We start from the raw sequence: 69,913 nt of genomic DNA, 5'->3' as shown, positions 1-69,913 counted from the left end.
CCAGAGAAAAAATAGTAAAAGCTTTTTGTTTTTTTTTGAAACTAAGGTTAAAATGAGGGTTTTAAAAAAAATTTAGCTTAAATAGGAATCACAAAACGACACCGTTTTGGGCCGGATGTTAAACGATCAAACGACATGGCCTTCAACCTGCGTTTTGACCTGACCTGACCTAGGGTCCGCGCGTCCTTTGCCTAATGGCTTATTTGTTTTATGGGTCCTTCTACTTTTGAGGCTGTTTTAACGTGGGCCTATTTTCCTTTTTATTATTTTTAATATTACCCCATAGTTTTTGCTTCTATTTCACTTTAGTACCGTACAAAGTGCAGCGTTTCGGGGACGGGGATATTTCTCCTTTTAGTTTCCCCATTTCAGTTGCGTATCGCAATATGACCCCCCTCCCTTGTTTCATTTTATTTTTTTTTTAAATTCTATTCAAGTTGCAATTAAGCCATTTTCAATTTAATTATTTATTATCTTTCATCTATTTACTAGTTTGTTTATTTATTCATTTCATTTTACTAATTTGCTGTTCTTTTATTTGTATATTGCATCTTGTTCATTCATTTATTTATATATATATATACTTATTTTTATCCTCATACATGTTATTTATTATATTTTTCTTTCTTTTAACTTTTATTTTCTTTATTCATTTATTTTATTTGCGCTTCTATTATTATTACTATTTTATTATCATTGTTTTTATTGCTATCACTATTGTCCTTTTATTATGATACTAATGCGTATATTTTATTATCATCAATTTTTTATACTTTATTCATTATAAGCTCGTGTTGCATCATTATTAAATATTAGCTCCTGTTTTAAGCCATATCTAAATGAGTTTAAGTATGTATAAATTTAAGCATTATATTAACTCTTACTCAAATTCGTAAAAGCTAATTTTTTTTAAAAAATAATAATAATAAGGCAACGTTTGGTATTTGGAGACTCGAGAAGTCGTGCCCTAACTTATGGGATTTCGACTTTCTCGTTGAACCTAGATGACCGAATCTCCTTCTTAAAATATGCGAGACTCAAATAAAAATAATTAAAGGCAAACTTACTTTCGAGAATATGAGATGTCGTGTCCTAACTTACGGGATATGACATTTTGTTACTTCGAGATAAGGAGGCGTTTTATATATTTTAATTTACTCGAGCATTTTTAATTAAAAACAACGTTAAAACAGAGAGGATCGTATTTTTAATTCTTTTCGAGTTTTCAAATTTTAACGTTAAGACATTAATTAATCAATTAGGTACCAATTTTGGGTGTTACGAGGGTGCTAATCCTTCCTCGTACATAACCGACTCCCAAACCCATTTTTCTGAATTTCATAGACCAAAATTGTTATTTTAATAAATTAATCCGTTACGAGGTGACCCGATCACACATCATAAAAATGATCGGTGGTGACTCTCATTTTCGTTTTCAATTTTAAAACCAAAGTCGACCCTCTTTTAAAAAAAATGGTTTCGACACCGGTCCCTGAGGATTCGACCCTACTTCTTCTTTACTGTTTTTTTCATTATTTTAGGAAATAGGATATTTTTTGTGCTCTCAACGACCGCATCAAATTTTAGTGTCGTTGCCGGGGACTGGCAACGTATTAATCTTGTTTTTTGTTTCTTATGACCAGATCTGCTCCAAGTACTCTTGCATTTGATTTGGAGATTGAAAAGACTGCGAGAGCTAATCGCAAGGAAACAAAGCTAAGGAAAAAGCAGTTAGCGGTGGTTGGGACTCAGAGTAATCCACCGCCAGAAATTAGAATCAATGACGAAGCAGAGTCTAGGGTTAACGAAAACCTTACTCAAACATTTGAAAGTGAAAAAGTAGAAGTCGATTCACTAGAAGAAGTACTTAACGCCAGGGTTAATGAATACCCTAATTTGGCATATCAACCAATGGCTCAAATGATTCGGCAACTGGCCGAAGCTCAGACAGAACAACCGCCATTTTGCATTACGTATCCTACTATGGATACTAATTTTGAATTGAAGTCATGCTTAATCTATCTTCTGCCAACTTTTTGTGGGTTACAAAACGAAAATCCCCACAAACATTTGAAAGAGTTTTATATGGTTTGTCTTAGTATGAAACCTCAGGGGGTAATTGAAGATCAAATCAAATTGCATGCTTTTCCTTTTTTCTTAGCAAATTCTGCTAGGAAATGGTTATTTTATTTACCTCTTGGATCTATTACAACTTGGGCTGATCTTTTTCGTTTGTTTCTCAACAGGTTTTTCCCAACATCACGAGCAGCTGAGTTAAGAAGAGAAATTGTTGGAATAAGACAAAAAGAAGCAGAGTCTCTTTACGATTATTAGGAGCGATTTAAGAAGTTGTGTGCGAGTTACCCACAAAATGGTATAACAGAACAATCTCTCCTTTAATACTTTTACGAAGGTCTAAAACCCATGGAGTTGAATATGGTAGATGCCGCTAGTAGAAGAGCGTTGGTCAACATGACTCCTCAGCAAGCCAGAGACTTGATCTCCATGATGGCTGTAAATTCTCAGCAGTTTCAAGTCAATCTTGAACCCCTTAGAAGGGTTCACCAGCTAAGTAATTCTACTGTTGAGGATAGACTTGATAGACTTACTAATATTGTAAATTCTCTTGTTGCAGAAAAAGCAAGAACAGCCCGAGTATGCAGAATATGTGCTACACCTAAACATACAACTAATGCATGTCCCAGTCTGTATGATGATACTATGGTTCATTTAGATGCTGTGGGAAATTTCCCTTGGCCACCACAAAGGTGATACGACCCCTATGAGAACACATACAACCCAGGATGGAGGGACCACCCTAACTTTAGTTATGGAGCCAACCCACAGTATAATCAACCATACCAAAATCAGTTTCCACAACAGCCACGAGATTCAGGTACTTCTCGAAAAACTATGGTCAATAAATTAACAGCTAATATCCTTGATTTCTAATAACAAACTCTTAATTTCCAAAAAAATGAAGGCATCTATAAGGTAATTGACCATATCAATTGAGAAAATGAGTTCTTAAGGTAAGCTACCGTTACAAACAGAACCAAACCCGAGACAAAACGTGAATGCAGTGATGCTACAAAGTGGAAAGGTACTAGAACCAATTCCTGGCAGAAATCTCCCGAAAACGACGAACAGGTCCAAGCGAAACCTCTATTGCCAAAAATCCAACCTCCATTTCTAGGACGATTAAGTCAGTGTCGGAAAGGTAAAGAAGACAAGGAGATCCTCGAAACATTCAAAAATGTTGAGATCAATTTACCACTATTAGATGCCATCAGACAAATTTCGCGGTATGCCAAGTTCCTTAAAGAACTCTACACCAACAAACAAAAATTAACAGGTAATAAAAAAGTAAGTGTTGGTGAAAATGTATCTGTAGTGTTACAGCGGAAAATGCCAGCGAAATGTAAAGATAGGGGCATGTTTGCAATACCATGCGAGATAGGCCATTTGGGAATCAATAAGGCTATGTGTGATTTAGGAGCCTCGATAAATGTAATGCCTTATTCTATATATCAATCACTTAACGTAGGTTTTTGACAAAAACAGGAGTTATCATTTAGCTGGCAGACAGGTCCATTGTGCATCTCAAAGGAGTCCTCGAGGACGTATTGTAAAAGTTAACGAACTTATTTTCCCTACAGATTTTTATGTGATAAAAATGGAGGAGGATAGCGCTCTTGGATCTTCGGACCTTTTGTTAGGCCGACTTTCCTTAGTACCGCTAGCACCAAAATCAACGTTCAAAGCAAAACTCTTACTATGGAATTTGATGAAGAGATTGAGAAGTTCAATGTGTACGATACTATTAGTCATCCAAGCGAAATATTGAGCGTAAACCGTGTCGACATAATTGACTCTTTAGTTGATGAGACTTTTGAGTCCATTTATGAAGATAAATCTGAATTTATAGTTGATGATTATGAATCTGTTAATGAGTTATTGTCTCCATCAAACACAAAACTTTTACCTTCTGTTGTACAAACTCCAGATTTGGAATTAAAGCCGCTTCTCGAACCTCTTAAGTATGCAGTTTTGGGGAAAGGTAATACCCTACTGATTATAGTTTCCAATAAACTTTCTAAGCTCAAAGAAGAAAGTTTGATCTAGTACTACAAAATCATAAGAAGGCGATTAGCTGGACCATTGTCGATTTAAAAGAGATAAGCCTTTTGACATGCACACACAAGATCTACTTCAAGGAAAACACTAAGCCAAGATGAGAGGTGCAAAGACGGTTGAACCCGAATATGATAGAGGTGGTAAAAAAAGAGATAATCAAGCTGCTGGACGCTGACATAATCTACCCCATTTTAGGCAGCAGATGAGTAAGTCCAGTACAAGTCGTGCCCAAGAAAACGGGCAGACAATAAAGAAAAATGTTGAAGGAGACTTGGTACCAACTCGAGTGCAAAATGGGTATCATGTTTGTATTGATTACAGGAAGTTTAATTTTTACACTAGAAAAGATCATTTCCCTCTTCCTTTTATAAATCAAATGCTTGAGCGATTAGCTGGCAAAACTCTCTTTTGTTCTCTTGATGGATACCCAGATTTCTTCCAAATCTCAGTTGTGCCAGAGGACCAGGAAAAGACTACTTTTACATGCCTATTCGACACATTTGCATACAGAAGAATTCCATTTGGACTTTGTAACGCAACGACCACCTTCCAGAGATGCATGATAAGTATATTTTCCAAATATGTGGAAAAAATTATCTAAGTTTTTATGGATGATTTTACTGTGCATGAGAATTGTTTTGATGAATGCCTTAAAAATCTCACGATAATATTAAGTAGATGTATAAAATTTAACCTTGTCTTAAATTATGAAAAGTGTCACTATATAGTAGACAAATGTTTGATTTTAAGACACGTAGTTTCAGCTAAGGGAGTTGAGGTCGATAAGGCCAAAATTGACATTATAAATTCTTTGCCATATCCCTCTACTGTAAGGAAATTTTGTTCTTTCCTTGGCCATGCAGGATTTTACAGGCGTTTTATAAAGAACTTCTCGAAAGTAGCTGAACCACTGTGCAAATTATTGCAAAAGGATAAGAAATTCAAGTTTGGCCCAAAATGTAAGGAGGCTTTCGACGCACTCAAGTAGAAGTTGGTGTCCGCTCCAATAGTGCAAGCGCCAGATTGGAAATACCCTTTTGAAATTATGTACGATGTAAACGAACGCAGTATGTGGGCCGTGTTGGGGAAAGGATTGACAAAGAGCCTCATGTCATTTGCTATGCGTCAAAAACCCTAGATGCTACATAAAGCAACTACACCACCATAAAAAAAGAGCTCTTAGCTATTGTATTTGCTTTGGATAAATTTCTATCATATTTATGGGGTTCTAAGGTGATTGTTTTTTCTGATCATGTAGCTCTCAGGTACTTGATCACAAAGAATGAAGCAAAGCCAAGGCTCATTAAATGGATTTTGCTGCTCCAAGAATTTGACATCAAGATTGGTGACAAAAAGGGGTACGAAAACTTAGTAGCTGACCACTTGAGTAGGTTAAGAATACCTGACGATGACACTTTTATAAAGGATGAGTTCCCTGATTAGAGATTATTTTCGACCAAGGCTCATTACTCATGGTATGCGGATATAGTAAATCTCATAACCACAGGTTTGTTGCCCACCGAGTTAGCATGTTTCGTGAAGGACAAGCTTAGACGAGAAGCTCGATATTACATTTGGGACGACTCATGCTTGTGGAAACACTGTTCAGATCAGATAATAAAACGATATGTTCCAGAAATCGAGGTAACCTCTATCCTTACTTTTTTTCATACAGAAGCTTGCGGAGGTCATTTTGGCCCTAAACGGACTTCTCACAAGGTATTGGAGTGTGGGCTATATTGGCCCATAATTTATCGTAACGCATATAATTTCTGTAAGTTTTGCGATAAATGCCAACATACAAGTAACATCACTAAACGAAATCAAATGCCCCTATCCCCGATTCATGTATGTGAGATTTTTTATGTATGGGGTATTGATTTCATGGGCCCATTTATTTCTTCATTTAGAAACGTATATATAATTCTTACAGTAGACTATGTTTCTAAGTGGATAGAAGCAAAACTTACTCGCAATGATAATGCTAAAACTGTTGTGGAGTTTCTAAAGCAAACTATTTTTTCTAGGTTTGGCACACCTCGAGCTTTGATCAGTTATCGTGGCATCCACTTTTGCAATAAAGTCATAGAGGCATTCATGAAAAAATATAGAGTTCATCATCGTTTAGCGACAGCCTACCATCCCCAAACGAATGGCCTAGCAGAGGTTTTGAACAGGGAGATCAATATTATTTTGGAGAAAACAGTTTGGCCCAACTGAAAGGATTGGAGTCTTCGGCTTAATGACGCACTTTGGGCTTATCGAACGGTATATAAAGGACCAATTGGCATGACCCCATGTCGACTTGTTTTTGGCAAAGCTTGCCATCTTCCAGTAGAATTGGAACATAAAGCCTATTGGGCTATTCAAAAAGGCGAGGAAATTAGACATTCAAGAATTGGAGGAAATTCGTAATGATGCCTACAAGAATGCTCTCATTTATAAAGACAAGACAAAGTTGTTTCATGATAAGAAAATAGCTTAAAAGCATTTTTCGGTAGGACAAAAGTTTTGCTTTATAACTCCATATTAAAGCTATTCCCAGGGAAGCTTCGATCTCGATGGTAAGGACCTTTTATTGTGACCCAAGTTTTCACACATGTTACAGTTGAAATAGAGAGTGAAGAAACAAGAAAGCGGTTCGTAGTCAATGGCCAACGATTGAAGCCATTTTACGAAAATTTTTAGACCTACCTGGTCGAGAAAATTCAATTAGAGCCACCATAAAACCATTAATGGCTGTCCTTCACCATCAATAGTCGATTGCGTCAAATTTTGGCACCCCAAAGCGTTGATTTGGCCGATGGTGAGTCGTCCTCGTCGCAATCTCTGTCGCACAACGATGCGTCCCCATCCTCCTCTCCGTTACACGGCTCATCCTCCTCGTCTTCCTCTCTACCGCACACGTTGACCATGCCATCCCCCTCTACTTCTCTGCTTCACGCGCCACTATCGCACACTCTCTCTTACCATGAGCCGAACCGTCTCCGTCGCCTGCTCCTATACATGTCGAACAACCTATTCTATGCTTTCTACCACTGACGTAAATACAGGATACGACACCCAAACCTTCACAATGTCGGTGCCTTCGACGGCCAACTCGACTGACAGCCCGACCAACACCGTCGAGCACCGGTTCCTCCTTATCTCCACCATCGTCACCCCTACCCCTTGCCACACACGCATCAACGCAAGACCAATGCCAGCATCGACGACGTCCACCACACCAATTAGCCCAACCAACTGAGGCACTCATGAGTTCTTTACGTGACTCTGGCGCCAGCGACCCCGAACAACCCACTCACTCTGGCACTTTCGAGAGTCGCGATGACCAGCGACCACTGCCCACTCGCAGCCTAACCTATCGGTCTCACGTATCTGTTTTACCGCCCGAGTTTCATTTACACGGTAACTTAGTCTTTGATACTCCTACCAGCCGAAACAGGTATGACCGTTTACGCATAAACAACTTGTGCCTTACAAATGTTTGACATTACCTGTTTTGAATGCTTTACATCTTGAAACTACTATTACTAATTATTTTCACAATATTGGTTGAGTTGACAATTTTGATATTACTCAATGTGCCTATTATGAGCTGGTTTTGGAATTTTATTCCATGTTTCATTTTCAGCAACACGGTCCAATATCATTGGATACACCTGGTGTTGTCAAGTTTTGTTTGCTTGGTACCATACATAGTTTGGCCCTCACTGATTTTAATATTGCATTATCTTTTGTGACTGAGGATTATACCATGTCTACTGATTATAAAAATAGCCTATGTACTTTTCCTGCAGATTTTAAGGCTGTCAAGGCCTTTGCTTTGTTAACTGATAATGTCAAATCCATGTATATCCTAAAAACATCAAAGGATTTATGTTTTCGTAACCCCACCTTATGTTACATACACCGTTATTTGGCTTACAATTTTTTAGGCCGTCGAGATGCTCTAGCTACCATCTCGAAGACAAAATTATTCTTATTGTGGTGTATGTATATCGGTCGTCCGGTAAATTTGGGCTATTGGTATGCGCTTCAATTCGAACATGCTACAAATGCAAAGCGTCCTCTAATTTTAGGCTCATTCATTACACAACTATTACTTTCTCTGCATGATTCTAATACTCCTATTTCAGAATTGCATGTTACTTGTCAGGCTAATCATTTGGATGCTCGATGCCTCGACTCAATGGGACTGCTTCTTGGCACTCCATCCTCCTTCCATTTTGTCCCTTTAAGCGTTCACTCCGCACTGGTTGAACGAGTCTTTCGGCAGAAAAATCAGAATGAAGTACTCACTCAAGCCTAACCTTCGATGACTGTTAAGCAACGTTTAGAACGCATCGAGGCTCGACTCGACACTTTTGGCCAACAACTAGCCGAGCTCATTACTATAATGCTCGAACGACAGTAACTACACAGGGAGTTCTTCTAAACTTTTTCTTCTGCCTATTTATTTATTTATTCCACATCGAGGACTATGTGTTTTAAGTAGGGGGAGACATTCCTCATTATTTCTGTCGTTTTAGATGCTGATTTTTTTATTGTTGCTGCTGCTTTAGTCATTGCTGTCCATATAAATTTTTTAAGAATATTCTGCCTCTTTTCATGCCCAAGAATTTGACCACGACTTGCCCGCTGTTTGACCCATATGCATGATTTTATATACTGAGATGGTTATGATTTTGCCTGTTTGATTGCATCTCCATTGTTTTATTTCTTTTAGGCTGAATAATTATGATTAAAAAAGTTAACCCTAATTTACTTTTAGTAAATTTGATTAAGTCTAAATGAAAAAAGGACACTTAATATAATTGTATGCTTAAAATATGTTCATGACTATTAAGGTGGTTGCTGAAACTTATTTTTGACACTTGATTGTTGCTTCTAAGTCCTTCAAAATTAAAATTTTGTTTAAAAATAATAATATTTTCGTGGTTATGAGTACAGCTTAAGACGTGACTACCTGAGTAACCAGGGTAGAGTGCTTAGGTTGTCATCCTATTTTGCGTCAAAAGGTTGTGTGACGTGTTAGGTAAAACTCCACTAACCGGAATTAATTTTTAAGAATATGTTGGGCTGAGTAACCGGGGTGAGGTGTTTGGCTGTCATCTCTCTTCGCGTCAAAATGTTCAATATGTTCTTAAGAAAAATGAAAAGTTAGGAGTATGTTGGGCTGAGTAACCGGGGTGGGATGCTTTGCTGTCATCTCTCTTCGCGTCAAAGGGTTCAATATATTCCTAAGTAAAAATAAATAAATTTAATTTAATTTTAAAAAAAGAAAAAAAATATATTAATAAAATGTGGGGACTAAAGGTAGAAACGAATAGTGTGTCTTAATAGGTTTAGTAAATTACCTAATTTTCATGAAATAATCCAAGTCGATCTTAATTTTTGTGTGTGTTAATTGGAATACTTTTTTAATTTTACTTAAAGTAAGCTAAGGGTTCTCTTTATTTTTCATATGCATTTTGACTAATTTTTATAAAACTTTGGAGTAGTATTTTTCAGGATTTAATTTTCACAGTGGACACGAATCATACTTGAGGGTAAGGATGGGCTAAGTAGGGGGAATTTGATAATACTCTAGAACGACATATTTTATGTGCTAATTGCATGTTTATTTTGAGTATGATCCTACTAATTTGGGTTATTTTATGGTTTTTATCTTTTAGGGACTAAATTGAAGGCAAAAGTAAATTTAAAGGCGAAAAGCGTCAATTTGGAGATAAATGTGCCAACATGCAAAGTAGGAGAAAAGTTGTGCCGAAAATGCAAAGTGTGGAAGACTTTTGGGGCAAAAATACAAAAGAAGAAATTTTATAGCACAAGACTCTATTTAATGTTTAATTATATTAGGATAATTATTAAGGATAATTATTTAGATTTAAATTTAGAATTTATTTTTATTTATCTTTAATTATCTTTATTTATTTGTATTTATTTTTTAGAATTTAATTAGTAATAAGCTAGGTTTCTTAGTACTATAAATAGGGGATGAAGTGACACAAATTTGATGCGTCTTTTGCTGTAAACACTCTCTCCCCTATAAATTTAGTCTTTTTTTCTTTCCATATTTTCTTTCAATAAAAATTCCTTTTCCATTATTTTTTGTTTTCCCCCAAAAATCATTAGCCACTAAATCTAATCTAGCCGAAGGTTTTCGAAATTCCCCAAAAAGGTTCATGAGGCTTAGAATCCGCGCTTAGCCTTCTCAACAGGGTATTCATTGCTTCTCCACATTACGGGGCTGATGCTTCCGTCCATGTCCCTTAATAGGTGATATTTTCAACTTGTGCAATGAACGGCCGCTTTGTACGTTTTGGGAAGGTTGCACAGTCGGTTCATTGACTTTCTGCGTTAGAGGTTGGGGAGTCCAAGAGACAAAATGACGTGGTATTCGCCATTGAGAAGTGATGATCTAGCAGAAGATAGTCCCACAAAAGCGATTATTGGCTAGAGTCAGGTTCCGCCAAATCTTAAGTCTAAATTCTTGGAGCTGGTGGTCGTAGGCGTCCTCTTCCACTATAACTGACTTTTTCACTATAACTGGCTTATTCTACTTGAGAAGGGTCACTTAAAAGCTAATGATTGAACCCAAGGCGAATCGAGACAACTGGAGGCTAGAAATCCACCATAAGAAATTTTTTTTTAAACTTTATTTTTACTTTTAATTTCTGAAATTTCAATTGAACTTTTAATTTTATTTTTATTTTATTTCGCTCCCAGATCAAAACTTTAAAAATCTATTTTTTTTTATTTTTATTTTTTTCAAGAAGCAGGTTTTCTTGGGCACAATTCTACCTAGGATTTCGATAAACAAGCATACGTGCAATCCGGTTCCTAAGGATTCAATCCTACTTCCTCTTTACTGTTCTTTTTCATTATTTTAGGAAATAGGATATTTTTTGTGCTCTCAACGACCGCATCAAGTTTCCTCCACAAGAAACCTTAATTGCAAAAATGTGATCTTGACTTTCTCCAAATTTTCTTTTAAAACCTTCACCTTCTTCGTTTAAGATGAACTCAAATATTTTAGGAGTAAAATTTGAAAAATCTCATGGTAGTCAAAATCAAGTAATTCAACCACACATTCAAGCTCAATATGTTAGGCAAGAGACATAAATTTTGATTCTTTCTGGTTTGTGCTTTCATAAATTGATTTCAATTCATAACCTATTAAGTAGTAAATTGAATAAGATAATAATGTTGCCTTGTCTAATGAATGGTAAGTACATTTTATGAGTTGATGACTTTTGAAATGTTGTGAATATGTAACTATATGATTTCATGTTGTGATAAGATGAAAAATCATGAGAAATTGATAAATGAAATGAATGTTATAAGAAAATGTAATTCAATAGATAAATTATATGTGAAAGCATGTATATTAGTTTTATGAATGCCTTATAAAATAGTCTCAGATAGAGTTACGAGTATAGTTGGCATGCCATAGGATTTGTTATATCAGAGTCATTATTAGTGCTAGCTGCATATCATTTCGATAGTTCTCTAGAGCACTAAGTGTTTGTGAGAATGTATCATTAGCACTAGGTGCATTTATATTTGATTGTTTTCCCTTGAGCATCATATGTCCGTGTGAACATATCATTAGCTCCTGTCCATGAGTGTATATTGGTGTGATAGTGGATAATCCATGTATTTTTCATTAAATTTGCATTCATTTAATAAGAGTTATATTATAAGTACCATAAAATTTTAACTACAAAAAGTGACTTGTAAATGAACTATGCTAATGAATTGTGTTTGAAAACGTTAACTGAATACAAGTGAATACGAGATGATTGATAGCATGTGAAAGATCATGAATATTACATATTAAGAGCCTCAAGGGCTAAAGATATAATTAAACAAATTGAAATATTCGATTCGTGCAATTTTTATATAAATATGGATATGAAAATGTCATATACTTGAAAATGAGATTGAGATAACAATGATGTTTTTGGGTTTTTATATTGATACTTCAGATTGTGATACAAAGATTAGGAGACGTAATAAAATGTTAATATAAGGTACACCAACCTAATGAGAAGATCATATGAAAGAACTAAAGTAATGAATTATGAAAGAATGCTCATTTATAAAAACTTGTTTATAAATGAAATTATAATAAGTTTACTTAATTTGTATATGTATTGTTATTAGCACCATTGAGCTTTTTTACTCAACATGTGGATTTGTTTGTTTTCGTGCATAAGTGGCGATTAGGTCCTGTAGACTTGAGTAGATCGATGACATCCAAGACTTACTTCTCACCTCAACAATTTTTGTACCATATTTTGAATATTAAGTTTGAGTTGGCATGTACCTAGTGATGATGGTAGTTGTTGGTGTAACATGCTAAACCTGACCATACATTAGGATCCGAGAGTGGTGTATCACTACTTGTCAAGAAACTAACTTAAAAACATTTCAGTGAAAGCTTTGAATAATTCTTACAATTTATATATGTAAAACATATTTTTACTATTAATTTTCTAAGGTGAAAGAAATATCATCACTTCGAAATTAATATACTAGTCAAATGGTGTAATAACTCAAATATGGTAACTTTATAAACAGATTGTATTGGATTAAACCCAAGTTTTAGTGCTTCATAAAGTTCTCATTTATCAGAGTCTTAATAAAAAGAAGTTCATTATATACATCATTTTCAAAATACACTTAAGTGTCACCCTTATTAGACATGCATGATACAGACACAAAACAGTCAGCTCACAACCTTAACAGCTCTTTGGCGTAGTCTTGAACAAAGTCATCCTTCTATCAGCAATCCGTAAAAAGGAAAAAGGAATAACAAAGTAAGTTCATTTGAACTTAGTAAGTTCCAAAGACAAATCATACAATACATTACTTAGAATATTAATTGAACCTTTCTTAAGATCACACACGTATTACACAGAGTACGCCCACTAGTGTATACAGAACACAGACAGACTCAGTACGCTAACTCATCTCACTTTGGCGTATACTGTACATCAATTTAATATAACTTATACAAAACCATCTTCATGCTAGCCACACACCCAGAATACTAAATCAGAAGCATATCTTTCATACTTGTTCACATTCATTCTCCCCTCAACTCCCTATATCACTTTTATTCAAAACAATTGTTTTATCGTGATCTGCCAATCTGATTTGCAATATATCTGCCCTACCAAAGGTTACACAAACAAATCTCCACTTCTTATTCATTACATATCGTATCGTATCATTTCATACATATCAGAAGCAGATGGTAGTGACGTAAGCATGAAAAATGACACTTATTTCACATCTCAGACAGACTGCACTCAGACTGATGACTTTAGACAATCATTACTCATACAAAAAATTTTCATCCATTACTCACTCTCACACATTTCATCCTTTAAAAGAAAAAAAAATAGTTACCTTACATGAAATATAAAATAAAGAAACTACAACAGATGAAAGTAAGAAGGAACTTATCAAAAACTCTAACACAAATCTATAAAGCATGTCCCTTTCACTTATCAGTTGGACCTTCGTTATCTTCTTGAGCTAAAATTTAGATAATTAAACATATCAGATCATCAATATATCAAATTTGATCATGCATGAAAAAATCACAACACTTATACCAGAACCAGGAAATTTCCTTCCTTACACGATTCTAACATTTATGCGTGCAAAACAAAAAACACGTAAATGACATAAAGAATAATATAGGATTTATCAGTAATTATCAGTAAGCTGGTACTAACATATAAGTTAGCTGAATACTGCGAACCTTAATTCAAAGAAGTTTTATTAACTTACATTTTCAAAGAGTTGTAAAGAAAAATCGAAAAAGAAGAAGAAAACGTAAAGGTGCTCAGAGACAAGGATTAGTGGAAAAATCAGATAATTTCACTAACTCTCTTAATGCCTATGATTAAGTGCTCTTAAATTAATTTAGGTCTTATTATCTATAATAGTTCAGTTCCATTCAATCTAAATCTCAATTCAAATAACCAAATTATCATACTTAAATAATAAACAAATCTAAATAACTACTATAACACCCTTAACCCTATCTGTCGTCAAAATAGGGTTTTAGAGCATTACCGAAACTTTCAAAACATTTTACAAATAATTTATCTAAATTACTTTTCATTATCTGAGATCATTCGTAATGTCCCTTAAATGGACCCTCGAGGTCAATTACGAGCATTAGAATCGAGTCCGGACTTAATCGGGAACTCTAAGAATTTTTTGTGACATTTCAAAAATTTTCCAAGTTACAGGGCTCACACACCTATGTAGTCTAAGGGACACGCCCGTGTGACCCTTGGACATGCTCGTGTTAGAGGCCGTGTTCGACCTCGTGTAACTTTCTGACTTATGCACATGGCCATGCCACACGCCTGTGTGCTAGGCCGTGTGATTAATTAATTCATTTCAAAATTAAGTGTAGGATTCACACGGTCAAGACACACGCCCGTGTTCTAGGCGTGTAGCACAGACGGCTGAGATACACACCCATGTGCTCAATTCTATGCATTTTGTTTTTTAAAAATTAAGGTGCAGGGGACACATGGCCTAACTACACACCCATGTACCTAGCCGTGTGTCACAAACGGTCTAGGCACACGCCCGTTTATCTGCTCGTGTAGACAAAATAAAGCCATTCCTAACTTCATTTCTCACTTAAAATCACACCCATGACCTGCACTTGAATCACACATCCAAATACCAACCAGTTCAAGCATTCAAATCAAGCAAATTCCATGCATACATGTCTACAATCTCACCTTAGTTTAATCCATGTATTAATCATGATTTGATCAACTACTTAACATATATGTAGCTGCCATAGTTGGACATTACAAGTATATTTAAACAAATCATTACTAGCCATTTCAATGACTAGATTACAAGTATCATTTACATTTATATGCCAATATGGCCAATATATCCTATACATGCCATTACAACCATAATAGATTTACCATAATATACCGATATGGGCCGAAGGATAGTGTGAGTGATGTCCGTCGAGCTCCCAATCCAATGAGCTTCTGATTTACTCTAAAACAGGGAAATAAAACTAAGTAAGCATAAAATGCTTAGTAAGTTCGTACAATATAGTACTTAACTTACCATTCATTCTATTTTGAGGTAACTATGTAAGGCATAATCAATCAATTTGATCTCAAGCCCTACACACATTCTCGTTGCCCTTGTTAGTCATATATTCCATATTAACATCAAAACATATATGGGCTCAACAACATTCAAGTTTCCAAGCAACATGCATAGTTCATCTCATTATTTCAAGTATAATTTCATAATAGTTCATTTCGAGTTCAGATCATTTCACATCAGAACTTTACTTATATTACTCAGAACATCAAGGTCATGATTAGTACACTCAAGGTTACAAGTCTATAATTAAGAATGAACATATATTTATCAAATAAAGACCATGTACAAATATCATTGTCTCTTGTTTTCATATATCATATGTCATGTATCATCATTTACTTGTATTTCAGCCAGATACGTGTAATAACTCATTTTGTATTGGTATCTTTTCATATCAAGATTTTTACCTGTTGAATTTATCTAAATATCGATGGTTACACAGGCAGTACACTCGAGGTGTACAAATCAGAATCCGTCAATTCATGTCCAATGGTACCCATAGGGTACTAGAGTACACTCTCGAGCCACACATGTATACGACAGGATTACCAGTTCAGGTTAAATCCTTTTTATGACATATGCTCTAAAGAGCTTGATCTGGATTACCCATTCAGGCTAAATCCAATTCATAACATATGCTCGAGAGGATTTATATCAGGATTACCCGTCCGGGCTAAATCCTTCCATAAATGAGGCCAATAGGATTATCCGTCTGAGCTAAATCCCGTCAGCAACAAATGCATGACCTCATTCATTTCGAGAAATCACATATCCATCGATATTCATTTATTCAACGAGATTTAACATTTTCAAGCATTTCCCGGCATGTAATTGTTTCATACATCTATAACATTCATATAATTTAAATGATTACATTCCACATTCGTTTCAAGCATAAAAGTGACATTTTTCTCGTTTATCCTTTATCGGGCATTTTTGTTAATCGAGCTTTGTCAGTTATATTTTCAACGACATATACATATATGATATTTATATAATTCACAAACACAAAACTTAATTCAAGCATAAAAACATATAAAATTTAGTTACACGAACTTACCTCAATAATTGTTCGTGTACGAAAAATCTACTAATCCTACTTTTTCCTCTTTTCCTAGTTCTAGCTCTAAATTTGGTCTATCTGAATCTATACGAGTAAATTTGACATCAATTTATCATATTTTATATTGAAGTGGACTCAATTTTTATCCTAGGCAAAATTACCATTTTACCCCTAACTTTTCCATAAATTCCCATTTCATCCCTAGGCTCCGAAAATGAAATTTATGCAATTTACTCTCTACTCCAAGCCTAACCAAAATTTATATACTACATTTACAGCACATACATTTCAAAAATTTCAAAATTTTTCATGGGTTTTATCACTTTTTCATTTTAGTCCCTAAATCAAGTTTTCATCAAAAATTATCTATCAACAACCTTTCATTTTCTAACACAAATTTCATATTTTTAGCATATTCATCCATGACCCAAATTTATTTCTTTGATAACTTTTCAAATTAATCCCCCAAATAGATATATTAGACTATTCCGGTTTCAAAAATATAAAAATTACTAAAAACGAAGCTTGAGTACTTACCCAAATAAGCTTGATAAGTCTTATTCCTCTCTCCTAGGGTTTCCATAGAAATATTTGGGGAAGATGATATGAAATTTTTTTCTTTTTCTTTTAATTAAATTGTCATTTAATAACTTTTCACCTTTCCAATTTAGTCTTTAGCCTTTTTTTTTTTTTCCATGGACGAGTCATACCCAAATATCTACATACTTTCTTTAATAGTCTAATTACCATATAAGGACCTTAATTTTTGAATTCCATAACTATTTGATCCTTCTAGCTACTAGAATCCAACTTTTGCATTTTATGCGATTTGGTCTTTCCCGTAATTAAACACATAATCAGTAAAATTTTCTTATCAAAATTTTCACATAACATTTCTAATATAATATGGATCATATAATAAGATAAAAATAAATTTTATTTTCGGCTCGGCTTTGTGGTCCCGAAACCACTATTCCGATTTCACCAAAATTGGGTTGTTACAACTACGAACTTACTGAGTTCGCCAAAAGCATCTGAGTTAGGCAAATACTAAACAGAAGAGTCCGCCAAACTACAGAATATGCCAAAACAAAGAGTTTTTCAAACGACGAATACACATATAATCCTATTCTTAGTCAAAATAAGCATGTTACTTACTCACATATATCCTTATTTTACCAAAAACATATCAGACAGTGACTAGATATAAACGCTTCTCTGGGTAGGCTGTATACAAACTTGTTCTAAGACTTCATATAGACCTACAGATCGTGGACTCAATTTTCCCTTCTGACCAAACCTGATAATCCTCTTTCAAGGAGAAACCTTTAAAAATATTTTATCACCAACTTCAAAAGAGATCTCCTTCATTTTCAGATCAACATAAGCTTTTCAACGATTCTGTGCAACTTTCAAATAACTACGAATAACAAAGACTTTTTCTTCTATTTCACGCACTAATTTAAGACCTACAAATTTTCTTTCACCAAGTTCCATCCAACATGCAGGCATTTTACATATTCTACCATATAGGGCTTCAAATGGAGACATATTCAAACTAATATGATAAATGTTGTTGTAAGCAAATTCAACCAAAAGAACATACCTTTCCCAATTCAGCCCAAAATTAATTACACGTCTTCTTAACATATCCTCCAAAACTTGAATAACTCTTTCAGATTGACCATTTGTCTGAGGATGAAACGTAATACTGAATTGTAATTTAACGTAATACTGAATTGTAATTTACTTCCCAATTACCCCTGTAATTGTTTCCAAAATCTTGAAGTAAACCTTGGATCCCTATCTAAAACTATGGAAGATGGGATTCCATGTAGGTGTACTATCTTAGAAATATAAAGCTCAACCAAATTTTATAGAGAATAAGTAGTGTTCACTGAAGAGGTATGCATGGGCCGGGCCGGGCCGAGTTCAACTAAAAATTTAGGCACGTTTGCTAGGCCCGGCCCAAAAAATGGGTCTAAAATTTTGCCCAAGCCTGACTCAGATAAAAATGTTAAAACTTGGGCCTAACCCGGCCTTCCCATATTTTTATATTATTTTAAAAATATTTATAATACATCAAAAATACTAAAAACATCAAAATAAATATTTCCTAACAAATTGAAAATAAATTTTAGAAAATATGTATACTTAAATAACACTAAGATAGATGCAACTTAACAAGCAAATGTCTCTAAAATAATAATAAAATTAACAAATGTCTTTAAAATAATAACAAAATTAACAATAAAATAAGTTTTATACAATATCCAAACAATAACAACAAAATAGTAGCAACATAATAGTAAAATGATAGCAAAATAGGGAGAAAACAATAAGAAAATAATATTAGAAAACAAAAAATATAGATTTTTTTGTCCTTTAGTGAATTCGACCTGGGCCAAAAATACCTTACTTGAGGCCTAGCCCGTTTTTTAAACGGGCCTTATTTTTTTGTCCAAGCCCATTTTTCGAGCCTATATTTTTGTCTAAACCCTCCCACATTTCAGGCGGGCCTTCAGGCTGGGCCGAGTGGCCCGACCGATGAACATGCCTAGTTCACTGGTAGAAAATGAACTGACTTAGTAAGCCGATCTATTATCACCCAAACTGTGAGTATTTAGTACATTGGCAGTGTATTTTTTTATTCTACAAGCAGCCTTAAAAATTAACATATGTATCTTTTTTTAAAAATATGTATTCTTTAAATATTTTACTATACCCCTATAGGAAACTTGTTAATCCCCTAATACTACTTGTGGTGTCTAAAACCCCACTAGCAATGTACTAAATATTTTTTTTAGACTCCACAATCAGAGTTAAGGTATTGATAAGTGTCCTATAAGGATATAGTAAAATATTAAAAAATAATGTTTAAAAAAAGACAGATGACAATTTTTTAAGGCTGCTTGTACAATAAAAAAGTACATTGTTAGTATACCAAATATTAACCCTATTAAAAAATTAAAAAGGAAAGAAAAACTTATCAAAATTTGGGCTTTGTAGCTAAAAACTAGGTTCAGATGAGTTTTTTCAACGAGTTCTTGAATTTCCTGTCATTGGGGTTTTTTGGTGAAGAACAAAAGAGATGAAAATATCATTATAAGGTTTTTTACAAACTTAAGGAAATAATATTTAATTTTTTTTAGATTTTAGTTAAAATTGTCAATTGTCACAAAATGATTAGTTAATAATTTTTTAAAAGTATGTGGTAATTTAGGTAAGGAGTATAGGTTGAGCACCACCTCGGATATCATAATATAGTTTAAGTAACATTTATGATAAAAAAACCTTTAAATATCAACTTAGGAAACGGGTATAACTTAAAATATCATTTTATAATTTAAGCCTAAAATACTCAAATATTTTCTCTCATTAATTTTAATTGGTGTGCCAAATTTTGGTTTTAGAAAAATAGATGAAAACACCCACTAGCTATGGTAAAATAAAAACTTTTATTTATGACCATTTCATTTAAAAAAATTATTAGTAAAATTTAATTGAAAATATATAAAATAGAAACACTTAAAAATTGAGAATAATATTTTTATTTTTTATTCTGTTAAAATTAACCATCAATCTCATAAAGAGAAATAAAACTGTAAAAAAGAAAAGAGATCAAATTACGCAAATTGTAAATGTTGAGGGTTATAAATGTTGATGATTAAATTTGATATCATGTCAATTTTAAAAGCTATCGTCGTTAGGTAACTGGTGATTAAAAAACGATAAAATTAAATAATTGGGTGACCATCTTATAACTTTTCATAGTTGAATGATTAAAAAGAAATTCACTAATAGTTATATGAACATTAATGTAATTTACTCTTTGTATAATTGTATTTTATAATTTAAACAGATTTTTATATTATTGATTCTTATAACTTTAAATGTGAATCTTCAATCTTGTAACATTTGCATGTTTAGTTAAAATGACATTAATTGTAATTTTAGCTATTTTTGGACATCAACCTTTGTTATTTTTTCAATCTGTTATTTCTAACAAATTTAATAAATAAATTGAAGGTTTCAATTTTCTTTTATTTCAAAAGGTTTTAATCTTTCAATCTTTTGTATGTTTGTTCATGAGAAGTTTTTCTACTGAATTTATTTTTTAAATAATTACATTTATTTTCTTTAAATTAAGAGTTATTTTTTAATTTAATGTATTATTTATTTATTTTATTATTTTTAATTATCTTATTGAGTTATTTAAGTAATAAATTATATATCATTAAAAATATTTCACATATAAAGTTTCATATCATTCCCATTAACTTTTTAACAATATTTTTATTAAATTGGTTAGAAAAACAAATTGAAAAAATAATAAAAATTAATGGTAAAAAATACTCAAAAATACAACAAAATATTCAAAACTTAGGCCATTATTTAAGTAGGTTGTAGTGAATGAAATCAAAATTTGAAAAAGAAAAAAAGGGAAGGAAAAAACAAAAGTGTGGTCCCCACAGAAGTACATCATCCAATGAGGAAATGCTACGTTGTGAGACACGATAAGACTTAAAACAGATATTCTTTAAAGAACATGATTGCCACTCCCTAGGAGGTATGAGCCTGGTAATAACCTTTTCTTCAAATGTAGATTTCTTCTTTTTCTAATAACTACAACTATTCACAATCTTTTTCTGGATGATTAATCAATAAATAATATCAAGGGTTTACTTAATTAATTACAAGTTTTTTTTTTTTTGGTATATAAATTAAAAATATTGGGAAATGTTCTTTTACGGTCCAATACAAAAATAAATTCACTCGTTATCACTTTATTTGCCAAAAACCTGGTCCGCTCTTTCTCTTCTTCTTCTTCTTCTTCTTCTTTTATATAACCAAAGTAAGGCCGATTTTAAACCGGCTATTTCCTTTTGATGGTAGTATTTCTTGTTTCATTTAATCAGATTATCAAGTGAGAAAACGGGAGAATGAAAAGAGAAGATACAATTAGGAATGGGCATTTCCTCGCCGATAGGAGATGGTTTTTCCCCATCGTTATCACCGGCCTTATAGCCGGTGCGATTGTTACTTCCAGCTTCATAAAAGCCGCCGATTACTCGCTGCTATGCTCCGTCGCCAACACCAGATCACCCCAGGGCGTTGGTAAAGGGTCGGCCACGCCGATCCAACTCCAAGCTATCATCCACTACGCCACATCACGCATCACACCGCAACAAAACTTCAGGGAGATCTCCGTTACCTTTGATGTCCTCAAGAAACGTTCTCCTTGTAATTTCCTCGTCTTTGGTCTCGGCTACGATTCCATGATGTGGACTTCGCTTAATCCCAATGGCAACACTATATTCCTGGAAGAGGATCCCAAATGGGTCCAGACCGTGCTCAAAGACGCGCCAGTCCTCCACGCCCACCCCGTCAAGTACCGTACGCAGCTCAAGGAAGCCGACGCTCTGCTCTCCCATTACCGCTCCGAACCCAGCTGTTTTCCCTCCAAAGCTTACTTACGAGGCAACGACAAGTGCAAGCTTGCCTTGAGGGGCTTTCCCGATGAGTTCTACGATACGGAGTGGGATTTAATAATGATCGACGCGCCGCGCGGATATTTCCCGGAGGCACCAGGAAGGATGGCTGCAATATTCTCGGCGGCGGTCATGGCGAGGAACAGGAAAGGGTCCGGCGTAACGCACGTGTTCTTGCACGACGTGGATCGGTGGGTGGAAAAGGTCTTCGCCGAGGAGTTTTTATGTAGAAAATACTTGGTTAAAAGTGTCGGTAGACTCTGGCATTTTGAGATTCCTTCCGCTGCTAACATGAGCAGCCACGGCGGCGCTCAGTTTTGCTAAAATGCGCTCCGTTCAGTCATGCTAGTGTGTGTCAGAACTCACTCATAAATGATATATTTTGGAATAGTGATAATTTTTCGTTTTACTGAATTAAGGGTTTTCTTTTATATTATAAATAAAAATCAAGGATGGGTTTTATTATTGTTGTTGTTGAATGATTATTAATTGAGATAGGTGGTGGCGCTTTGTTGGAAGAAAGTGGCTTTGGTTGCAGAGGCGGTGGTAAGGTGAATTATTTTATTTATCTCGCATCTATGTGGTTAAATTGTGTCAATTGAAGTGCCCCTGCTCATTTGTCCTCTTCTGGGTTTTTTACTATAATAATATGAAAAAAAAAAAATAAAAATGGATGTCTTTAAGATTATATACGAAAATAAGATTATATACGAAAATGAGTTATTAGAAGTGATGGAGGGTGGTGCATAGGCGGCACCACCCTGACACAATTTCAGTTAAAAAAAATATTTTCAGTTAAAAAAAAAAGAGTAAGACGAAAAAATAATAATAATAAAATATGGGTGGAGGTACTCCACAGGCGGCACCAGTGGTGCCTTTTTCACAACTATGACTCATTTCGATATATATTCACCCTACCCTCCTCTATTCGACTACCAGATTGAAAAAAAAAAATTTATAGAAGAAGAAGATAGAAAGAAAGAAAGGAGAAGAAGAAAGAAAAGAAAAGGTAATTTTGTTGTTGTTATTTTTTTAAATAAAATAGATTATGATAAGAAAAATTATTTTGTTAGTATTATATAGTTTGTTTAGTGTTACTTTTATGTTTTGTTTTAAAATTTATTTTGTTTATTGTGAAATATTAGTAAATTTTGTGTTTAGATTAATTATGTGTTTATTGTGAATTTTATGTTTTAAATTTTTAAATATATTTGAAAGTTTTTATGTTAGTAAAACTATTATAAAGTAATTGTTAATTAGTGATAACAACTAAAAATATTTTTGTTATACATATTGTTAGAAATGACAACATATTTGGTATTGCCTGATAAAATAATAAGTTTAGCACAAAGGGAGAAAATTGATAAGATGATGAGAGAAGTCCAAGATTACAGAATGAAACCAGAAGAAGACAGTGTTCAACACTTTATTACCGTAAATCAAAAGATGCAAAAAGTGTTATGGATGGGTCATGAAATGATTAGAAACAATAAAGTGCAATACCTAACCCTTAGAGGGACATTAATAGAACAGGAGCATTAAATCATTTTAGACGAATTTTGGAAGATATCGGTACCACGAACCTATTGGAATCTAGTTATAAACTTCGCGAAGTTTATAATATCTTATGGAGCAATGAAAATAGCGAGACAAAGTAAATGTTCACGAAAGTTAATTGGGAAGCAAAATGTGTTTGACAAACCATGGATGGATAAATTGGTTGTTAAGAAATTACCAAGAGAACTTCTATATTCAATACCAGTTATAAAGATTAAAGAGGAAGAAGATCCCGAGGAATTTCCAAATTGGATTGTAGAAGATGAATATGAAGAGAATCAAGAATTTTTAAATTGGATTGTAGAGAATTTCCCAGATGAAGATACGGGATCGGAGATGGAAGAAAATGTAGAACTCAATATAAGTGGTTAAATGTAAAAATAAATGTTGTTTATGTACAAAATTAGAACTGAAAAAGTATGGGCTTATGAATGAAAAAAATTGCATATTGATTAATTAATTTTGTATTTAAGTAATTTATTTATTGTTCGAAATTGTTTTGAGAAATTTTATTTATTTTTTTAACAGATTGAGTATTGAAGATGGATAATCAGTTTTTCTTATGCGTTTATTTCGATGGAATCATCTTAACAACAACCGTTGGATGCATATTTGAATGTCGACAACAAATAGCAATGAGATTTAATAAAAATGTCTCATTAGATTATATGAAGGGAAGAATTAACGCAAAAATTGTTAGACGTTGTGGGAGAAGGATCTCAAAACTTTTCTACAAGTTTCCAGTTTCGACAGATCCTATCAAATTCACCGAAATGGAACTTGTAGACGACGAAGAAGTGGAGACAATGATAGCTCTTTCTTTGTGGGAATGGGAGTGACAAAATTCACCGATTCACTTATTTGTTGAAGAATGGTATGGAGCAGAATGAAGATCTCACTGCATATGGTGAAGAACATGCAACTGAAGAATCATGCGTGGTGGCTCCAATATCGTACGTTGATAGTGAATCGACTATACGTGGGATCAATATCGATCTTAATGTTACACCCGATATTGACGTGGTTGGTGATAATGGATACGATAATAGTGATCATTGTGATGAAGAGGTCGATAGTGATAGTGATCCCGATGTGGGCGATGTCCCCGATGATATTGACGATGAAGATGTGAATGGCGATGAAAACATTAACGCGTCTTCAGTGGGGAACCAGATGCGACGTATTATGATACACAATAACCATGGGCCACACATGTCGCTCATAGACCCCGACGCGGCGCATGAAGCTGAGTTCCCGGAGTACCCTGAAATACTTCTTGCTCACCGGCTAGCGGTAAATTCTAATCATGAGGAGTTATTGGTAGGCCAGAGATTCGAAAGCAAAGAAGAGTGTGTATTTGCTATTAAGCGGTATAGCATGAATATATTAGTGGATTACAAAGTTGCAGTGTCTAAACTGACATTATATATTGGAGTGTTGAAAGTCGGCGGAAGGCTGTAATTGGCGTGTGGGAGATACGTAAATTTGTTGGGCCTCACACGTGCACATTAATACGTATGACTGAAGACCATGGAAAACTTGATTCTAAAACTATCTGTACGTTTATCATGCCAATGGTGAAGGACATGCCGACCATTAGAGTTTCAGTACTGATTGCCGAAATGCAGGTACGGTTTCAGTATCGAGTATCATATCGAAAGGTGTGGATAGCTAAACAATTGGCAATGGAGCAATTTTATAGGGATTTCGATGCATCGTATAACGTGTTATAGGGATGGATAGCCGCTATGCGGGAGTACGTACCTGGGACTATCATTGAGTTACAGATACGACCTTATTACGGGCCGGATGACCAATTACAGCCAGAAAAAAGAATTTTCCATCGGATGTTCTGGACGTTTGATCCATGTGTGCGCGCATTTCCCCACTGCAAGCCGTTTGTGCAAGTAGATGGGACGTGGCTATATGGAAAATATACACAGATCTTACTTCTTGCGGTTGCTCAAGACGGCAACAGGAATGTACTCCCGATAGCATTTGCCATCGTAGATAAAGAGAACATGGAATCGTGGGAATTCTTCCTTACCAACTTGCGGAGGTATGTTATTAGCAACAATAATATTTGTATCATCTCCGATAGAAGGAAATGATTAATTGCCGCCATTAGGCGTTCCAGTGTACCATGAAAATCTGTTTACTGTATCCGGCATATCGCGGCTAACTTTCATCAAGATTATAAGAATGCAGACTAGAAGAGACAAGTTGTGAAAATGGGTAAATGATTACCTTATCTTTTCAACATATGTTTTAATGCTTTAGGCCAATACTATAACTTATCTTTCTTTAATACATATACAGCGCACGAGCTGGAGCCATATATTTTTCACCGAAGAATGGCTCGACTTGAGAGTGACATGGAGGGTCAAACGAACACATCTTTCCAACAGTGGTTGGGTACTATGGAGCCATGAAAATGGGCTCAAAGTTTTGATGAAGGCTTTCGTTATGGTCAAATGACCACAAACTTAGTGGAGGGGGTCAACACTGTGTTGTTGAAAACACGGCATCTTCCAATTTCATCTGTCTTTTCGGCTACATTTTACAGGTTGGCAACCTTGATGCCAAGAATGGGTCAGCAACAAGTCAACCAGATAGAGGCGGGATATGTGTTTGTCGAAGATGTCAGGGATGCAATGGTTGCAAACCGTCGGATGGCGAGGTCGATGAATGTAAAAATATATTCACGACGCCATGAAACATTTCGTGTTACAGAGACCATCGGTCGTCGACCCGGTATACCACTTAGGTCATATGGAGTTGATCTCTGTAACAGACGGTGTGATTGCAGGAGGTTCCAAACACTTCATTATCCATGTGCGCATGTCGTGGCAGCGTGTGCTAAGGTAAACCTTAATGTTGAACAATTTGTTGATGATGTGTACACACTCGAGCGCACGTTACGTGTCTGGGAAAATGAGTTCCCCGTCCTGCCTGACTTGTCTACGTGGGAGGTGCCTCCGACGACTTTCAAACTTGTCCCAGACAGAGGGCTATGCAGGAATCCGAGAGGTCATCCGCAATCATCCAAAATTCGTAATGAGATGGACATTAGAGAGAAATCCGATGGTAAGCGTTGTGGATTATGCAGGTTAGCTGGTCATAATCGGAGTAAATGCCCGCAGCTAAACTATCATATTGGACAATCGTCACGATCGGGTAGGAGTTGAGCCTATGTTGTAATGTATTTAATTTATATAAAAAAATTATATTGCAAAATTTGTTCCAATTAGATTAATGTTGTAATGTATTTAATTTATATTACAATACTAAGTTTGTTAAGTTTTACTGTTTTAATGTTCAAAATGTCCAAATTAATCTTATTTACATTATGGTCAAATTTTGTTACAATTTTCAAAGTTCCAATTAATCTATTTAAATATATAGAAAGAAATACAAACTTTTTAATATCAAAACCCAATAAACCCCTAAATTTGATGGTTAGATGGTGTGGTCCTAGGGGTATACCTATTCGGAGATCGACGTTCACGTTGTGGGTGATCACGACGACCAACATCCTCTTCAGTCGTAGGTGAGGGTGTCTGATACATGGAAGAAAAATCATATGGCTCAAATGGCATCGATGAACTTGAGCCAGGAGGAGTGCCATGCTGCAGCGGATACATCCCAGGAGGAGTGGAGTACTGCAGTGGATATGGGCCGAGGCTAGTGCTGTACTGAGGGGGATACAGGCCGAGAGAAGTGCTGTGCTGCAATGGAAACGACCCAAAGATATCAAACCCGTAATGGTATCTGCCCCCTGACGAGCCCGGGAAATAGTCATTGTCTGGGAAATCCGGATGATAAGAAGTATCAGCCGAATGTGAATGCGATTGCTCAGACTCAGCCTCAGGATATGCCTCGGGTTCCACCTCTCGCTCGGGCTCGAGATCTGGCTGTGGATCGGGCTCTATATCGGCCACTGGCTCGTATGCCCCAGGTCACTGCACGTGCGGGGGGACTACAGTCGACTGGGCACCAAGTAAATATGGCTTTTCTATACTAAAGTACCATTGTATGTACTCTGGCGATGGTTGCAAATCGGAAGACATATCCATCCGAGGTCTTCGACCCATCTGATTATCCCACACCGCAATATACCTTCGATGCACAACCCCCCCAATGCATTCCATGTTTCCCTCTCTTGTTGATGCCGTGAACCTTCCCCACCTCCTTTGGCGAATCCGGGATATACTGGATGCAACCAAACTGTCGTAATACTCGATCCCCATGGTACCACTTGACTACATTGAAACTGATAATTGGTGCGTTAGTGCACCACAATTGAGAATGAATGTAGGCAGAAGATGGTATAACGGCCACAATTTCTGGTCTACGATATGGCATCCAAATAAACTGCACGATTAATACCATGGTTAAAATTTCACACGGTTTGAGTAAGATATATAAAGTAATTACATGTCGCGAATATTGGAATAGCTTACTCCTTCTCTGGCATGTTGCTCAATAAACAAACGATATATCGGGACAGTGTACGACCTCCCGATACCCGGATAAATACTCCATCTATGAAAACAAATTTCAAATAAATATAGTATCGTTAGAATAGTATCATTATAAAGAAACTATCAATTAATAACAAGTTAAATTTTATCACCTGTTAACTAGTGGATATACATATGGCTGGTGACTAACCGATGCCAAGAATGACATTCGATAAAGAGCCAATGACTGCAACAATATAAGGCATCCGCCTATGTCTGCAGCATGAGGCTTTGTCGTCCAACAAAGCTCATGATACAACATAGCCAGAACTGCGGAGCCCTAGCTATACGAGCGAACATTATGCAAATCAGTTAATAGAGGTAAATACATGATATGAACCCTGTTGTTGTTCGCATCAGGCATCAATACACCCCCTATAATATGCATAATGTACGCTCGAGTTGCGCACATCAACTCTTCTTCAGTGGCATTATCTGGTAAATGCTAAAAATTTGATTTCAACCATGTAAATTTCAAACCCGATAAAGTGGACTCATCATCGCCGGGAGAGGCTCCTAGGAGGCTATAACAAAGTGCAATGGCTCAGCTTAACGACTTACGCCTTCTTCACGGACTCCGTCGATTGGGAGCCCAAGTTGCAGTGCAACATCCTCCAGAGTGACAGTGCACTCCCCACACGGCAAATGAAAAGTGTGGGTCTCCGGGCGCCAACGCTCAACCAATGCGGATATTAAATCATACTGCAAATCAAATGTCCGGATCAATGTTGCTAACCCGAAACCAGCTAGCTCCAAGTACGGCATCAGTCGTGCATCCGGGGAATATCCTAAACCATTCACCCGGCCCCTTAATACGTGGTACGATTCCTGACAATGTTAAATTGCAGAAATAAGTTATAATAACATAATTTATTTGCGTAAATTACATAAATCTTTTTAAATGGAACATGTGAGTAACAAATAACAATATATTACCGTTTTATTAACGTATCACTATGTGAGGATCTTCCTTAATCAATGAAGTTGCCATACCGCAATTTCAAATAAATTTAGGTTATTAATTTCAATGTTTGATGGATTTTAAATATTTGTCAAAATAACTAAATTTTATATATATTACTTTTAATTACAAAAAAATACCAAACCGTTTTTTCGACAAAGATATTTTTTGTCATACTACATTAAAAAAATATACCCAATTCAAATACAAATATTTTTATTATTATTTTAAAATGATAATAAGTAAAATATTTTGGTTTAAATTATAATATATATAATATACCGGCATGTAGTTCAATATATTTTGGTATTTATTTTATTTTCAGATTTTATTTTTAAAATATATTATTTTCGTATTTTATTTTTATATTATTTTAGTACATAATGTTTCAAATGTATTATTTTGTATTTTTATATTAATTTAATAAAAACTCGATTTTGACCATTTGTTTTTTATTTTATTCTCGGATTTTACTTTTTAAAATAAACTATTTTCATATTTTATTTTTATATTATTTTAGTACATAATGTTCCAAATTTATTATTTTAGTTTTTATATTAATTTAATAAAACTCGATTTTGGCCGTTTATTTTTATTTTATTTTTGGATTTTATTTTTTAAAATATACTATTTTCGTATTTTATGTTTTTATATTATTTTAGTACATAATATTTAAAATGTTTTATTTTAGTTTTTTATATAAATATAGAAAAAACTCGATTGTGGCCCTTTTATTTTTATTTTCGGATTTTATTTTTAAAATATACTATTTTCGTATTTTATTTTTTATATTATTTTAGTATATAATGTTTCAAATGTATTATTTTAGTTTTTTTATATTAATTTAGAAAAAACTCTGATTTTGGCCTTTTTATTTTTATTTTCAGGTTTTATTTTTAAGATATATTATTTTCAGTATTTTGTTTTTTATATTATTTTAGTACATAATGTTTCATGTATTATTTTAGTTTTTTTATATTAATTTAGTAAAAATCTATGGTTTTGGCCTTTTTTATTTTTTTCTGATTTTTATTTTAAAATATACTATTTTCGTATTTTATTTTTTATATTATTTTAGTACATAATGTTTCAAATGTATTATTTTAGTTTTTTATATTAATTTAGTAAAAATTCTGATTTTGGCCGTTTGTTTTTATTTTATTTTTGGATTTTATTTTTCAAAATATACTATTTTCGTATTTTATTATTTTATTATTTTAGTACATAATGTTTTATATGTATTATTTTAGTATATTTATATTAATTTAGTAAAAAACTCTAATTTTGACCTTTTTATTTTCGAATTTCTTAAAATATATTTTTAAAATATACTATTAAGCTATTCTTTTAATATTTTTATACTATTTTTGTAAAAAACTCATCACATAAAAATAAAAAAATCAAAATATAACATGCTAAATAAAATTAATAAAAATATATCTAATTAACCTAAAACACACTTACAAAATAAATTAAATAAAATAATAATAAAATATTTTTCTACATAACATAGATAGGATTTTTTACTTCAATAAAATTAAAAATAAATTATGAATATATATAAAAATTAAAATAAATACAAACATACCTTAATATATCTTTTATCCAAAATATACCTTGCAAAAATTAAATTTAAAATTAAATCAAAATCAATCAACAATAATAACATTAACAATTAATATAAATAATTTATTTCCTTAAATTATCAATTAAAATTATTTCCTTAAAAAAAACATTACCTTTTTTTCCTTCCCTCCCTCTTCTTCTTCTTCTCCTTCTCTTTTTCTTTCTCTTTTTCTTTTTCTTTTTTCTTCCCTCACCAATGCCGCCTACTCCTTCTTCTTCTTCTTCTTCTTCTCTTCTCTTTCTCTTCTCCTTCCCCCTTTCTTCTTCTTCACTCACGCACACAAAGAAATTGGGGACCATTTTAAGGTCCCCAAACACAATAAAAAAAATGTCTGAGACCAGTCCCGTCGATGGTAGTGACGAGTCCCGTCGGTGCAGAGGAGTCAGCGGTGTCGCCTGTGGGGTGCCCTCCACTGGTGCTGCCTGTGGGGTACCCTCCACCCATATTTTATTATTTTTTTTTCGTCCTACTCTTTTTTTTTAACTGAAAATGTTTTTTTAACTGAAATTGTGTCAGATTTGAGGGTGGTGCCGCCTATGCACCACCCTCCATCACTTCTAATAACCCATTTTCGTATATAATCTTAAGGATATCCCATTTTGGTTTTTTTTTCATATTATTATAGTAAAAACCCTTTCTAGATTAGATATTAAAAAAATCTATTACTATAATTTTATTTTAGTTATTCAATTTTTTAAAAAATTATAAAATAATTATTTGAATTATTTGAAAGTTTTATTTAAGTCAATAAAACTATTAATATTCTTTTCAAAAAAAAAATAGCGAGCTTCAAGTGATGATTCAACGTTGATATAATAGATTAATATATGTCGATAAGTAAAAGAATATATTTTAGAACCCAATCGATCTGACGGTTAGAGTTTTGGTTTGTAAATTTGCAACATTCAAAGTGGTTTTATAAAAAAAAAATTAAATTGTAGAAGAGAAAGAAAATAAAAGCTTTTAATTAATGAGAGTAAGCAAAGCAGAAGAGGTCATACTATAATAATATGGTGACTTGAGTGAAAGATTTGTAAATTTTATATATACTTTTTAAAGTTAGAGTGACTAAAACATTAATTTACTAATAGTTTAATTATCTTAAATATAATTAGCATTGAAAACATTAGTAAAACATTAGTTAGAAAGTGAGATCAACTTTAATTTGGATTAATATTTTATACATTAATATATACATCATTAAAATAAAGTTATTTAAATTTACTTTTGAGGAACTTTTGATAATGTGTTATTATTTAGTTTAGGACATATAATTATATATCGTAGTGTATCGAATATAAATATTTTTAATTTATACATAAATTTTGATTTAATATGTAAGATATGTAAATTTTAATTTAATATAATTATAAGTGTGAATTGTAATTTTATTTTTATTCAATTGTACATGTTTTAGTTTAATTATATACTTATAAAAAATAAATAAGTTTGATTGTTTTTATTGAATAAATATAATTATATGTATATATAACAAGTATATATAAAATGATGTTATATTAGTAACACATTACATTAATAATTTGTAAAATAAATTACAACTTTAATATCACAATATTTATTTGATTCAAGTTGGGTTTAGTTTTAAAATTTTCAAACACTTCTTAGATTGCTAGGATTTCAAAATGTCTTATTTAGTTATTAGTATATAATAACATAACGAAAAAAGGTATTTAAATTACATACATATTATAATAGTTAGGTATAAAATAAAAATTAATTAATATAAATTTAAATTTAAAATTAAAAAGATGGGTGAAATGAAATTGAGTCAAATCAAATTTGAGTGAAATTGATCGAGTTAAATTAAAAATTAAATATGTCAAATTAAAATCTTGTTACAAGTATAATTAATTTTATGTTAGAGCACATAAATTTGAAATCATATATATTTGAAACTTTTTCAAAGAAAAAAATATTTTGCTATGATAAACTTGAATAATTAATTAACTTATTTAGATTCTAAAATTATTATTCTAAATTTTAAATTTTTAAACTTTCTTTATATTTTTAAATTTTTTTGAAATTTTTATAATTTTTATAAATATTTTGGATTTTAAAATTATTTTAAAATTTTGTAATTTTGTTGAGGACCAATTTGCCTATTTTAAAACTTGACAAGGATTAAAAGGGTATTTACACCAATCATTATCCAAATTGTAAAATTTAACCCGATTCAAACTCAAAATTGAATTACTTATTTGTTTGACTCGAAATTCAATTTTTTAAAATTTTCAAATCTAGTCAAGTTTTGCTCACCCTACATGGGAGTGGCTAAATATTACCAATTAAATTAATTTATTACTAACCCATATATTAAAATATGTGTAAAAATAATGATTTTATCAAGCTTATCATTTTATTTATTTATTTTATAGGTTTTGTAGCTTTTCAATGCTATTTTTTTAATACTGATACTTAGAAATTAGAACTATCTATAACCATTTTTAACCCTTAAATAAGAGGATAAAAACACTTTAACCTTCTCAAATCTACGTCTTTATACATTAACAACACTATCTATATCATTCGAATTAATACTTAATCAATAATTAATTTATAATTATTCAATATAAAATTATTTATTTTATTATATCTGTGTTTATGTGACTGCTTTAGTTAACTTTTAAATTTTTATCATTATTTATTTTATGATCTCATTCAAATGTATAATGTTTTAGTAAATTGTGTAATTAAATTTGTTTGAGAAAGGATTATAAACCCTAAAACCAATCATTAATTTTTTCGTTCATTTCCTTTACCCATGAGCTATCATGTAAGTATTAGAAATTTTATTATACGCATACGAATGAAAATTACGTATTTAGAATATAAATTTATATTTAAAAATAACATATATTAAATAATAAAGTATATGATTTGAAATTAATTAATAATAACATATGAAATATACACGATATTAAAACATGTGAATACATTATATTAAAATTATTAAATTAGTCTCTGAAAATCAAGAGTGCTTTCCATAGAGTCCTAGAGAAAGCAGTAACTGCTGCAACTTGGGATGGAGGAGAGTGGTGGCAATGACAGAGAGAGTAACGATGAAATCTCCTTACTGGCGGAAGAGCTCATTCAACTATCAGTTAAATGCTCGATGGTGGTACCAAATGTTAAACCTACTCTGATATGTTCAATATGGACAAAAAGCCTTACAATCCAGAGAGTTTTAGGGCACAGATGAGTAGCATATGGAAGACAAGGAAAAGATTTGAGATCCAGGAGGCAGGGTAAAATCTCTTTCTAATTATTTTCGATTTAGAAGAAGACTTGAGACTATTATAGAGGGACGACCTTAGTTGTTTCAAAATTATTTGATCGACCGAGTAAACCGGTAGAGAGAAAACAGATTCGGCTAATCTCATCACCGTTCTGGATTAAAATAGGTCCGTGTTTACCAGAATTTGATAAAAAAAATTTATTGCATGCTATTGGCGTTACTTTCGAAGGAGTAATTAGATCTAAGATTAATGGTGATGAATATCGATTAAGAATTAATCTGGATGTGCAAAAACCCCTTCGAAGAGGTATTTTTGTGTCAAGTGATATTAATTTTAAATCGTGGATTTCTTTTAAATATGAGAAGTTGCCAATTTTTTGCTTTGGATGTGGTAGAATGGGGTATGGCCTCAAAGATTGTCTCGTGTTAAGTCCTGCAGGAAAAAATAAAATTAGAGATAATCCTCCATACTCTATGGCATTAAAAGCAGAATCAAACTTAGTTGGGAAAGAGAGTATGAAACTAAATGCTTTCTCAAAAAAGAGGGGATCTTAATGTTCTTACATAGGAAATATAGATCTAACGAATAATAGAATTAATAAATCTGCAGAAGGGAACAATATGCAAGGAAAGCCTCAAGACGGTCTACAATTGCTAGGTTTGGAGGAATTATTAAAGAAGCAGAAGGAAGATTCTAGAATGATGAAGACTAGCGAATTGAATGCAAGAATTAGTGAGATGGAGAAACCTTCAACACTAGTCAAGAAGTCAAGCTGGAAAAGAATTATTCTAGGAAAATTGTCAGATAATAGGAAGGATGAAAGTATTGTGGGGAAGAGGAAATTTCCAGAAGCTGATGATAACAGTACATGTTTCTCTTCTAAAGATGGAGCAAAAAGATTAAAATATGAAGAAATAGTGGGTCAAGCAGGAGTTCCCTTGGGAGTAATGTTTGAAAATTCGGAACAAAATTTTGTTTCTAACAATTATGGATCAGCGGCTGCCAAAAGGCAAGCCGACTGAGCAAAATGAAAAACATAAGCTAGAATGTCTGTAGGTTGGGGAATCCACGGGCAGTTCGGAGGCTGCGATATTTGTTAAAGCAGCATAATCACCATATGGTCTTCTTAATAAAGACAGAAATCGACAAAAATAGGATGGAAAAGGTTAAGAGGAGCTATGGTTTTACGAATGGAATCGAAATTGAAGTTGAGGGTTCTAGGGGTAGATTGTGTCTAGTCTGGAAAGGAGATATTTCGGTAACTTTGAGAAGTTTTTCGAAATGGCATATCGATGTGATGATAAAGGAGACTGTTGTACAAGAAGAGTGGTGATTTACAGGGTTTTACGGTTCACCTTATCTAAATAATAAAAATCTCTCGTGGAACCTGCTCAGAAAGTTATACCAAGAACAAAATCAACCATGGTTAGTAAGTGATGACTTCAATGAAATTATGTAGTCTTTTGAAAAAAGTGGAGGAGTTCAAATGGAGTAGAAGAGAATGGAGGCCTTCAGAGAGGTTTTAGAGGAATGTCAACTTGTGGATATTGTGTAACGACTTGAATTTTATGGTTATCGAAAAAGTGTATTTTCGGGTCTCAGTTTCTAAAAAATAGATTCGTAAATATTTATTAAAAATATTTATGAAGTTAAGTGGGTAGTTAATTATAGTTTAATGAAGTGAATTAGCTTAAATTAAAGATAATTAGATAAAAGATTAAAAATTGAATAAAGTGTGAAAGTTTAATTATAGAATAAAGAAAATTGAAGGGACTAAATAAGCAAATAAGCCAAAATGAGTACCAAGTGTATGGAAAAATCAAATACATGGCTAATAAATATTATACATACATTTGTAATACATGTATGTATTTATTTATGTTAAATATGACTCCTATTTTCAGTCAAATTTGAAAAATAATCTTTCGGTTAAACTCTGTTTACTTGTTTCAATCAAACACTAATTAGTTTAGATTATTTTATTATTATTTGACTTATGAATTTAGCCTATAAATAGGCTCTTTTACAACCTTAGAAAAAATACCCATTAGAGATTAGAACTCATAACACATTTAGAAAATTTTGTGTTTACGTTTTGTAGGTTTTTTATTTTCAGATTTTCGGGGTTTAGTTTTTATCTCCATCTTTTGTACTCTTTGTTCTTTTTGCCATTATAGTAAAATTATATTTTCCCGTGGTTTTTTATCCTCTTTGGAGGGGTTTTTCCACGTTAAATTTGTGTGTTCAATTTCTCAATTTATTTTACTATTTTCTTGTTCGTTGCTTAATCGAGTCGAAATCCTAACAAGTGGTATCAGAGCTAGTTCAACTTTCATAGATCAGCCCATTCAGAGATGGCAACAACAAGGTTTGAAATTGAGAAGTTCGATGGTGAGACAAATTTCAATCTGTGGCAAGTTCGGATGATGGCAATTCTAGTTCAATCAGGCTTGAAAAAGGTTGTTACTGGGAAAAAGCCTGAGAATCTAAATAAAACAGAATGGGAAGAGTTTGATGAAAAGGCTTTGTCTGCAATCCAGTTGTGCCTCGCGAATATGGTATTGCAGGAGCTATTGATGGAGAAGACCTCATCCGCCTTGTGGAAAAGGTTAGAAACTCTTTATGCGACTAAGTCTCTGGCTAATCGTTTAGTGTTGAAATAACGTCTATTTACGTTTCGCATAAACGAAGGTGAGCTTCTTAGAGATCACATCAGTCAATTTATTACTCTTTTAAATGATTTAAAGAATATTGAGGTTCATATTGACGATGAAGATCAGGCTATGCTATTATTGTGCTCTTTACCCCATTCATACAAGTCTTTCAAGGAGACCCTGATTTATGGTAGAGACAAACTTTCGTTCGAAGATGTGAAGGGTCATTTGTTGAGTAGAGACAAACTCGACAATGAGCTTCATTTGGATAGCAAGACAGATAGACAAGCTTCCGTTTTGGTAGCATCAAAGAAACGAGACAAAATGTGTCGCTATTGTAAAAAGTTAGGTCACGTCAAGGTAGATTGTTATAAACTGCGAAATAAAAGAGCTGCTGAGAGTAACGAGGAAGATGTAGCTGGTGCTAATTTGGCCGATGAAAACGGTTATGATTTCTTGTTAGTGTCAACAAGCGATAACTCTAAGCTCATGTCCAAGTGGATCCTAGATTCGGGATGTTCTTTCCACATGTGTCCCAATAGAGAATGATTCTACACATACAGTTCAGTTGAAGGTGGAGTTGTACGCATGGAAAATGATTCATCTAGTAAGGTAATTGGTATTGGTACTGTTAAAATTAAGATGCACGATGGGACGATTAAGACACTCTCAGATGTTAGGTATGTACCTGATTTACGAAAGACTCTCATCTCCTTGAGTATTTTAGACTTGAAAGGATGCAGAATTAACATCTATTCGAGCGGCATTAAAGTATCTCATGGAGCTCTCGTTTTGTTAAAAGGTAAAAGAATCGGCAGTCTTTATATTCTGGAAGGTTCAACAGTGACCGGTGAAATCGGACGTCCCTCGTTTGTTACAGAGTTGAAGTCAACTCATTTGGAGCGGAGGCAACTTGGTCATAGGAGGGAAAAAGATATGACTGTTTCGTTGAAGAGAGGTTCTCTTTTGGATACAGGTTTTGAAAAGTTAGGGCACTGTGTTCGTGAAAATCAAACTCGGGTTAGTTTTGATTTGGCAGTGTACAAGTCGAAGGCTAGAAGTCTTCCAGTTTCTAAGCACAAATTTGACTCAGTTAATTCCCTGTATAGTCCAAGATAGGTTCGTGGCAGGCTTTGAAAAGATGGCGTTGTGGAAATATGAGTCAAGGTGGAGATTTGTTAAATATGACTCCTACTTTCAGTCAAATTTGAAAAATAATCTTTCAATTAAACTCTGTTTACTTCTTTCAATCAAATACTGATTAGTTTAGATTATTTTATTATTATTTGACTTATGAATTTAGCCTATAAATAGGCTCTTTTACAACCTTAGAAAAAATACCCATTAGAGATTAGAACTCATAACACATTTAGAGAATTTTGTGTTTACGTTTTGTGGGTTCTTTATTTTCGAGTGTTCGGGGATTAGTTTTTATCTCCATCTTTTGTACTCTTCGTTCTTTTTGCCATTATAGTAAAATTATATTTGCCCGTGGTTTTTTATCCTCTTTGGAGGGGTTTTTCCACGTTAAATTTGTGTGTTCAATTTCTCAATTTATTCCTCTATTTTCTTGTTCGTTGCTTAATCGGGTCGAAATCCTAACAACTTATTATTTAAGTAAATATTAATTTATTATTATATTATTATTCTTTTGTATTAATTAAATAAAATAAATAAAGACAAATGTGTGGTGATGATTTGATACAAGTGTGTAAATAAAAAATACATACACTTGTAGTACTTGTATTTAATTACTAATAGATATTTACTATTTATAAAAGAGATTTATTAATTAAGTAATTATATTATAAGATATTTATATAATAAATAAATTTAATTATGACAAGCGTATGGAGATGATGGTATACAAATGTAAAATAAATATTTTTATTTAAAAGATACTTAATATAGATATTTAATTGTTATTATTATATTATATATATAGTTAATAAAGAAAGAAAAGAAAGGAAACAAAGAAAAGAAACAGAATATCATGAAACGAAACAAAGAAGGAAGGAAGGAAAGAAAGAAAAGAAAAGAAAAGAAAAGGAAAAATTGGAGATTTGAAGCTTTAAGCTTTAATAGGTAAGTCAATTAAGTCATTTTCTTTTAATTTTGATGTTTTAGAAGGTTTAAAACAAAGTTTTGTAGAAATTAAGTTGAGATTTTGAAAGTTCTTAGGTTTTTGAGTAAAGTTCATGTTGAACAAATGATCGAATTAGGGATTAAATTGATAGAATTTTTAGTTAGAATTGATTAAAGGATTAAATTGTAAAAGAAGCTATTAGTTTTACATAGTAGGGGCTAAATTGAAAGAATTTCGAAATTAGGGTTCTATGATGAAATTTAGATAATTAATGTCTAAGTTTGGTTGAAAATTAGGTAGAAACAAAGTATGAATTGAGATAGAAAAAGTAAGTGAATTTAGTTGAGATTAAAATTGAAATTAAAGTAGAAATTGAATAGAAATTGAGTAACAAATTTAAATATCAAATGTAAATTAGTATTGTATTAATGATTATGAAAATTATCTTAATTTTTCATAGTTAACATCGCACCCGAGGCATCTACGAAAAAAGGAAAAGAAAAAGTGGACGAAGAATAATTCGAGAAATTACGGTTTGTATTTCTATAATCCAAATTTAATTATTAATTGTTATATTTTAATTTAAATGTTTATGGTAAGAAAATTAATTTAAGCGTAGTATATTTGATATTGAATTGAGTATTTGTGAAATTATAATTTATATGATATTTGAGCATTGTTATTGAATTTAAATTGAGTTGGTAATTAATCGAATTTTAATTATTATCTGTTATATTCTTGTTTATATGTTATTGTAAGAAATTAATGTAAGTATTAGTAATTGTTATTGAATTGAATTTATATGGATATATATGGTTGATATGAAAATTGAATATCGGATGTATGTTATATTTGAAAAATATATTGATTAGGAATGTGATGAAATTAATTATGAATATGTGATTATTGTGAAATTTAAATATTTGTTATTGAAAATTAAAGTGAACTGTATTGATTTGAGAATATATGTGATTAATTGAAATGTGTATTGGTTGAAAAAAAAAATTGAAAGTGAAATTGAAAACCCTATTAACAATATTGGGGTTAAGTCAGATATAGTTGGCATGCCATAGGATTGGAAGTGTTTAGGGATACTTCGACTTTGAGTCGATGAGGCACTATAAGTGTCGTACTGTTACTTCGACTTTAAGTCAATAAGGCACCTTGTGTGTCGATCTTTATTCTTATTACTTGATTATTCCGATGAGGTACTCTGTCTTTGTACTATTATCATATCATTTACTTGACTTGGCGATGAGGCACTATGTGCCATACTGTATTGGTGTGATGGTTGGATCCGTGTATCTGTCAGTGTCTGAGTCATGTTAACAGGGGATAAATAAAAGTACTTAACGGCTGACTGTTACTGACTAATTGATTGTTACTGAATAACTGATTGCTACTGAGCAAATGATTGTTACTGAATAACTAATTGCTACTGAATAATTGAATGTTACTAAATGAAACTGATAAATTGAGTGACACTAAAAAATATTGACTGATATTGAGCTTGGATTATATGGGTTACTGAATGAAATGTAATAGTTGAATATTATTTACTGAAATTGAATAGTTAACAGAAATGTAAGTGAGTCATATGAATAGAAAATATTATTGTTTTTAAATGATTTGTGAATTTATTTTGAAAAGCTAATCGGGTTAATAGATGATAAAGATTGAATGAGTTATAAAGAATTTATCCTTGAAATGAATAATTGAATATTTATGATCATTATATGATTTTAAGTGTATTTTATGTTATTAAGTGTTTAGATTATAGAAATACCACTGAGTTCATACTCAGCATACGATTTGTTTCCGTGCACAGGATAAGTTAAAGTCAGATCGTTGAATCAGCATCTCAGGCCGATCCCAAATTGTAAGTGGAAAAGTATGTTCATTATTGGTAATGGCATGTACCTAGGATGTCAAAAGTGGTTATTTTGGAAAGTTATTGTAAATGTTGTTATAAATGATAATGGTTGAGTACATAGCTTAATTAAGTTTGGTATAAAGATGCAAATTTGGGAATAATTATAAACAGGTTTGATTAGTAAATTATCGCTAGGTTTTGTTGATAAAAATTTTGGTACCAATGAAGGTACATTAACTAGACACTTAAGATGGTCAATTTAATATTTTTTAGATGTGTTTCATCGTAATTTGGGTAAATTAAAAGATTAGAAATTATGTTGTTTGTGGTTTATGATTTGCAAGGTTGGTAAACTTGAATTGTAAGACTCATTTTGAGTCCACACGGCCTGGCACACGGGCGTGTGTCTTGGCCTTATGAAACTAATTTGTTCATAAGTAACAAGTCAGAGAGTTATATGGGTAAAGGACAAGGGCGTGTCCCCTAGACCACACGGGCGTGTGGGTACTGTTCGATAAGAAAATTTGAAATTTTGAGAAAATTCGTAGTGATTTTAAATTAGTCCCAAATTGATTTTTCTGTTTATATTGGATTTCGAGGGCCCATTAAAAGAACGATACATTAAATTTAGGATAAGTGTAAACAACTATATTAAATAATGTTCGTAATTAAATTATATTGACTGGTAATGCCCCGTAATCCTGTTCCGATGACGGATAAGGGTTAGGGGGTGTTACATATTGGCTACTCAGGAGTTTGGTTCACTTGGGAAAGGGGAAATTTGCCGGAAACAAACATTAAAAAGAGATTGGATAGAGGAGTTACGAACAAAAAATAGATCAATTTGTTTCCAATGGGCAGTATTCAACATCTACGGGTAGCATTCAACATCTACCTAACTCAATGTCAGATCATTGTCCTCTCCTTTTAAATACAAAAAGCAGTACTGTAATTATAGGGAGCCCTAAATTTAAATTTGAGGCGTGGTGGACCATGGAGGATTCTTTTGAATAAGAAATTAAAGTATCTTGGGAGTCATACACAGGCTCGCTAGTAGAAAAACTTGAAAGATTGCAACTTCATTTGAAGAGATGGGCAAGTACTATTAGAAGAAGCAGTGAGGGATTTAAAAAGAAGCTAACTAAGGATCTTGAAATTCTGCTAGAGAAAGAAAGGGATAATGAAACTATGGCAAAGATTACAAAAATCCATTTGAATATAGAGAACGATAAAGACGAAATGTATTGGGAACAAAGGGCAAGATTAAATTGGCTTCGGCCTGGGGATAAGAATTCAGCCTTTTTTTATAAGTGTGCCTCAGCTCGAATAAGAACAAACATAATTTCTAGGCTGGAATAGAATGAAGGAAAGAAGATTACTAACGGTTTAGAGATTTGTGAAGTTGCCACTTTGTTTTTTCAGAGGCTTTTTACGACAAATGGAGTTGGGGATCCATCCCATCTGTTAATGGGTATTGATAATAAAATTTCTTACGAGCAAAATACAGTTCTAGCATCTCCTTTTACGGTAGAAAAAATTCAAACAACTTTAAAAGGAATGGGGCCTTCCAAAGCACCAGGACCAGACGGCTTTCCAGCACTATTTTTCCAGAGATACTGGCATATAGTAGGTAAGGATGTTGAAACTTTCTGCATAGGTATCTTGAATAATGACCAGATTTTTGAATCCCTAAATAAGACAGATATTGTGCTCATCCTAAAAGTCCCAAATCCCACTAAACTTGTTAGTATTAGGCCTATTAGTTTATGCACGATCATCTGTAAAATCGTGGCCAAAACAATAGCCAACCGCTTCCAAGAAGTCATTGGCAGCTGTATTGATAATGTTCAAAGTGCTTTTGTCCCAGGTTGACTTATTTCTAATAATGTGCTTTTAGCATAAGAAATTTTACACACGTTTCGGTAAAAGCGCATAAGGAAAAAAGGTTATATAACAGTGAAGCTAGATATGAGCAAAGCCTATAATAGAGTTGAATGGGATTTTATAAAGCAAGTTATGTTGTAGATGTTTTACAAGAAAGTGGGTGGGATTAATTATGAAATGCATTACTTCTGCTTCTTATGCTGTAAATATAAATGGAATGAGTGGCAGAACTTTTCAACTTACCAGGGGGCTTCACCAAGAAGATCCACTTAGTCTGTTCATTTTTTTAATTTACAGCGAGGGACTGTCATCTTTAATAAGATTAGCAATGGGAAAGGTTTTGTTAAAAGGTGAAAAGGCAAGCAGAAGAGGGCCAGAGATATCACATTTACTTTTTGCAGACGATTGCTTTTTGTTTGGTGAAGCAACAAGTATGGGTATGTTGGTTTTGAAAGAAATACTCAAGGAATATGAAAGCTACTTAGGTCAATATGTGAATTTTAATAAATCAACGATCTTTTACAGCTCAAATACAACTGAATACAAAAAAGAAGAAATTTCGTCTTTATTAGGAGTAAGAAGTTCAACAAATCTCGAGAAATACTTGGGACTCCCTAATGTGATCGGTAGAAGGAAAAATGAGTCTTTTCAAAACCCAAAAGAAAGGGTCCCTATGAGAATTAGCAGTTGGAGCACTAGGTTACTATCTCAAGGGGAAAATAGGTGTTTATTGTAAGAGGCCTATTTTGCCCGGCCCATTAGAAACCAAAAAAACAAAAATAAAAGTCCAATAATAAACAGTCCATTTTTACAATAGCCCAGCAGGCCCAAAAACCTAAAACTCAACCAATCTAAACTTAACCCAAAAAACCAAAACCCTAGCCTACAACATTTTCAACTCAAAAAACAAAGGAAAACCCTAAGTGCGCCGCACCTAGGTCTGCCCTTGTCACGTCTACCGCCATTGGCACGCTTGCAGCACCACCCGCGTGCCGTCTGACACTCCTCAACCCACCCCTGCCCCGTTGACTCCCAAAGCCTGCAAAAGAAACAGAAAAAAAGGGAGAAGGGCAACACGCAAAGTAGAAGCAGTAGTAAAATAGATAATGTATTTGTAATATTGTCGGCTATAAGAGCCACTAAAAATCATCGATGTAGAGGATACGCATATCAGAAATCAAAAAATAAGAAACTTAAGAAGGTTGATTTCAATATTTCCTTTGTAATCTAAGTTTTCTTGTTTATTTCAGTTTTGTTCTATTTTATCTTCTTTTATTTTTTATTTTTTTACCTACTTTAAAACATAAAAAAGGCGAATAAAAGAGAGGAGAAAGGGAAATATACCCGGATCTTCGCGACCCCGTCGTCGGAAACCTCTTATCCATCGTCGAATTCGGTCTAAAGAGAGGGTGGGGTTCCTTTTCTTTTGATCTTTTTTGGTTTAGGAAGCCCTCACCGTTGAGTTCGTCTTAAAAGGGGTTAAAAAACCCAATTTCATACGACCTCGACCACAGTCGACGGTGGAAGCCACGGCGACTTCAAGGAGGCATGACGGTGACGGTGCAAAAGTGGGTTTCTTTTGAAACCCTAGCAGAGAAAAGGGGAGGGTTCCAAAACCTTTTTTTAAAAAGAAGCAGCAGAAATGAAATTATAAAAAAAAATCTGGTTTATATAAGCTTGTATAAACGATGCCGTTTTGGTGATTGGGTTTAGAGGCCAAAACGACGTCGTTTTAGGCCTTTGACCCATGACTCTACCCGCACCGAAAGGGGATCTGCGTTTTTATTTGATTTTTGGTTTATTTGCGCAAATGGGCCTCTATTTTTGCAGTGTATTTTGATTTAGTCTAACCTTTATTTATTTATTTTTAACTTAACCTGTTGATTTCATTTTACATTCGATTTAATCCTCCAATTTAGGGCAAATTACCAATAAAAGCCCCTTTTTTTTTAAATTTACCGAAATGGGCCAGGTCAGAAATTATTTACCGAAATGGGCGGTTTTACAAAACGCGTCCACGTCGGTAGCGTTGTCGGGGAAAAAAGCAACGCTTCCAGGAAGCGCTTTTTACGTGATGAAAAACGCTTCCTTGAGGGCGCGCTTTCTGTCCACATAGGCAAAGCATTTCTTTGAGGAAGCGTTTTCCCCATGTTTTTATTAGGGTTTTCTGCAATTAGGGTTAAGATTTTAGGAATTTTGGTTTTTAAATTTTAGGGTTTTAAGGAAAAAAATTAAATAAATTAAGGTTTAGTGTTTGTTAATTCAATTAATTACTAATTTTAAAAAATTAGATTATGGTTTAGTGTTTATGGTTTTTAAGGAAAAAATCAAATAAATTAGGGTTTAGGGTAACTTGAGTAAATTAATTATAAATTTTAAAAAAAATAGATTAGGATTTTAGGGTGTAGATATTTAATAAAAAAAATCAAATAAATTAGGGTTTGGGGTTTAGGGTAACTTAATTAAATTATTTGTTAATCTAAAAGAGCTTCTACGTGGACGCTCTTTTGCTACAGTAGTCTCTAAAAAAATAAATTTGAGAAGACGTGTCTGCGCAAATAGTGTCAAAAACGCTTCAAACAGGATGCATTGTCAGCAAAAGTACTGAAAGAAGCTCCCACGTGGACCTCTTTTTTGCTACAGTAGTATCTGAAAAAATAATTTTGAGAAGACGTGTCTGTGCAAATAGTGCAAAAAAAGCTTTAAGCAGGATGCATTGTCAGTAAAAGTACTAAAAGAAGTTTCCACGTGGACGCTCTTTTGCTACAGTAGTCTCTGAAAAAATAATTTTGAGAAGACGTGTCTACGCAAATAGTGGTAAAAACGCTTCAAGCAGGATGCATTTTCAGCAAAATTACTGGAAGAAACTCCCACGTGGATGCTTTTTTGCTACAGTGGTCTTTGAAAAAATAATTTTGAGAAGACGTGTCTGTATAAATAGTGTCAAAAACGCTTCAAGCAGGATGCATTTTCAATAAAAGTACTGAAAGTAGCTCCCACGTGGACGCTCTTTTGCTACAGTGGTTTCTGAAATAACTTGGGCTATAAATGAGCCAAATTTTGTTCTCAGGTTGCATAACTTACAGCAATAAAAAATAAAAAATAGAGAGGCTAAGAAGGATAAAAATTAAAGATGAGTGAATGCATTAGTGCTGTTATTTACTATGATGGTAAGGTTCGTCACACCGAGAACGGTGTTGTTTTTTTTCGGAGAATACCATACGAATAGTTTTTAACCAGAACATAGATTTGACAGAATTTCGTAAAAGGATTAGGCGTAAAATATTCGGAACGACGCCAATGAAAGTGTTGTCTATTAGGTATCGATTTTGTGTTTCTATTGATCCAGTAACATATGACTTGTTTGACATCAAAGGTGCTCGTAGCTTAGAGGCAATGGTGCAGACTCATCTTGCTAGTGGAGCATTATATATTGAGTTATATGTACAATTTGCATCACCAAATGATACATTTGCGGCTGCTGTTCGAGAGGAATACACGACCCCTGCCCGACACTCCGTTAGTGGGTTACATAACACGGAATCGCTAGTTTTTGGTAGCGGTATGGAATACATAACCCCTGCACGACACTCTGTTAATGGATGGGACATGCACCTAGGTGGGTCGATGTTTGATGCTGGAAATACTTACTGGGGAACGACATCAACTTATAGTGCTTGGCAATCTACATCTAATTGGAGACGTTATGAAACGCTAGAAGAAGGGATGATGTACTCCCCATGACTGTAACGGCTTAATTTTCAGTGGTGTCGGAAATGGTGATTTGAGATCACTAAATTCGACAAATAAGATTGAACAAGATAGTAATTTAATATTTATGAGTCAAGTAAGAATTTAGAAGAATTTGTGAAATGGTGAAATTAGTGAATTAAAAGAATTTATTAGGTCAAATGGGTCAAAAATGAGGTATCGAGACCTCAAAGTTGAAAATCGAGCTATAAATATTTTTATAAATATTTATGGAGTGTCATTGAGTTAGTATTAAAGTTTCGTTAGAAAATTTTAACGTTTGGATGGCTAATTAATTAAAAAGGATTAAATTGAAAATAGCACAAAATTTGTTAAATTGTGAGTAAATAGCTTAAGTATTTAAAAGATGGATTTAAAGAGCAATTAGACCCAAAGGTTAATGGCTGGACGGTTTGGGTATGAAATAAGCAAGAAAACAATGTGAACAAGGGCAAAATTGGAAATAGATAAAAGTTAATAGTTAAATAATGATGTAATTGAAAAATCTAGACATTTCTTCATATTTTCTCAGCCAAAACGCCATAGAAGGTCTGTAGAAAGCTGGTTTTTCATATTTTTACATCATGTGAGTCTAATTCTTGCTTTTTCTTGATAATTTTTATGTTTTTATGACTTTTACAATTAGGTCCACTTGTAGAATTCATTAGTTTTTGATTTTATGGGTGGAATTGGAAGTTACCCTGGATGGATAAGGGAATTTTATGATGAATTATTATGAAATTTAAGTTCTAATTTCATATTAAGGTGGTTTTATTAAGTGATTTTGATAGGAAATGATATTTAGGACCTAATTGTGAAAAAGTTGTGAATTGAAGGTTGCTGTTGAAATTCAGAATATAAAAGGTTTTGAAATAGTTTATAATGATAAAATAAAGTGTTAATTGAGAAAAATTAGTTCAATTGATGGGTGAATTGAGTAGGGACTAAATTGTGAAAACTATAAATTTTGGGGTAAAAGTGTAATTTCGAAATTTGAACAGCATAAATTGTGAAGTGAAATAGAAATCAAATAAATGCTAATGAGTAGAAATATTTTATATTATAGATCAAGAATCCAAAGAAGAACGAGGAAAAGAAAAAGTTGAGGAATAGTCCTAAATTTCAATATCTTCTACAAATTAGCGGGTAAGTTCATATGGTTGAATTTAGATGTTTATTTGTGAATGATTGAAGTTTATAATGTGTTATTATATCTGAATTTGTTGTGGGATTGTGTAGATTTTGTTAATGAAAGAATAAATGTGGAAATGCAAATTAGGAAAACGCAGGATTGAGTACGTTAAGTATCGTGACGTGTGATGAATTGATGGATAAGACCATGGTTGTTCCATGGCAAAGTGTGAAATGTAGGTATGGTATTATCCATACTGAGCTGTGAAATGTAGGTATGGTATTATCAAATCCATCTTGAGTTAAGAAATGTAGGTATGGCATTTCCCATACCGAGTTGAAAATGTAGGTATGGTATTTCAATGAGGAAAACCATCTTGAGTTGTGAATCGTGGCATTGAGCAACAGCGTACTCAATTTCGTAAGCCGTTTCCTAATTTGATTATAAGAAATAAAGAGAAGTGATCCAAATGGAAGAGATTGAGTAGTTATTCTTGTTGAGCTCAACTATGTGAATTATTATAACAATGGTTGTGAATCGCAGGAAACTTTAGTAAGTGTTTTGGTATTGTTTGGAAATATTATGTTTGGTAAGCATTACTTTTAACCTATGAACTTACTAAGCTTCAATAAGCTTACTTGTGTGTGTTTAATATTTTTATGTAGATTGACTTGAAGTGAAGTGGGTAGATCGGGTCAACACAACAAAGCACACTATCCGAGATCAATTAGGTAGCTTTTGTTTTATGTTTGAAGATTTATATGGCATGTATAGAGTTTAAATGAAATGAAGTAAAGATGTTATAAACTAGTTAACAACATTTTGTACTAAAATAGTTTTTGGTTAGTAGCAGTAGTCTGAGTTTGAAAATTCACCATAAATCATAAAAATATAATTATAGGTTGAATAAAATATGAAATTAAATCCTATTGAATCTAGTTTCACATAGAAGAAGCGGTGTAAGCAAAAGGCTTTCATATCAGGAGATATTTGAATTTTTGTGGGACAAGGTCGAGTGATTTTGAACTCCCTGTTCTGATTTGTAAAAATCATTAAAATTATAAAAATTAATTAGGAGTCATACTATATATGTATGGATTCCTTATTGAGTCTATTTTAATAGAAATAAACGTCTTGGTTATTTGAATTCTGTACATGGAGAAATTTGGTTCGTAGTGAACAGGGGTCGAGTAGCCGAACCACGAAATAGGGAGACTTCAACTAATAAACTGCCCAACCAAAAATTCTATAAAAAATTAGTAAGTAGATATATGAGCCTAGATTTGGGGAAAATTTACGGATTTATATTTGAGTTTTGTAACTCGAGATATGATTTTTTACATCTGAATGCAGTTGGACAGACTTATGCAGAAAGTGTGATATAAATTGTTTGAATTTGTTTAAGTGCTCAAATAAGTTTAGTAATGCCTCGTGCTCGACTCGTGACGGTCTCGGGTAAAGGGGCGTTACATTTATTGGTATCGAGCTTTGGTTTAGTCGATTCTGAGCGAATTTGATGTGTAAAATGTTTAAAATACATGCCATATAAATATGTGATAGTGTGATGTGAATGATCCGATCTAATTACTAATTTTGTTATAGATTGTAAAGATGTCGATAGACCCGATGGTGCTAGTCAAGAAGAGGAAGTTAATAGTAGAATCTGAGACTTACGAGCGGGGAACAAGTGGTAATGTCCCTATTTCTTTGATGAGAGAGGAAGAACTTAAAAATATGATTTACGGATTAATGAATTAGTGGTATCATGAAACAATACAAGGAAGAAGTCAGGCACAACAACCTCCTCCTCCCCCTACTGTACCACCAGTTACAACCCCGGTTGCTCCTTCTTTAATAGATGAATCTAGCAAAAGAATACCAATTGAAAAACTCAGAAAGTTTGGAGCTGAAGAATTTCGAGGGAGATCGGACGATGATCCGGTTAAAGCGAGTATTGGTTAAAGAGTTTGGAGAGTTTTAAGCAGATGATGTGTTCTCCGGAGGACTATTTGGGATGTGCGATTTCGCTATTGAAAGAAGAAGCGTATAATTGGTGGGAAACCATTGAGGCGATGGTACTGCAGATAAACTTACAGGAATTCTTCCAAAACGAATTTAAGAAGAAGTATGTGGGAAAGAGATATTTAGATAAGAAGAAGAGAATTTCTTGATCTTCGACAAGGGAATAAAACAGTGGACGAATATGAAAGAGAATTTGTGTATCTCAGTAGATATGCTCGGGATGTTGTACCGACAGAGGAAGAAATGTGCATTAGATTTGAAGAAGGGCTTAATGATGAAATCAGAATGATGATTGGAGGTACAGAGATTAGAATTTGTGATTACATCGATCGAGCTCAAAAGATGGAAGAAGTGTATAACGAGAAAGATGCAAAGAGAAAGAAGAGGTAAAGAGGTATACAAAAGAAGTTTCTCTAGACCAACTTCGACTTTTTCGGCCAAAAAGTTCAGAAATGATTCTAGTCGACCTGTTATAATCCCGGAACGATCGAATAAAAGTAAAACGACTCAACAAGATGTCGGAGTAACTAAGAAACCAGCAGCTAGTGCTAGTAGTGTGCAAAATATTCCGAGACTTAGATGTAAAATTGTGGTAGATTTCATATTGGTGAGTATTGGGGAAGAGCGGAGTTTGCTATAAATGTGGTGGAACTGATCATTTTATTCGGGATTGTCCTCAATTATTAAAGAAGATAGAGAACAAGGGAGAAGCAAGCAAATACTCCTCGGAAAGGTAAGCGTTCGGTCAAAGTAGTCTTCTTTGGACTGTTCATTCGGGAACGAGAGATCTGCACTCGATCGAGACAAGAGTACTGCGTACATATGCTATCCGGCAAGGGAAGAAGCTTCGCTCCGGATGTGATAGCTGGTAATTTCTATCTTTTGATGATTACGTATATGCTTTAATTGATCCCGGATCTACACATTCATATATTTGCCTTTGCATTAGTGTCGAAAAGAAAATGACTGTTGAGTCCATCGACCTTGAATTGCAAGTCACTATTCCACTAGGGCAAAGTGTGTTGGTTAATTTAATATGTCGAATTGTCCTTTGAAAATACAAGGTGTGAATTCTCTGCGATTTAATGTTGTTACCTTTCCAGAATTTGATGTTATTCTTGGAATGGATTGGTTGATTGAACACGATGCCATAGTGAATTGTAGAGAAAAACGGATTGATTTAAAATGTCGAGAGGAAATAGTTTCAATTGAGTTTGGGGATAAAAGAATGATGTCGAATTATTTCACCTTCTACTCGAAAATTGATTCGGAAAGGTAATGAAGCATTTTAGCTTATATTCTTGATACTCGGGGTTCGAATTGAAGATGGAACAATTGTCGATTGTTAATGAGTTTCTTGATGTGTTTCTGAGGAATTACGGTTTACCCCGGATCGTGAGGTTGAATTCACAATTGATGTAATTAAGTACAGCTCAATATCAATAACACCGTATAGAATGGCACCGGTGAGTTAAAAGAGTTGAAGACACGTTGCAAGAGTTATTGGATAAAGGGTTCATCGGACCGAGTACATCACCTTGGGGCGCTTTGTCTTATTTGTGAAAAAGAAAGATGGTTCGTTGCGATTGTGTATTGATTACGAGCGGTTGAATAAGGTAATAATTAAAATAAATATCCATTACCTCGTATCGATGATTTGTTTGATCAACTGAAAGGTGCTGCAGTGTTCTCAAAAATAGACCTTAGATCTGGGTATTATCAATTTGAAGGTTAAAGAGTGTGATGTCCCAAAGACGCTTTTGAACTCGGTATGGTCACTACGAATTTTGGTAATGCCTTTTGGTTTAACGAATGCCCCTACTGCATTTATGGATTTAATGAATCGAATTTTTCAGTCTTATTTGGATAGATTTGTGGTGGTATTTATTGATGACATATTGGTCTATTCAAAGACAGAATCCGAACATGCACAGCACTTGAGAATTGTACTACAGACGTTGAGAGAAAAACGGTTATATGCGAAATTTAGTAAATGTGAGTTTTGGCTTCATGAGGTTGGATTTCTGGGTCATGTTATATCAACTGAAGGAATTCGTGTGGATCCAAGTAAAGTTTCAGTAGTGGTGAATTGGAAAACACCAAAGAATGTAACTGAAGTGCGAAGTTTTCTGGGATTAGCAGGATACTATCGCCGTTTTGTAAAGAATTTTTCCATGATTGCTTCACCAATGACTCGTTTATTACAGAAGAATGTTGAGTTTATGTGGTCTAATGAATGTCAGGAGAGCTTTGATCAGTTAAAGAAAATGTTATGAAGCTCCGGTCTTAACTCAACGAATCGGTATACCGTATGTTGTGTCTGATGATGCATCTTTAAGTGGTTTGGGTTGTGTGTTAATGCGGTTGGGAAAAGTGGTGGCTTATGCTTCACGGCAATTAAAACCACATGAAAAGAATTACCCTACACATGATCTTGAGTTAGCTGCAATTGTTTTTGCCTTAAAATTTGGAGACACTATTTATATGGTGAGAAGTGTTATATGTATACAGATCACAAAAGTTTGAAATACTTAATGACTCGTAAGGCGAGCTTAAGAGCAGAGGCGATGGTTAGAGTTCTTTGAAAGACTATGATTTGGTTATTGACTATCATCCGTGGAAAGCTAATGTAGTTCTTGATGCTTGAGTCGAAAGTCATCCTTGTTTGCACTTCGGGCAATGAATGCTCATTTGGCTCTTAATGAAGAAGGTGTTGTATTAGTAGAATTGAAGGTAAAACCAATGTTTCTTCAACAAATTCAGAAGCTGCAGAATGAAGATCCAAAATTGGTTTGAAAGCGGCAAATGGTTCGGGATAATTTAGATTCAGAGTTCAGTATTGATGATGAAGGTATATTGCGCTATCATAATAGGATTTGTGTTCCCAATAATTCTGATTTAAAGAATGATATTCTTTCTGAAGCACATAATAGTATGTATTCTATTCATCCGGGTAGTACAAAAATGTATGGTGATCTGAAAAAGACATATTGGTGGCCTGGTATGAAAAGAGAAATTTCAGAATTTATTGCAAAATGTTTGATTTGCCAGCAAGTTAAAGCAGAGCATCAAGTGCCAACGGGTTTATTACAACCCATTATGATTCCTGAATGGAAGTGGGAGCATATTTCAATGGATTTTGTGTCAGGATTGCCTGTGACTCCGAGAAAGAAAGATTCGATATGGGTGATTGTTGATAGATTGACAAAGTCAGCACACTTTATTCCAGTCAAAACAGATTTTTCACTTAATAAGTTAGCAGAATTGTATGTGTCGAGATTGTGAGACTACATGAAGTTCCAATATCTATCATTTCGCATCGGGATCCGAGGTTTACTTTAAGATTTTGGAATAAATTGCAAGAAGCCTTAGGCACCAGATTGAATTTTAGTACTGACATTTCATCCTCAAACAGATGGACGATCGGGCGAGTGATTCAAATTTTAGAAGATATGTTAAGATGTTGTATACTCTAGTTTGGTGACAGTTGGAAAGGTATTTACCATTGGTGAGTTTGCTTACAACAATAGCTATCGTCTAGTATAAAAATGACACCATTTGAGGCTCTTTATGGTAGAAAATGCAAGACTCCATTGTGTTGGTGCGAATTGAGTGAATCAAAAATAGTTGGGGTTGATTTGATTCGAGAAACCGAAGAGAAAGTCCGGATTATTCGAGATAGTCTAAAAGCGCTTGGATCGTCGAAGTCATATGCGATTTAAAACGAAGAGACATAGAATATGCATGGGTGATCGAGTATTTTAAAAGTTTCACCATGGAAAAGGGTGTTACGATTTGGTAAAAGGAAAATTAAGTCCGAGATTCATAGGGCCATATGAAATTGTGGAAAGGGTTAGTCCTGTGGCTTATCGTTTGGCTTTACCTCCGAACTTGAGAAGATTCATAATGTGTTTCATGTGTCTATGCTAAGGCGGTATAGGTCGAGATCCTTCACACGTAATTCCCATATTGAAATTGAGCTTCAACGGATATGACCTATTCGGAAGAACCGGTGAAGATTTTGGCTCGTGAAGTTAAGGAATTGCGGAACAAAAGAGTACCATTGGTTAAAGTATTATGGCATCGACATGGTATGGAGGAGGCAACCTGGGAAACAGAGGAGTCAATGAGATCACGATATCCAAATCTATTTTCAGTAACAAATTTCGAGGACGAAATTTTTAAAGGGGAGAGTTGTGTGACCTAATTTTCGGTGGTGTCGAAATGGTGATTTGAGATCACTAAATTCGACAAATAAGATTGAACAAGATAGTAATTTAATATTTATGAGTCAAGTAAGAATTTAGAAGAATTTGTGAAATGGTGAAATTAGTGAATTAAAAGAATTTATTAGGTCAAATGGGTCAAAAATGAGGTATCGAGACCTCAAAGTTGAAAATCGAGCTATAAATATTTTTATAAATATTTATGGAGTGTCATTGAGTTAGTATTAAAGTTTTGTTAGAAAATTTTAACGTTTGGATGGCTAATTAATTAAAAAGGATTAAATTGAAAATAGCACAAAATTTGTTAAATTGTGAGTAAATAGCTTAAGTATTTAAAAAGATGGATTTAAAGAGCAATTAGACCCAAAGGTTAATGGCTGGACGGTTTGGGTATGAAATAAGCAAGAAAACAATGTGAACAAGGGGCAAAATTGGAAATAGATAAAAGTTAATAGTTAAATAATGATGTAATTGAAAAATCTAGACATTTCTTCATATTTTCTCAGCCAAAACGCCATAGAAGGTCTGGAGAAAGCTGGTTTTTCATATTTTTACATCATGTGAGTCTAATTCTTGCTTTTTCTTGATAATTTTTATGTTTTTATGACTTTTACAATTAGGTCCACTTGTAGAATTCATTAGTTTTTGATTTTATGGGTGGAATTGGAAGTTACCCTGGATGGATAAGGGAATTTTATGATGAATTATTATGAAATTTAAGTTCTAATTTCATATTAAGGTGGTTTTATTAAGTGATTTTGATAGGAAATGATATTTAGGACCTAATTGTGAAAAAGTTGTGAATTGAAGGTTGCTGTTGAAATTCAGAATATAAAAGGTTTTGAAATAGTTTATAATGATAAAATAAAGTGTTAATTGAGAAAAATTAGTTCAATTGATGGGTGAATTGAGTAGGGACTAAATTGTGAAAACTATAAATTTTGGGGTAAAAGTGTAATTTCGAAATTTGAACAGCATAAATTGTGAAGTGAAATAGAAATCAAATAAATGCTAATGAGTAGAAATATTTTATATTATAGATCAAGAATCCAAAGAAGAACGAGGAAAAGAAAAAGTTGAGGAATAGTCCCTAAATTTCAATATCTTCTACAAATTAGCCGGGTAAGTTCATATGGTTGAATTTAGATGTTTATTTGTGAATGATTGAAGTTTATAATGTGTTATTATATACGAATTTGTTGTGGGATTGTGTAGATTTTGTTAATGAAAGAATAAATGTGGAAATGCAAATTAGGAAAAACGCAGGATTGAGTACGTTCGTATCGTGACGTGTGATGAATTGACGGATAAGACCATGGTTGTTCCATGGCAAAGTGTGAAATGTAGGTATGGTATTATCCATACTGAGCTGTGAAATGTAGGTATGGTATTATCAAATCCATACTGAGTTAAGAAATGTAGGTATGGCATTTCCCATACCGAGTTGAAAAATGTAGGTATGGTATTTCAATGAGGAAAACCATCTTGAGTTGTGAATCGTGGCATTGAGCAACGACGTACTCAATTTCGTAAGCCGTTTCCTAATTTGATTATAAGAAATAAAAGAGAAGTGATCCAAATGGAAGAGATTGAGTAGTTATTCTTGTTGAGCTCAACTATGTGAATTATTATAACAATGGTTGTGAATCGCAGAAACTTTAGTAAGTGTTTTGGTATTGTTTGGAAATATTATGTTTGGTAAGCATTACTTTTAACCTATGAACTTACTAAGCTTCAATAAGCTTACTTGTGTGTGTTTAATATTTTTATGTAGATTGACTTGAAGTGAAGTGGGTAGATCGGATCAACACAACAAAGCACACTATCAGATCAATTAGGTAGCTTTTGTTTTATGTTTGAAGATTTATATGGCATGTATAGAGTTTAAATGAAATGAAGTAAAGATGTTATAAACTAGTTAACAACATTTTGTACTAAAATAGTTTTTGGTTAGTAGCAGAGTCTGAGTTTGAAAATTCACCATAAATCATAAAAATATAATTATAGGTTGAATAAAATATGAAATTAAATCTTATTGAATCTAGTTTCACATAGAAGAAAGCGGTGTAAGCAAAAGGCTTTCATATCAGGAGATATTTGAATTTTTGTGGGACAAGGTCGAGTGATTTTGAACTCCCTGTTCTGATTTGTAAAAATCATTAAAATTATAAAAATTAATTAAGAGTCATACTATATATGTATGGATTCCTTATTGAGTCTATTTTTAATAGAAATAAACGTCTTGGTTATTTGAATTCTGTACATGGAGAAATTTGGTTCGTAGTGAACAGGGGTTAGAGCAGCCGAACCCTGAAATAGGGGAGACTTCAACTAATAAACTGCCCAACCAAAAATTCTATAAAAAAATTAGTAAGTAGATATATGAGCCTAGATTTGGGGAAAATTTACGGATTTATATTTTGAGTTTTTTAACTCGAGATATGATTTTTTTTACATCTGTAACGCAGTTGGACAGCTTGTCTGGAAAGTGTGATATAAATTGTTTGAATTTGTTTAAGTGCTCAAATAAGTTTAGTAATGCCTCGTGCTCGACTCCGGCGACGGTCTCGGGTAAAGGGGGCGTTACCATGACGTCTACCGGTGAGGGGACCTCATACGTCGCAGATCATGGTGGGTTAGATGATGAGTCCGATGTGGATCCACCTCGAGAGCCTGGCCTCGATGGTACAAAAGTTAGATTATTTTCTGAACCGGAGCCTATTCTAACTGAACCTGAAGATGTTGAAGGGGGTTCAGATGAAGAAGAAGATCCACGATTCAGGGCATACTCGCCTCCAACCCACATGCATAATGTTGATCTATCTGCAGATGATGCATTAGAGTTTCCAGATCTACCACACAGAACGCGTGATCATACAAGTTCGTTATTGGATTCGAGTGAATTTGAAGTTGGTAAGGAGTTTTCCAATAAGGATAGTTTTCTTGGTGCATTGAAACAACATAGCATCAATAACGGTGTTAACTACCACGTGGTTAAATCTAAATCCGATAAGTTTGAGGCGAAGTGTGCAATGCAAGACGGAAGTTGTTCATGGAAAATCTACGCCTCGTTGAGGAAAAGGACAGGGTAGTGGGAGATAAAAAAGTATAAGGGTCCACATACATGTCTTTGACTCTGATATTTAAGGTTTTGAATAATCTTGTTATTATGTAATGTTACATTATTTAACGTGCTTCGTTGACAGGTATTTCACAAGATCATCCCAAGATGGATTCAGCTATGCTAGCTAGCTTAATACTACCCACGGTAAAGGCAGATCCTAGGACTTCAGTGCCAGTCTTAATTGCCAATATTCGTAACCAAATGGGGTACACGCCCTCTTACCGCAAGGCTTGGATAGCTAAGCAGAAGGCTTTGGAGAAGATGCATAGTGGGTGGGACGTTTCATATAATGAAATATGGCAATGGTGTTAAGTGCTAGAGAGATACGTCCCAGGTTGCATAACAGACCTTCAAACAGAACCTGCAAACTACAACGACCGATTGCTCCATGGATGCCAAGTATTTAAGCATCTCTTCTAGAGCTTTAAGCAATGTCGAAATGCATTTGCATATTGTAAGCCATTGGTACAAATTGACGGTACCTTTATGTACTGTAGATATACCCATTGGCTATTGCTAGCAGTCGCACAGGATGGTAGTGGAAGAATCCTTCCAATTATGTTTGTAATAACACCGGGGGAGTCAACTGATGACTGGGATTTCTTTCTTTCTAGGTTAAGGATGCATGTTTTCCCCCAACCTGATATATACGTTATATCGGATCGAAGCACCGTGATACTAGCTGCAATTGAGCGACAGGGAAGCTTATGGCATCCTACACACCATCGGTATTGCCTAAGGCACAATCCTTCCAACTACTACAGGCAATATCCATCTAAAGGTGAACGACAGCAAGTGGCCAACATGGGTATTTAACTTTATCTCTATTAATATAATTTTGTTTGGAATATTGAATTTATTTTAAATGGAAAAGTGGTATGTAATTTTCGCTATCAACTTATATTGGCAAGGTATGAGATAAGTAAGGACCGTTTTCATGAGATGTTGGCAGTTTTCCATTCAGTTAACAAAGAGGGCCATGGCTACCTATGTAATATACCTTTCGAACAGTGGAAACAAGCATACGACGGCGGCTTACGATATGGTCACATGACCTCAAACCTGGCCGAATGTATAAATTCTGTTCTGAAAGGAACACGTCATTAACCGATAACATCAGTTGTGCGAAAGACATATTTTCGTTTAGCAGAACTATTTCTGAAACGAGCAACGAGTTATGCAGGCCAAATACAGGGAGGCCATGTATGGTGCGCAAAGGTATTGCAAGAAATTAACAAGGCGAAGGCACGGGCGAACACTATGCACACACTGTGTCACGATCGAGACAACTTATGGTTTCGTGTGACAGAGTTTGACAAACCGCACCAAGGTATTACTGGCGGGCAATATCGTGTACACTTAAGAAATAGGACTTGCGATTGTGGGAGGTTTGACGCACTTCGTTATCCATGCGCACATGTAATTGCAGCTTGTCAAAATCTTCATTTAGATCCCATGAGCTATGTCGACGACGTGTACAAATTGGAATACATGTACAACATGTGGAGACATATATTCCCACCGGTCCCAGATGAGCGTAAGTGGCCCTTTGTATCGCTTGCTCCGTTTAAGCTGTTACCGGATAGAGAGTTGCGGCGTAAACCAAAGGGTCAACCTTGCTCGACTAGAATACGCAACAATATGGATATCCGAGAAACAACCAATCAACAGAAGTTATGTGGATGGTGTAGGAACCCAGGCCATACAAGTAGATCATGTCCAAATCGCAATAGTTGATAGTTGTTGTAATTGTCAATATGTTGTATTATTTATATTTTATTACATGAAATAATATAAAAATATTCAAAATATTACTTTATTTAAAATAATTTTCATTTTATTAAAAATATAAAAGTAAATTATAATTACTTTATTTAAAACAACCTTTTATATTATCACGTGAAATAATATAAAAATATTCAAAATGTTGCCTTATTTAAAATAATTTCCATTTTATTAAAAATATAAAAGTAAATTACAATTACTTTATTTAAAACAACATTTTATCTAATTACATGAAATAATATAAAAATCAAAACGTTGCCTTATTTAAAATAATTTTCATTTTATTAAAAATATAAAAGTAAATTACAATTACTTTATTTAAAACAACCTTTTATCTAATAACATGAAATAATATAAAAAGATTCAAAATGTTTGTACAAATATATTAAAATAAAAATCAATGTCTGTAATTCGGATTCGATTGCCACATGGAGGTAAATCGACGGTTACGCGTTGATTCCTCCTTTGTCCGACTTCCGACGGGGTTGTGCTTGCTCGTGAGGATTCGGTTGTGGGTGTTGGGAGGATGACCCGCATTGATAGAATAGTGACTGTGGAGGTGTTTGCATCATTAATGGCGGAGGTGTTTGAAACAGATAAGGTGATAGGGATTAGTAAAAAGAAGAGCTCCCCGACGGCCCCTTCTGCGATCCCTCGTGCGACGGCTGCCTATAGATCAGCCGTCCACTCCGATTAATCGAAAATGGAGATGAACTGGGCCATGCATTCCAACCTGCCATAGGACTAGAAAAAGGAAACATATAAGGGTTAGGATACGTACCTGGCATCATCTGAAGAGGCTGTGCTGTGGGTGTTGACTGTTGAACTGTTGGGCCCGGTGACTGTGTAGGTCCTGTTGCTGGGCTGGGTGATTGTGTGGGCGCTATTGATGGGCCTGTGTCGTCGTCCCTTCTTCTAGGATTTAAAGGGCCACGTCGTTACCTTTAGACACGCAATTGCCTCTACCTCTCCTCTTTTGACAGTAAATATGGCTTGCCATGGATCCTAAACCATGGCATGTATTCCGGCATGCACGCCAACTCTGGAACGATGATTGGTTCCCGAGTAGGTATATAATCATACCGATCTTCCCACATTTGGATATAGTGTGACCAGAATCTCGGCCAATCCGTATGCAATTGCCATAAGTCAATTTTGTGATGATCATCCAACACCTCAGGTGCCACAGTAATCGGTTGTCGGAATACAAATTACAGTAATACTCTGTCTGATTGGTGCATCTCCACAATAGCAAAGTTGACCAATAGGACCTTCACGTGCCAAGCGTTCGGATTTTGCAAGTATTCATCCGGAATTACTACCCGAATTGCCGGATCCTCGTATGGTGTCCATTGAAACTATATAAAAATGATGGAAATATTAGTTAAATAAAAAATACTAAATACTAAATACTAAATACGAATCCAATATTTTATTATGTATGTATATATATATTTTTAATACTTACTTGTGCTTCCGACTGTTGCTCTAATAGAAGCCGTATATCTTCAAGACAGGTAGGTAATCGAGCATAACTTGCCGAATAGTTCCACCTAATTAAATAAATTTTTAGCATACGATTATATTTTAAATCTACGTAATAATTGTAAAATCTAATATAAAATTTATCTCATTATGAGTGGGAATGTATATGGGTGGTCCACTCGAGGACGTAAAAATGGAAAGCGAAACCGTGCCCATGATTGCAGTAGTGATAGGCAACCTCCGATTTTCACTTTATTCGGTCGCGTAGCCTCACACATCTCCCTGTACAGTGTTGCCAACACGGCAGACCCCCAACTAAATTCACCAGCTGCTCTAAAATCAACGAGTTTCAGCAGCCATCTCAGATGTACAAGGTTTCATGACAAGTCCGGCATCAAATAACCTCCAATTATCTGAAGAATGTATGCTCGAGCATATCGAATTTTTTCTAGTTCGGTAGAATCATCATCCGGCTTCGAAAATGTGTCTCGTAACCAGCCCATCTCGATCCGACCTCCGTTAATATTATCCGGAATAGCACCCAAAAGCTCGTAGCATACCGCTCCCCAATCAGCAGAATGAACGGACCTAGTGTCTGCGTCCCCATCCACCGGCAATCCTAATTACAAATGCACGTCTTCCAAAGTGATAGTGCACTCTCCACATGGAAGATGAAATGTGTGCATCTCGGGTCTCCACCTTTCTATCAACGCACTAATAAGTTTAGGGTCCAACTTGCACCCCCGGCCTATCATCGCCACGTACCAAAAACCCGCTTCCCGTAGGTAATCCTCTATCAACGGTGATGGAGGACCAGTCATGTTACGGATATAGCATTGCAATATCCGATCTACAGACTTTTATAAGAAATAATAAAATAAAAATTATTTAAATTTGCACAAATGATGAAATCTTAAATAATATTTAAATATTAAATTTAACACTTACCATTTCCATTTATTCAACGGATATGTGTTTATCATCGAAACGAATTAATTCTCCGGCCATTGCAACACGATCAAATTTTTTATTTTAAAAAATAAATTTAGAAAAAATAAAATTAGAGCTTTTTTGAAAAAATTAACTAGAGTTTTGAGAGAAATTTAAGAGAAATTTGAGAGATTTGAGAGAAATTTGAGAGAATATTGAAAGATTGAAAATTGAAAGGATTTAAGTGTGAAAAAAATGAAAGGGGTGGGGAGTTTTATAGTTTTTTTTTGGACCGTTGGGGGGGTTACCAACGGTCAAAAAAGTAGTCGTTGCTACTGTTCAAACATGAGGAAAACGCTTCCTCAAGGAAGCGCTTTGCCTAAGTGGACAGAATGACGCGTCCTCAAGGAAACGTTTTCTGTCCACGAAGGCAAAGCGCTTCCTTGAAGCTTCTTCTACTACGACAACACGCTGACGTGGTCGCGTTTTGTAAAAACTGGCCCATTCCAGTAAATAATTTCTGACCTGGCCCATTTCGGTAAATTTTAAAAAAAAGGGGGCTTTTATTGGTAATTTGCCCTCCGATTTAACCAGGGAAATGACGCACTTGGTTGGTTTGGGACATTTTCCCTACTAACCCCTTTGCCTTTTAATCCCATCCTATTTGAATCCCTAGCAGCTTCTATTATTTACACCCCGTAATTGTACTTCGATTTTAATTCAGTCCTCGACCTTTTACATTAAATTGTTTTATTATATATTATTTTAAATTATTTTACATATTATTTATTTTAAGTTTTCATATACATTATTTATTTTAAACATTTACATATTATATATTTTACATTTATATATATTATGTAGTTTAAATTATTTTATATGTTATTTATTTTAACCTTTTATATTAGTTATTTAAAACTGTTTTACACATTTTTGTTTTAAATTTTTTTATGTTATTTATTTCTAACTATTTTTATATATGTTATCTATTTTAAATTTTACATGTTACTTAGTCATGCTATTTTATATGTTAACTGTTTCAAATACTTTTATTATTTATTGCAAACCTTTTATTTATTATTTATTTCAAGCCTTTTATTATATTATTATTTCAAATTTTTTATTATTATATACTTTTAAGTCTTTTCTATATTTTTATTTTAAATCCTTTTATTATTCATTTTAAGATTTCATATGTTGCTTAGATTAAACTGTTTTTATATATACTGTATATATGTTTTTATTATTTATTTTAAATTTGTTTTCTTTCACATATTATTTATTTTGAATATTTGTATATATATATATATTATTGTTTAAAACTATTTTATATACTATCAATTTTAGATTTTTGTAAAAATTTAAGTTAAACTATTTATGTGTTATTCATTTTAAGATTTTTATATTGTGTATTGAAGCTAGTTTATTATCATTTATTTAACTATTTTTATATATTATTTGTTTAAAACTATCCTATTATTTATTTCTAAGTTGTTTTATAAATTGTTTATTGCATAATGTTATCTACTTTAAATTGTTTACATATTATGTGTTCGTTTTCTTCGCTTGTTAATGTTGGTATTAAATAGTGTATCATGTGAATATTGCCATTATATGCCCTAGAAATTATTTATTAGTATCTTCGTATTGTTGACGTTCATTGTCATGGCATTTAGTTTATGCATTATTACTCCATACTCTATATCGATTTTTATTTTACTTCGTTTAAATCATATCGCGCATTAAGCTCAAATGTATTTATCCAATATAGATTATTTCATTTTACTCCAAACAAAATAAACTCACATTGTGAAGTGACACACTCGTTATTATTCAAAAAGAAAATATTCAAAATAAGGCAATATTTTGAGTTTCGGGAATTCAAGGAATCGTACCCTAACTTACGGGGTTTCGATTTTCTTGTTAAACCTAAATAGCTAAATATCCTTTTAGGTTTCAAAATATACAAAGTTGCAATAAAAATTAAAGGCAAACTTGTTCTCAAGGGTTCAAACTTCGCATCCTAACTTACGGGATATGATATCTTGCTATCTCGGGACGAGTAAGCCTTTGATGCCTGTTGCCACTTAATTCAAGTTTGTCTTTATGAACGTTAACAAAAAGGATCGTATTTTAAATCTGTTTTCGATTTTCAACTTTCGACATTAAGACACTAACTAATCAATTTGGTACCAATTTTGGGCGTGACGAGGGTGCTAATCCTTCCTCACACGTAATCGACTCCCGAACCCATTCTCTCGAGTTTCGTAGACCAAAAACACCGTTTTAGTAAACTAAAACGTTTTATTAAAACAAAGGTGATCCGATCACACCTAATAAAGATCAGTGACAACTCCCGTTTTAATTTTCATTTTCAAAAACAAAGTCAGTTCTCGTTTTCAAAAAATGGTTTCGACATTTATCAAATCAGTGCTCTAGGCAATACCAACCTATGCTATGTCTTGCTTTCTTCTCCCAAATTCAGTATGTGGGGAACTCAAAAATATTTTTGCTAAATTTTGGTGGCAGAAAGGTCATGGGAAAAGAGGAATACACTGGTGTCAATGGAAGCATCTGTGTTGTCCTAAAGGAGAAGGCGGAATGGGTTTTAGAAGCATGGCCTAGTTTAATATCGTTTTTTTAGCAAAACAGGGATGGAGGATTTTAAATAATCCAAATTCATTAGTAGCGCAAGTATTTAAAGCAACATATTTTCTGGAAGTTGATTTTTTAAATTCGCGTTTGGCGAATAGTTGCTCCTACGTATGGTGGAGTATATGGGCGGCAACGGGTGTTTTGGCAGATTGACTTTATTGGAAGGTCGGTACGGGTACAAGAATTTCAGTTTTTAATGACGTTTGGATTCTAGATATTTTCTCTGTTATTATTTATTTAAGTCAAATATTTTTTTAAAAAAATATTAAATTAATGTAATTATTTATCATGGTGTTGATATCAATCTTAAGTTGGTGTTAGTTAATTTTAACACCATCGCAATTAACAACATAGTTAATATACATACAATGGATGGAAATAGTAAAGTATGAACAATACAATTAAAATGTAAATATCATGTTAAAATATAGATTTGGTTTAGTGGTAATATTAATGTTTTTATTTCAATAACACGGGTTCAAATCTCAACATATGTAATTTTTATTGGATCTTTTTAAGATAAAAATACTAAGATACCAACGAATAATATAACTTAATTTAATTACAAAGGTTCCATAATCTCCTAATTGAGTTGGTGTCATAAATATACAATTGGTGAATGCAGTAAAGTATGCATAATACAATTAAAATACAAATATTATATTAAATTAAAGCTATAGTTTAATGGTAGTGTTAATGTTTTATTAATTTAAATAATACGGGTTCAAATCCCACCATATATAATTTTTTGTTGGCTTTTTAAGATAAAAGACTAAAGTATCATTAAATAATATAACTATAAAAGGATATTTTTTTAAGTTTCTTAACCGAGTTGATATCCGATTGACTTATGACACCAACTTAGTCAGGGGCTTAAATAATAGTAAGTAAATATATAAAGTACAATCGAATAATTTAACTTAATATAATTACAAAAGAATATTTTTGTTAGTTTCCTAATCAAGTTGGTGCCCCGTTGACTCTTGACATAACTCAATTAGACGCTTAAATAATAGTAAGTATATATATAATTAATGGAGATAATAAATTTGTCACACCGCAAAATATAAGAGGTTAGTTGTAATGAATAAGTAAGAAATGAGCTTTAAGCTTGATGAATAAGTACCTTGTATATTCTTTAGAGGTCTTAAGTTTAAACCACATTTTTTCCGTTTTTTTAATCTTTATTTTTAGCAAACTAAGATGAAAAATCACTTTAAAGCAAATATTATTTGGAGTAAAAATCTATTAAGAGTGGGCAGTAACCTAATGGTTAAGTGTCTACCTTTCCCCCTTACTTTTTTGTGTTCAAGTTATGCCATCCTCGTTCATTTCATTTTAAATTTTGGCCAAGATCAGGTAATTTACTATGTAGCCCTTTAAGATTTGAAAACCCTAAGTATTTAGTCATTCTTTTCCTAATTACCCTAGGATTTTGATTTCTTTTCTATTTCAAATTGAATTCTCCCTCTTTTCCCCATATCTTTTTATATTTCTTTTCCATCATCTTCTTTACATCAATTTTTCTCTCCATTGCTGAAATGATTTTTGCCTTCGATATCAAATCAATCTTTGATAAATCGATTCTCTACCAATTGTTTAAATTCTACGTAATAGCCTTCGTAATTCCATCAAATGCGATAAGTGCATCTCGATCTAAAGTTTAAGACCCAAAATTTCGTAAGATTTCTATCCGGTATTGGTCTTTCAAACAAATTAGTCAATCTTTCACAGTTCTTGACGAATATTTCGTTAATATCGTTGAATCTTGATAAATCTTAGAAAACAAAAGTTTACTCTTGTATAATTATTGCTTAAAGGATCCGATTTAGGTACCCCAGATCAGATTTGAACGTGAGGAACGTCGTTCGAGATCTCGATAACAAGTGCGTGTTCTTTTATAAGTGAATCGGAGCAAAACCATGTTTAAGAATAGGGCCACACGGGCGTGTGGGCCATACGTGTGGACCACACAACCCTTAACATGGCCATGTGCCTTGAAACCCTAGTGTAGTTCATGAACCACATGACCGTGTCTCTTCTGTAGCCTAATTTTGTGTGTTCCACATAACCTCAGCCTATTACACAACCGTGTAACCCTTTCACAGGTTTAGCCACACGACCATGTGCCTCTTGTTTTACAATTTTGCCTAAAAATTTATGTTTTGTTCTGTTTAGTCCCTACTTGATCCTTAAAGTGTTCATAGGAGTTTTTGTGCACTTAATTGATCATTGAATTAGTGTTTATACAAAAATTTATATTTTATATGCTTGAATGATTACTATTATAATTTGTTTAGCGATATTGATTAGGTGAATCATTATAATGACATGAATGAACATGTGCTATTAATCTTGCTTAATGTTAAAGTATTATTGACAAATTGTGAAGTCTTATTATTACTATTGCCCCACTGAATACATGATGAACATATCTATTGCTAGTGTTGAACGAAATAAGTGTTAAGCATGCCTACTTTGCATTATTATGTTATAAAGTATGTCATATTGCATTGCATGGGGCGAGATGATTTGTACGAAAGAAGAGTGGCAATTTAATAATCTGCAAGCAAGTGGTAGTTTGTCCACAAACCTAGTGGCATTTGTTTAATATGAAAATATGTTACGCACTCACAACAAGTGGCAGTAACTGCAAATTGTGGTTCGATCTTGAACCAAATGGCAGCTCAGCTGCAAATGTTTTTATCAAAAAATACTTGCGGTTCACCCACACTTTTTATAAATTCAGCGGCAGCTTTTATCTACAATTACATTGTGTATCCACAACAAGTGGTAATTATCTACAAATCAGCGGTGGTTCATCCACAACCTGGAGTGATATGGTAGATGAGTTCTGGGAACTCATGAGTGAGATGTGTAACAGAGTTGGGTTGGACCTTTATGATAAATTGAACCTGTATTGTTATACATTAGCATGTGCATTTGAAACTGTGTTTTTCTAAAATAGTGTAGTGAAGCGACGATATAATAAACCGTTAATCTGAAGTGCTTTATGATTGTGTTTATTCTTAGAATTTTTAACCCACATGCTTTGCCTGTGGTATTGTTTCAATTTTCTTGTGAACGAACTCACATCGAACTTCATAGTTCACTCCCTTTTACTTTATATCTTTACAGAGAACCCACCAGGTTAGGATACGAAATTAGCAAATCAGAGGGCTCAACTCGGATTGAAGTTATATTAATAATTTTCATATTTACCCATTATTATTTATGGTTCCTATTATTTATAAACTATAGTGTCTTATTTTAAACTGTGGCACGAGACTTAGTTTTGGGATTATTTAGGGCATACATAGTATATTTAGGCTATTAATGCTTGAGTTTTATTTCATTATATAATGCATGAAACATGGTTTTCATTAAATCTAAGCTAGTATCACTTGTTTTCACTGAATTGATGAGAAATGAGTTTTTAAATGAGTAGATACAAATCAACCGGTTTTGAATTAATTATATTATTTCGTAAGAAAGGTGGTAAAACACTAAGTTTTTCGAAAATACATTAATTTTTTTCTAAAATCAAACAAATGTTTTAAAACGACTATTTTATAAACTCCGTTAGCTTAGTGGGTCATCTCGGCGGCCAATATAATCTCCCGAATTTAGGTCTAACGTTTAGGCCGGGTTGGGGAGATTACAAAATTGTACATATTAAAATAAAAATATATGAAACACATGAAAATGAAATTTTGATTGAATAATAAATTTAAAATTTTACTAATTCAATTGATTGTGAATTTAAATATCATTATATATTTTTAAATGGTTTTATTAAAATAAAGAGAGTAACTTAAATAATAGAATACATAATTTCTTTCATTAAGAAACGTTAAAAACTTTGATTAGGCTAATTTGAATTTGTCTAAAACTCAATGATTGAGTTTATAATGATGGGACTTCTTTAATTTAAATACTCAATTCTGGCGTTTATGGTAAACGTTGAAAATTACTCAATTTATATTTTTTTCTGGAAAAACCAATAATTCCATTATAAGTGATTATAAGAAATTGTCCAAGAGATTATCCAAAAGGAAAAAGTCATTAGCATAGCAGTTTAATTAATTACGACAGGATTTAACTAAATGATTATTAGCTCAGCTGACGTGCATATGCCCACACAACAGTTTCTTTTTTTTTTTTTTAAGCTCCTACTTAAATTATATATATATATATATATATATATTATATTGGTATTTAAATATTTATGTCAAATTTTTTTCAAATTGACACCTCGGTTAATTACATCATTAAGGCTATTTAAAAAAATATTTAACTTATAAATTAGTACTTAAATTATGTTATTTTTCTCAAGTTGATACCTAAATATTTTTTTGTTACAACTGATAGCTAAGCTATTATTTCTACCTATTTTATAACAAAATATTATATTCATTAAAAGATTCAAGCCAATCATAGGGTACCATGTCATATAAACTTTTATTTTTTTTATTCTTTTCATTTTATGTTTTTCTTTTACCTTCTCTTTCTCTCTCATCTATTTTTTATTTTTTTCTTTATAATATATCAAGCAATGTCAACAATGTTCGAAACTCGTCCTCCAAAATCAAGATGCTAGCGATTAATTCTATTTTCAAACTTCATCGCTTGCTTGCTTAACTTGATAAGATCAAAAAAGTTCTTTTATTGATGAAAATCAATCTTTTCAAAATTAGAACGGATTGGTTGGTCGAATTGGTTTGACTGGAAATTAACCAGGGTACTGTTTAGAAGATAAAGATTAAATCAGTTTTCTTTTTTATATTAATATTTTTTTAATTTTTTATGAATTTTTAATAATTCATTTGATAGAATCGAACAAATCAATTAAATCGAGGATTGGCAACTTGACCAGTTCAACCATTGGTTCGGTTTTAAAAACCTTGATTGACTAAGGATTGAACTAATAGAGGTACCAACTTGAGAAAAAAAAAAGTAGTTTTGGTACCGCTTGTGACAAAAACATATTTAAGTATGGAAAGGAAAAAAAAGGCATAATTTATGTACTAATTTGTAATTTAAGCCTTAATGGTTTAAATTAATGGTTTGACAAAAGAGAGTTATTAACTCGAAAAAAAAAGAATTATTTCGATACTTGTGAGAAAAGAAAAAATTTAGATATCAAGATGAAAAAAAGGTATAATTTAGATACCATTTTATGGATTAAGCTTATTGTTATTAGTATTATTATAAGTGAGTTGCATATTGTGTCACTCACATAAATTAATTCAATAAAGCAAAAGCATAAATGAAGGATATATGTTGAAGTTTGGATTGGAATATGTTTTAAAATTAGATTTGGTGAAATGTTTAATGAAATAATAATTTAAGTTGGTTGGATTGTGGAACGGTATCAAATTCAGCAATTATTGTGTATGAATAGATATGGAGTTACTCACACATCCTTTTGGCTTGTCTCAAATTCTGGGTGTATTTAACCTATCATAATAAAATAAGTATTTAGTTGATTGATCAAATGACTTAATCCAGGATTAAGCCGTAAAGTCCCATAATCCACATTCAACACACCCATTTTTAAAATGGGTTATTTGATGATTGCACAAAATAGATTTTCTTTTACCGAAATTACCCATGTAGAATATCATCAAGAACTCCCAACTATATAAAAGAAAGGTAAAATATATATATATATATATATATATATATATATATATATATAATACTCAGGCTAAAAAAATATTATATATTTGTAATTTTCCTCTAAATTTAAAAGATGATGGTTTAATTTTCCTTTAAAGAACAATATATTTTTTAATTTAAGGACAAAATTGTCATTTCAACATTTAAAGTTTTAGGTTTTTAATATTTTTATAAAATAAAAATTAAATTAATTTATTAAAGTGCATATTTTCTAAACAAATCAAATTTAAAATTTTTAAAAATTTTGAAAATTATAAATAGTTCCTAAAGTTTAAAAAATCTGTTATTTAACTTTTTGAAAATTTGAGTCATTCGTTCAATTCATATTAAATCAAATTAGGACAAATATTTTTAATTTAATTAATTCAATTATAAAAAATATCTTCATTTAAATTTAATTATAAAATATATAAAATATTAATGTAAAAGCATTTTTAATTAATGATACAAACTCGAATTGGTTTGAATTAAATTTAATATATTGTATAAACTTGTTCTTCAAAATACATTATATAAAAATAAATTTAATAAATTGATTTAGAGTTGGTATCATTATTTAAAATTATTTTACACCAATACTTTAATACTTTATAATTAAATTAATTTTTATTATATAAATTATTTAAATTAAATTAAAAATACTTACTCAAACCTGATTTAATATAGACTAAATGAATAACTTACAAGAGATCTTATTAGTAGTAGAGGTGCTCATGGAAGGCACGGTTTTTAAAAAAATGAGCCTAGGTTTGACATGCCTAAATGACCAATTTTGTTGCTTAAAAATAATAAAAAATATTTAAATTTAATTATAAAAATAAGTTAATATT

The 69,913-nt window shown here is 33.0% G+C and overlaps 1 protein-coding gene across 1 annotated transcript; it reads left to right on the top strand.

Moving 5' to 3' along the window:
• Positions 1-21,101: 21,101 nt before the first annotated feature.
• On the top strand, positions 21,102-22,392 carry LOC108476986 (probable methyltransferase At1g27930). Its single transcript, XM_017779382.2, has one exon. The coding sequence runs from the start codon at positions 21,322-21,324 to the stop codon at positions 22,192-22,194; it is 873 nt and encodes a 290-aa protein (XP_017634871.1). The 5' UTR covers positions 21,102-21,321; the 3' UTR covers positions 22,195-22,392.
• Positions 22,393-69,913: the final 47,521 nt, after the last annotated feature.

This window comes from Gossypium arboreum, chromosome 12, assembly GCF_025698485.1.
Source record: "Gossypium arboreum isolate Shixiya-1 chromosome 12, ASM2569848v2, whole genome shotgun sequence".
Lineage (NCBI taxonomy): Eukaryota > Viridiplantae > Streptophyta > Magnoliopsida > Malvales > Malvaceae > Gossypium > Gossypium arboreum.
Note: the sequence above shows the minus strand (reverse complement) of the source record. Positions and strands in the feature narration are given on the sequence as shown.

Coding starts and splice junctions, on each gene's coding strand:
- LOC108476986 (XM_017779382.2), top strand. CDS start 21,322: ATGAAAAGAGAAGATACAATTAGGAATGGGCATTTCCTCGCCGATAGG.